Source organism: Catharus ustulatus, chromosome 2 (genome assembly GCF_009819885.2).
Source record: "Catharus ustulatus isolate bCatUst1 chromosome 2, bCatUst1.pri.v2, whole genome shotgun sequence".
Lineage (NCBI taxonomy): Eukaryota > Metazoa > Chordata > Aves > Passeriformes > Turdidae > Catharus > Catharus ustulatus.
The window spans coordinates 14,215,315-14,287,403 of record NC_046222.1 but is presented as its reverse complement, the minus strand read 5'-3'; the positions used below and the strand labels follow the sequence as shown (position 1 = coordinate 14,287,403).

General features: G+C 36.7%; 1 long non-coding RNA gene across 3 annotated transcripts; it reads right to left on the bottom strand.

Moving 5' to 3' along the window:
• Nucleotides 1–16,603: 16,603 nt before the first annotated feature.
• Nucleotides 16,604–42,531, bottom strand: LOC116992707. 3 transcript variants are annotated; one of them, XR_004417094.1, is made up of 4 exons: nucleotides 42,446–42,531; nucleotides 24,112–24,747; nucleotides 19,583–19,668; nucleotides 16,604–16,820 (listed from the first exon to the last, which is right to left on the bottom strand). It is a non-coding gene; the product is annotated as an uncharacterized LOC116992707 (long non-coding RNA). The 3 variants fall into 3 exon arrangements; XR_004417093.1 differs by lacking the exon at nucleotides 42,446–42,531 and adding an exon at nucleotides 24,955–25,056; XR_004417095.1 differs by lacking the exons at nucleotides 16,604–16,820; nucleotides 19,583–19,668; nucleotides 42,446–42,531 and adding exons at nucleotides 21,346–21,427; nucleotides 23,485–23,564; nucleotides 24,955–25,056.
• Nucleotides 42,532–72,089: the final 29,558 nt, after the last annotated feature.

The window sequence follows — 72,089 nt, the reverse complement described above, 5'->3', positions numbered from 1 at the left end:
GCCACATCCACAGGACACTCACATGAGAGGCAGCTGAGGAGGTGTCACAATCCATCAAAGACCCCCAAAGTGCTCCCCAGAATTCTTGCACCACAGCACTGCACATGATGCAAAATAATGCAACAGATCCAGAGTCTGCTGCAAGAGACTGCCCTCCCTCCAGGGGAGGTACCTGGGCATTCCCATCTGGCCTGGCCTGAGTGTATATTAATCCATTGGATTCTGTGCTTTTTGGGGGGACCTTCACCAAGACGACCAGCTGGAGAGGATCATCATGATGCTGGTGGGATCCATGGAGTAGTGATATTTTCTTCAATCTGTTTCAGTCATTCTCTTTCTGTTCCCCCATCTCTTTTCTATTTCTTTCTTTTCCTTGTCCTCTTGCTCATATTTACTATCAAATAAAAACCATACTATTGACTTTGGTATATGGTCTTATTTGCACTTTATTTTGGGCAGAGGCATTTCTAATAACTTTAAAAACTGGACTGTAACAGTGCCCCATCCCTGGAAGTATTCAAGGCCAGGTTGGATGTGGCTCCGAGCAACCTGGTCTAGTGGAAGGTGTGCCTGCCTGGGGATACTTGAACTAGATGTTTAAGGTCCCTTTCAACCCAAACCATTCTGCGATTCTATAAGATGTCCTATTAGAAAAGAGATTTTCTTATAAATTAAGAATTTTCTTCCTGATTTTTCCCTTTTGGAAAAAAAGAAACAGCTTGCCTCAAAACAATCTATGCCCCAAACATGTAAGTCAAGACTCAGAGACTTTAAACTACAGTAATTTCACGATTGTAAGCCGCACCATTTTGACTAAAAATTTGGTCCGAACCCAAAGTGCGGCTTATAATCAGGTGCAGCTTATATATGGACAAAGAACGAAAAGTTGCTGTTTTAGTTTGGAGGACAGGTGTCTGCTGAGAAAGGCAGGAACTTCTCTTTGAAATGGAGAATGTAAACCCCCTCTCTCCAAATTATTGTAATTTGGAAATCAAGGGGCTTTCAGGCAAAGATCTGGGAATTAGGAATAACAGTTCTTTACTAGGGAAATTAAAATAGAAATACAGTACTACAAAGAAATAAACTCCAAACCCTGACAGAGTCAGAGTACAACCTGACACCCTGTCAGGCAGGGTGTTGGTAGCAGTCCCATTAAATGGTGGCTGCATCCTCCTGCAGTGACAGATGTGGCTCAGTTGGAGCAGTGCTCCTGTACAAGGTGCAGTTTCCCTCCGGTGGTCCAGTGGTGATGTGGAGAAATCCGGTTTTCCTCTGGAGTCCAGTGGAGAAAGGGGCTCCCTTAGTGTCCCAAAACCTCTGTTTTTATCTTGGTAAGAAATGTTGGGCTCTTCCCCCTGGCTGGAGCAACTTCCAATGGGATGCAGTAATTTTATCAGTCGCACAGTGGGACTCAATGGGCCATTAGCAGAAAATGACTCGCTGGAGGAAGGATGGGTTGTGAAAAGATAAAGAACAATGCCCTGCCTGGTTTCAATGGATGGCCCATTAGCAGATTATCTGCCATTGAGATAAGGATCACTGCCCCCACCCTCAACAGATGGTGATAGAACAGATACCTTTTATCACACTCTGTATTGTAACGTGCGGCTTATAATCAGGTGCGGCTTATGTAGGGACAAAGAACGAAAAGTTGCTGAAACCCAGAAGTGCGGCTTATACTCAGTGCGGCTTATAATCGTGAAATTACTGTAATCTGTACCCAATCAATTTCAGGAGCATAAGCATGATGTGGACCACCTGGAAATGGGAACCCTTTAATTGCTGCTGACTTTATCTTGAAAATCTTTCTCAAGGAAAATTCTTACAGGGATTAAAGAGTTTAAAAAGCTGAATAGCATTGGCTGATTGCTTTAGTGGCCTTTTAAACTCCTGGAAGATTTTCTTGCTTTCTATGAAGGCAAAAAAATATACTGCACAGAGCTTGGAAAGCAAAAAACAAGGTAAGCAGACATAGATAGTAATGTGAAAAAAATACTACCAAAAGTAATCTTTAAATAATTAAAATGGAGCAGGATTTCCTTATTTTCCTGACAAATTAATTTCCTTTCATTTAAGTGAGATTTTTTTCCCCTCTTGCTGTAATTTACTTAGCAGAGGTACAAATTGAAGTGATAAATACTGCTGAAGTGACGATGTGAAGACTTTGGGTCCATCAGCAGTTGCATTTTGAACTCCTGTTTCAATTGTTCTGTAATTCAGACAGGGTTTTGACATTGGACTTCTAATGAAAACAGTAATTTAGGTATTTCTAATTGAGTGCAAATTGCGCTTTGGACTCATTGAAAAGGATTCCTTTCCAATATCATCTGTTCAGGTATAAGGATAAGATGGTCTGACTTTGCCAAGAAAACCATGAGTTTGTGTACACAGGTTTCACTCTGACTCACCTTAAATAAATGTGAAGCATGAATTACAGAATCTCAGATTTTCAGAATAGTTTGCCTTGGAAGGGTCCTCTCAAGGTCATCTCTGCTAAAGCAGAATCACCTACAGCTTGTTGTATAGGATTGTGTCCAGACATATTTGGAATATCTCCAGAGACACTGGAGATAGCCTCACTGGACAGCCAGTTTCAGTGCTCTGTCAACATCACAATAAAAATTTTCATCATACTAATTTGGAATTTCATGTGGTTTAGTTTGTGCCCATTGTCCCTTGTCCTGTGCCTGGGCATGACAGAAAAGTCTAGCACCACTTGCTTGACACCCATCCTTAAGATGGATAAGATTTCCTTTCAAGTGATAAGATCTCCTTTCAATTCACTCTTCTCCATGCTAAAGAGGCCCAGACCCCTCAGCTTTTCCTCATAAGAAAGATGCCCCAGTTTCTTAATCACATCCATAGCCCTCCCTGGGCCCTCTCAGGTAGCTTCTTGTCTGTCTTGCCCTGAGTAGCCCAGACCTGGACACAGCACTCCAGATGTGGCCTCTCTTGGGCTGAGTGGAGGGGAAGGATCACCTCACACTCTTGCCATAGCCCCCAGGATCCCATTGGCCTCATTGTCCACAAGGGCACTGCTGGCTCATGGACAATTTGTTGTCTCTCAGGACAGCACCTCCCCAGAGCTGCTCTCCAGCAGGCCAGTCCCCAGCCTGTGCTGGTGCCTGGGGTTGTTCCTCCCCAGGTGAAGGACCCTGTACTTGCCTTTGCTGAACTCCATCAGGTTCCTCCCTGCTCCCTTCTCCAGCCTGGATATGGCTCCAGTGTGGTTGAATGGCAGCACAGCCTCCTGGTGTATCAGCTGCTCCTCCCAATCCTGTATCCTCAGCACCTCTGTCCCTTCATCCAGGTCACAGCCAAACAGATTGAAGACTGGTCCCAGTACTGACCCCTGGGGAAGACCTCTGGCTACAGGCCTCCAAACAGACAGTGCTGCTGACTATGGTTGAGTTCTGACATCCAGACAGTTCCCAATCACCTCCCTCTCCACTCATCCAACACACACCTCCTGACCTTTCCTGTGAGGATGTTTTGGGAGACAGTATCCACTGTTCTCATCTGCTCTGCCCAGGCAGTCCTGCTGTGACAGAGGCAATTGGGTTGGTCAAGTATTGGTGATTCCATATTGACTATCCCGACAGCCTGCTTTTCCTCCATGCTTAGATTTGACATCCAGGATGAACTGTTCCACCAAATTCCCAGGGACTGAGTGAAGCTGACTGGCTTGTAGTTCCCTACATGCTAGTAGGGTCCTCCTACTTGTCCTTTTTAAAGACTAGAGGGACATGAAATTGCAACAAGATCAAGTGCACCCAGTTCTCTAATTCTTCCCGTGTGTTCCCCATGCTGTGTGTCATGGTTTATAGGCATTTCAGAGATGGAATCAAGCACACAGGTGTCTGAGGAAGGGTGTAAGAGGATTCACCACAGCCATTCACACCTTGAGGTGCTTGGCCTTCTGGTTCCCACCTTGGGAGGTAGCTGAGGAACATTTGTTGCTGTTCTGGTTGGCCTGGCTTATTCCCCAGTTGGATTTGATTCTCTCTGTTCTATTCATGCACTACCCAGTGAGATAAATGGTTTTTGCCTTTTTATGTCACTGAACTTTTACATCACATGATCAAGTCCAATAAAATATTGCAGCTCATAAATATTATATATAATAAATATATAAACCTGGTGCTAGTGAAAATCAGATGACAGCTTTGTGCATTTAATTCTGCAATGAATATTTATCAGATGCTATCTCAAGTAATTTAGTGGTGCTTTTGCTTTGTAATGAAGGACACTTTACATACTTTATCTGACATCCCTCACAGAGAAATTTAATTTTTTTTTTTTTGCTTTTTAAGATTGTCAAGAAGGATCTTGAAATCACTTTTCACTCTTCTTACAGTGAAACCGATTCATAGAAAGGAGCAACATCAAATAAACCTGATCATTTATGATTCTGAAAACAAATATCATGGGCATTACTGCTATTGTTATTTTTATGATTAGACTCTCAATATGAAGTCTTAGCTTTTTTCCTTTGACCATTGCAAGCCATTAGAAACCATTCAAACCATAAAACTTTTGAAGTTTTCAATAGTATATCCAAGTATATCCTACCTCTCATAAATTTTTTCTGCTTTATCCACTTTTTGTCAGTACATTCAGAATTTTAGGAGATTTGCAATACTGTTTTCCCTTAGAGCAAGAGTGCTGATCAGGGTCAACATATCTTTCATTTCTAGGTTAACTTTTCCCATTCTTTTAAACTTTATTTTGGTCAGGAATAAGAAAATATGCTAAGTTACCTGCTACACATGGGCCACCTTAGCTGTCTATATTTTCCAAAATAATCTCAAAAGCCCTTAAAAAAGAGGTAGCATTTTGAAACTTCTCATCTTTTGGAGTAAAAACTGCTTTCAAAGAGTTATTGCATGCTGCTATTACATCTGCCACTTCATATTTAAGTTCTTTCCAGTTTAGTGCAGCATGTTCAGTTGTATTATCATAATTCTTTTTTTTATTGCAACAGTTTTGTCTGCATATTACTTCTACTAACAAAACCCTACTTTTATTTTCTTGATGTATTACATACAGGAACAGAGACTGCTGAAGAGACCAGGAATCAGATACACAGGCAGCTCAGCAGGGAAATAGAAATATGATATTTTCTAGAAAAAAATAGGGACTGTGTAACGTTTTAAACCACCTAGAAAGTAATTGGGATGAAAACAAGCTTGAAAAAAAAAGACATCTATTTTTGAGTGCATAGAAGGTACAGCTGTATTTTTTTAATATCTTTCATATTATAAAAATTTTTGCATTAAAAAATTGGTTCACATGTTTAGGTCAAAGTTGATTGTCCAATAAAACTTACTTTACAGCTGAAGGGCATTTTGGGACCTAGTTAGACTAATTTCAAATCTCTGGCTAATGTACCAACTGAACCTTGAAGATTGAATGAACCTTGATTCATTTTGGAAAATTAACGGGGTTCTACATCGGCTTGAGGAGAAAATAGAGCTTAGACAAGTTTCTCTGGCACAACAGAATTATTGACAGAAATGGTTCTGTGACTGAAAGATGGAGATGCAGACAAGTACCACATTACTTGGCAGCTGGTGTGAGAGGTGACAGGACATGTGGCTGCAGCTTCAGCAGGATGTCCCAGCTGGGCTCTGCTCTTCACTGGTGCAGCCTCACCTGGGGTCCTGGGGGCAGTTTTGGGCACCACAATGTGAAAAAGACATTAAGATTTCCAAAGGAGGCCACAAGAATGATGAAGGATCTGGAGGAGAAGCTGTCTAAGGAGTTGCTGAGGTCTCTTGGTCTGTTCAGCCAGGAGAAGGGGAGACTGGGGGCAGAACTCATCTCTGTTTGCAGCTTCCCCACAAGGGCAGGGAAGGGACAGCACCAATCTCTGCTCTCTAATGACTAGTGACAGAGCCTGAGAGAACAAACAGAAATTGTGTAATTACTATTTAATATGCAATAATTGCTCTTATAGTAGCTGAAAGAACTGATTTTATTTCACGAAGTTCTCACCAATGCCTTGCTTGTTTTTTGACTGATTTCCAGTAGAGTTGCAAGTGTGGATTATCTAGAGCATATTTTCTCAATTCTTGATTATAGTTTCTACTCAGTTCTTCTTTGCATCTAGAGATATCAAAGAAGTTTGGAGGGAGGGTGGGGAGGGACCAAAAATGTTTCCAGTGTTTATAAAATCGTCCTTTTGCTCCTCTAAGATATACAGCAATTTGTACAACAAATAAGAGCTATAAAATTTTGGGTGCTACCTAGGAGAGGAAAACTGTGTCCCCTTAACACTGAAGAAGAACTGAAGAAAAATGTATACTTGCATCTAATATTGGCAAGTTCTAGCTATTTATTATTTCAATGCTGTTTTAGGAATTATAAAATAAAACATTAGAATTTATAAAGTAAACTTACCTGTAAATTATTTATGATTCATAAATAAAAGCTTTCACACATTTCACAGTTAAATTTCTATTTGTAAAATACTGAATTGTTCATGTTTCAGCTGTTTTGTTAAATTACATAAATTGAAAAAGTTTTTTGTCTTTCTAAACATTACTATACAAATTTTTATTATAAAGTATGGGGACATTCAAAATTATGAGGACAAAAGACTTATGCTTACCTTTTTATTGTAAACTTTTACTGAGGAATACTGCTTGCTATTCAAAAAACTCATGCTATATTAACTGACAAATAAAACTGACAGCAACTAAAAATTTCATAAATTAATGAAACTTAAAAATTAATGTTTTGTAACACAAAAGAAAGTGCTATCTATGTCAAATACAAATACATCTGATTTAAACAAGCAAACTCTTTTCAAGTGCAATTTCTTTCTAAGTTACTTTAGAAATAAATCATCCTGAGAGTAATGAAATAGTAATTACTACATATGTTTATATCCTGTCATAACATTCTGAAATGAAAATGAATTTTACTGTCTAGCTTGATGAAGTTTTCTGATGTCTTCATTCTCTGGTGAAGGGCTATGTTCTTATATGTTATTCACATAGAATATTATCTTCTAGTGAAAATCCTAATTTCAAAAGAAGCATCTTATTTAATAAATTACTAAGCAACATAAGAAGAAAGACACTACAATGTTGATGACAGTAAAAGTTGTTAAAAAGACATGCTACCTTTTTTTGCCAAAATCTAATTTTGTTTTAAATGTTTTCAGCTTTATTTTATATGTAGGCATGCAAGGTATTTCTTAGAATCATAATATAATGGAATGATTTAATTTGAAAAAGACCCTTAAGATCACCAAATTCAACTGTAAACTAATGCTGCCAAATCCACTGGTAAAACATGTCCCTGAGTGCCACATCCCCATGTGTTTTAAATACAGGGTTGGTGACTCTACCATCTTAATCTAAAAAATTAATCTATTTGAAATTAAAATTATCCATAATATAAAATTACCTTCAGAGCTAAATACAACTCTTGGTATAGGGGTATGTCATATTCTCCCAATAACAAAGGCCATTTAATATTTTTTTATTATTTTGACTCCATTTTTCAGTTCTTACATCTAGCCAAGTCATAGTTCTTTAACTGCATTTATCATGTCTTTAGTTTAATATTGCATTTGATGTTGTTTGTAGCTTGAATTCTCTTTAAAAGATTAATTACAAAAAAGGAAGAAAACACTAACTCTTTCCAGGAATCAGATTAGAGAGACATATGCTGTTTTGTCACTGTTAACATTTTTCATTCTGTTTCACTAAGAATTTTTAACCTCTGCATTTCGAAGAGGGAACTTGTGATTTAGTTCAAAGTGGGTGTTTTTTACTAGCTTTGCTCTGTCGAATTTAGTCTTTGAGAGGGCAATAGTTTCAGTAGGGACAGGGTCTATTGGTGGAACTTAGGATGGATAGTAGAAGACACACTGAAAAAGGCAGAAGAGCAATGAGAATTGGGACAGGAAATATTAACACTACAAAAAAGATCTTGTAGGAGTTGATCCTGGAAGAAATAACCAGAAGGAGGTGGTAAGATGGAAAAAGAGTGAGAGAAGTTCAGCCTAAAGGGAAGCTTTTCCAGATACCAACCCCCACCCCCCCCAAAAAAAAAAATCCTCCTACTCCCCAGAAAAACCCAGCAAACCAAAAATATAACGAAACAACCAAACAAAACCAAAACAAGACCAAAAGTCACCATACTAAACCAACCAATTAAAAGCTAAAAAATAACCCCCCAAAATGCCCAAGCCAATTAAACTGCACCAAAACAGAAATAAAGACCATAAATGCTATACACCTGTAGCAAACTGCTGTAGAACAGTCAACATGTATTTTATTTGGCAGAATTTGTCAGCTCAGAAATGTGACACCTCCCCATCCACTACCACCCTGGAGGGAGTTGTAGACTGTGAAAAAGGAACTCCACAGCCTTCTCTTCTCCAAAGTCAACACGGCAACAGATCTCAGCCTCTTCTCGCTAGTTTTGTCCTCAAAAAAAATCACTGTATCCTGAAAGAAGAGATTATTATCATGTCTAGCAATAAAACACAGAGAAATTTAGCTTTTTATCTTTACATGGAATATTAGCCCAGAGCCCATCATTTCTATTGCTGAAGTCAAGAGTAACTTTCAAAATCATGCTTGATTTGAACACATTGCCTTAAAGGAATAAATAAACTCTCATATGAGTATTTGGTGCAATATTACCTAAGTGGTCAAACTAAACACCCAGAAAGTTTGGTTTGCCTTACACTTAGTTTGCTATGGAAATTTTTAACTGATGCTCACATTAAACATTTGAGAAACACTCTTCTGGACTGGAGCAGTTAGACATAAACATGATTTGTTGTACTCTCAGATTAAATATTTTTTTCAGTCTTCTTTGTTCAAACTCAACCCAAGAATAGACCCGCTGGTTCTAGGTGAGACTTTGTCTAGCCCAGTGTCCTGGCTCCAGCTGAGGCCATCGGCACACACTTAGAAAAGTGTGAAAACATATGAAGTATCTGCATCTGTAGTTTCTCCAATGATACACTATAGGATGTTCCCCAAGAGTGATGTCTGTGGAGGTATTCTGTGGAAAAAAAAATGTATTTTTTAAAAAACATATTATCTCTTTTCATGGTCTTTTTTTCTTCTATTAGAAGATGGAGTGAACAATTGACTACTTTAATGCTTCCTGATTTGTAGCAATTGATTATTTCTATCTAAATATTTTCTTTCCAACCTGAGAAATTTTGGATATTCATATTTTTGTCATGTGAAAACCAATTTTTCAAAAAAAAATTCAATTTTTCTCTAAATATATTTCAGTTCTCAGACAACATTTTTGAAATGAATTGCTTTACTTTGCAGTGTTATACATTATTTTATATATTTCCCTTCAAACGTCACCTCTGAAGAAAATGTCAAAGTGTTGACTGAATCTGCAAACCATGTGAGCAGAGAGAAAGAAATGTAAGAGCTCTCTGTTTACAAGAATGTGCCTTTATGAACACGAGGATAAATGTGCCATGTTCAAAGCTAAGCAATTCAGGTCAATGCTCATGGAGTATCAAAGCATTTTATTGTTAATGTTGATGGAAGTGGCATGGAGATCAGACTGAGAGGTATGAACACAAGAACAGGGTTCCAGTAAATTCAATTGGAAAATCCTTGTTTATTTTAAAGGATTCAAATTTTGGACTGGATATATAGAAGTAAAAAATTATACCAGTTTTTGCACTTAGCTTCAAACCATATAGATTGTGTGAAGAAAGGCTGCAATTTCATCTGTAAACAAGGTGAAAGGAAGAAAATGGTAATCCTTTAAACCTAACTGTTACAACACTTATAATAGTTTTCTTCTTCTCTGTTTATCTAAAATTATTTAGTTTAATATCTTTCATTAATGCATTTCCAGATTAAATCATAGTTATCTGTACAAAGAATGGAAGATATTTATTTAAAACAATTTTTCTTATTTTCCTTTGGCCCTTGCAATGCAGCAGAACTCTTAACATTAAAAATTTGTTTCCTGTTTACACCAAAGCATTGGATAATCTTATTTTACTGTCTTATCTGACACAAGTTTTTTCCTTTTGTTCACTTTGATTTCCGGACATGGATTCCATAGCTTAGAAAAATAAAAGGCATAGGTGAGCCTAAAAATCAAGTTATGACACTTTTTGTTTGTTCTGACAGTAAAAGTATCCTTTATGATTGTCTTGCTGAGATATACAGATGTATGCATTTATGTACCAGCACAGTATTTCAGTTTCAGGGATGACTTAATCATCCATGTTCTTTTTTTTCTCAATCAGCATATTCTTTGTGTACTTTTATCTATGAAAACTATGAATTAATGAATAGATATTTGTTCTGCATTGAGTTGACCTTATAGTCAATATTTTTACTTTCAGAAGGCTTACTCTACACAAATGATAGGCTTAAAAATTATTATCTGTTTTGAATAATCAGTGTTAAAACGTAGCTTTTGTTGTATTTGGTTCAAATCTTTTCCTCTCTCTGGCTTTTAGGGCAAGAAAGAAGTTTTTCAAATAGCTGCCAAGTTTTCCTTGGGAACTTAAAACTGTCCTCATGTTGAAGACTGTGTCTGTTAATGGTCTTACTGGAGCTGTAGTTCACTTTGCTTTCTTGAATGGATAAAGGAATATTCCTTTTATCTGTCTTTTAATGGATCTATCTTTAGAGCACTGTGTTCCATTTCCAAAGAAGAGATATTGGTTGGCAGCTCTGAGACACAATTAGAAAAAAACCAAACAAACAACTTCTGTGTCTATTGTTCTCTCTCACTTAAGGACATCACATTTATAATGAAAAACACTTTTAGTAATCCAATGCAAGGTATGTCAAGGAAAAGCTCACTTTTCTTTGATGTGAATGTCAGATAAAATCCCTTTAAATAAGAACACTGGGAAAATGTCTTGTTAGAAATAACATATTTCGAACTTAAGTACATTCTTAGTGGCTTTGCTGATTTCAAATTTTAGTGAAGATAGTGAATTGGATTAATGAAGGATACAATAGTTAATGTAAAGTCAGGAGTAAAACCAATTCTAGTAGAAACTATACAAACATTTATTTTTTGCTGCAAAAATATCCTTAGGAGAGTTTAAGCTGCTGTACTGGATTGTCAGAATGTTTGTTAACTTGCATTTTGTTTGGAACTCTAGCATATAATGCTTATATTTATTATCATAATCCATTTAAAATTATTCTTATAGTTAATTATCTAATAATTAGCTATGAATTGACCACTGCTTCTATACTGACAGTGGTAACTCTTGTGTTCCACTGGAACTATCGAACCAATTGCATGAGAAGAAACTACTTGTAATTAAAGAAGAGGTCTTTATTGCCCATGCACAGAATTATTTGATTCTGAAAGTAGGAAAAAACATAAATATATCACACAGAATGCTACTTTAGGGATTTCTGAAAGTGTAATCCCAATGCTAAAAACATTCCTAGATGCTTTGCCTACCTGGCAAATAAACAGTTGGTTCATCTCTCAAACTAGTCGTTTTATACAAATAATTTAAAATCCTATATAAAAATCAATATTATGTCACATTTTTCGTACTTCTGAAATGTAGGGGTACAGAATGTTAAAGTAAAATTCTAATCAGATTAAAATCCCTTCTATTCAGTTTGAATATTCAGCTCACTGGATGTACCATTGTATATAATAAATTAGACATACTTTCATAGAACACAAACATTCATTGCTTTTTCCTTGCATTTGTTGTTGAATGAAATGGAGAAAATCAGACTAAGTGTAAACATGCCTAGTCTAAACTTAGTAAAGTGATAGTGACAGTGCTATTGTCTATGATTACTTTTTCAGAGGTAATTTGATATTGAACAAACAGTTATTACTGATACTCTGCTGGATGGACTAAAGAAAGTGTTGAATGAATCATTTTTCATGAAAAATCAGATGGGTCAGGAAACAAGGTGTTTCTGGGAGTGTCTAAAAGGCTATAGAGCGTTTTTATCTGAAGAATCCTTCATGTGAAGATTATTATACGATTTGCAAATAAAGAAGACACTTAAATTTCTTTTTAAGCTAAAGATTTAAAATTTGGTCTGCTCTCTTTTTTTTTAAGAATTCCAGATAAAGAAAATACATGGTACTTTAAAGGCAGATATAAGGGATATTTTATAAACTTTGTAATTTTGTAATACTTACAATATGTCTTATAAAACATTTAGCAGATGTGAAAAAAAGACATCATTCTACTTCCTGTGTAGAGCTAGAAAACTTTACCAGAGCAAAGTACCCTTTGAGGATAATGAGCCTAGACTTCTTTAAATAAACTAAGAAGCTAGAGATACCAAATAAAGAAAATGAGTTTATGTGGAATAACTTCCTTTAAGCATCTATAGTGTATGGCTGACTGATCGAATTTCTGTCAAGATCTCTTTCCTTGTGAAAATCCAAAACTGAATAGATGTTAAGAAATATGACTATTCTGGAAACATGAATTGGAGGCTTTCACCCATTGTTTAGGTAAATAAAAGATCTCCTGGGACCAATTAGGTGCTGGATATCCAAAGAACCAGTCTGATTCTGATAGTACTGATAATACTGATACTATGGGAAAATATTTGGTGGCATTTCAGATTTCCATATAAGAACAGTTGTCATCTGTCCAGAGTCAGTAGGTGTCATTCTGCCCAACAACAGCCCAAAGACATCATATACAACATTTGTAAAGCCATGAAACAAGCAGATTCTTATTCCATATAATCTGAAAAAGAAGCATGCAAGATTTCAAGACAAAATCTGTTGTCTTGTGTTTTTTTAACTGAACAGTAAGATAAATATTTTTTTCTGAGACAGTTGCAAAAAAAACTTTTTGGAGAAGCCACTGCTTTTGTCATGAACAATGTGTGTATCAACACACAAGAAGTTTTATAGATGCACAAAATGTAGCTGCATTGCTTAGAAGTGACTGCCACAAATACAGGAGGAAAGGAAACATTAGTAAAGTAAGGTCATATAGCCTTTGGGCCAACAACATAGAAGTAGACAAGGCTTACAAATTATCAGTTTTTTCTACTCAGATGCCTGCATCTAGGAAACTTGAACTGCTACAAAAAGAATTGAATTCAAAGGAAAAAACAAACAATGCTTTGAGCATCAAAACACAAAGTAGTAGCAGCAAAAATGAAATGAAAAAATATTTGCAGGATGTCATTTTTCTGGAAGGAATGAAGTACAGTGTTCACACACAATGATACCTGAAAATGCAGAAAAAGGTGTTATACAGGCAAGTCTCCTTTTATAAGAAACCAAATATTTTCAGCTGGAATAAAAACATGTCAAGCAAAGAGTATTTCCCTAGATATTTACTTCCCTTGCAAGCAGAACAATAGCGAATCCTCTTCTGCAAGGAACTTAAAACCAAGGCAGTAGGTTGTTGTTACATTTTCTGTGTGTAAACACAGTCCAATGAATTCCTAGTCAATCACAGAGGTACTTTTTGTAGGTGCCTGTTCTGGCATCTGCAGCACAGGGACTAAAACCATGGACTATGTTTTCTTTGTCATCTGTGCTCAGTGTGAGCCTGAAATATTATATATTTAAATGAGTTACCTGCCTTAGGCCACACATTTGCATTAATTATCTCCACACTTCCCCTGAGCAGCACATCCTGCTGAAACCCTGTCCCTATTACACACAGCTTTATTCCTGACCCATGAGAGCTCAGTCTTCACCCTGCACTTTTGACCTCAACCAGAGTTTCTTTTTAGTTTAAGACGAGATCACCATCCTAAATTTTGAGCAGGAAGCAATCTATCCCTTTTATCAGGTGCTTGCAGTAATCATATATGCTCAAGCAGACACTCTCCCCTCTCTGTCACACCTGCACTATGATTTTTCTGCTGGGCTGCCCTTTTCTGAAGGTGAACATGATTCAGGTTTAAACCAGAGCCTCCACTGTGACAAAGCACGTGTCATTCATACACTCCTTTGCTTTAGAGTGAGTTTTCACTTCAAGCAGTTTGCTCTTTTACAGGTATAGGCAGAACAGCACCATAAGCAGAACAAATATAGGAAAATATTTAGGAAGTATCACCAGACAAATAGGAAGTGTTGAAATTTATTATATTATTTTATTACTTTCTCTGGTTGCTCAGGAGAGAGAGTTAGTAATTTTTGTGAGAGAAATATAAAGTGGAAAATTTTTACTTCTTTGATGATTTTGCTTTCCCTTTGCCTGTTGAAGGTGGGGTGATCCTGTCATCTATCAGACCCCACAGTCCTCTGAATGTCTGCAATGGGGTATGGTTACTAGCTACAATTGCTGCTGCAACCATTCAGCCTGTTTCCTTTTCCTTCTTTAGCCAGACTGAATCAATGCAGTAGTTATGGACTTGGTGTGTTTTCTTTTGGATGTGTGGGAGTGCAAGCAGCTGCTCTTTAACACTTTACTGTATATGCAGCAAATCCTAGGCCTAAATAGGCACTAACCTAAATAGGCAGATATACCTAATTTAAAATTTGTCCTACAACTGTAGTTTAAGAATGAGTTTTAGTCCCATCTAAATCAAACAGGTGAAAAAATATTATAAAAATTAGAGTCTTTTTGATAACTGTGGGTGCACCTTATGTATTTATCACCAGGGTTTAAAAGATATATTTTTCAAAAGGTCTATAAAAATCCACTCCTTGCGCCTATGATTTTTTTTCCTTCATTCCTCTAACAGTTAAAGATAAAAAAGGAGAGACATAGAAGAAAAGAGGCATACAGCAGTCTCATATTACTAAGGAGCTCTCTGCTTTTTTCTTGGCCTCAGTGCTGGAACAAGGAAGGTGCAGAACCTCAGATCTATTTTTAAGAACAAGGAGAATTTAGACAAAGCCTCCTTTACACATGGCTGCTTTGAATCTCTGTTGAAAGTGTGGTGCAGCTGTGAGGTTAATTCTGTGGCAGGAGACTTTCTGATGCAATCATTGATTTCTTAATTGCTTTAAAGCTGCAAAGAAAATGTGATGTTTTGTGTACATCCCTTACCAGAACTGGAAAAGACATACATAAGTCCTTCGACAGAAAAAACCAGACTGGCCTCAGAATCATATGAGATGTTTGAGTCTTGCTCCTTCCTGTGAATTATTTTCAATATAAGGATGGTGAAAGGCGCTTGCAAAATCCCTCTTGATAATCTTAAAAAGAAAAAAAATAATTATCAAATTCCTCTCTCAGATAAAGTGCTGTAAAATGTAATTCATAAAGTTGTCATTTATCTTTCCATTATGCTCTGCAAAAGAAAGTACCTCTGTCTTACAATATATGTAAGATAATGTGTCAGTAACAGCATAATATTGATTTATTGTCAATTACATGCAGAAATTCTTCATGAAACATTAGTGAAGCCAATGCTTTCTGCTAATATTTCCATTACTGCAGGCAAACAAAGTTATTTTCTAAAGTGACCATTTACTATTTTAAATTATGAAGATAAATATATTTTAGACATACCTTTTAACAACCTATTGATGAAAAAAATGAAAACAAGTAGAAGCCACTTCTCCTTATCATGAGTTTTATCAATAATGTATATTAGTGCAAAATATGTCAGCACATTTGAAGAGCTGCTGTGCAAATTCATGACAGATTAGAATAGCATGATAGATAAAACATTGTCTCATTGACAAGACATTATTACCAGATATTTCTAAAACAATACCATCTCCTTGTTTTCTACCAATGCCATTGCTGTCACTAGTTCCCAGCATACCCTGAGTTTGCTACCAATGGGTTTTTGAGATTTAGAGAACAAAAGGCCACATTGTAGGCAAGATGTTATTGTTGCCCACTCCTCACACCAACTGCATAATTCTTCAAATACATACATAATTTGTATAACAATCCAAACACCTCCAATCACACAGAAAATTTACAAGATTTGCTTTTGTAGGTTTGAAGCAGATTTTAACTATGCTAAGTAATTTGTTCTGGTTTTTGAATTGTGCGCTTAATAGTGTCATTTTAGTGTAAATAGAATTTTTTATGCATCAATTTATTTCATTGAAATAGGTTCATATGACCTAGCCTGGGTAATATAGTTTGATGCCCTCCTTCTATTTTGAGTATTACAAAATTCAATGAGAGCAATTTGATTGGTTACAGGAAAGATGTTTTCTAATATTGCCATTGCTTCTGGAACAATTAATTTGCATTCAACCTAAAGCAGGTGCACTCTGTGAAATCATATTTGCAGGGAAAAAAGGTGTCTGCAATGCTGCAATTGGATGGCCATGAACAAATCACTTCAAGAAAAAAAATAATTTCTCTTCTACTGATGAAACAGGCCAATCTTTTAGTGTTATTCCTTACTCATGGAATTGAAGTTAATCCTGATTTTCCCTAGATGTGAGAAGTGGTAAAGACTTATTTTAACAAAAGTTAAAATATAATAAATTTTTATATACAATCCAAAATTATTCCATGTCACCTCTCCAGCACAGTACTTTACAGAAAAAGGAACACAATCTAAATGGGGTTTTTAAGCAGAGCAGTGGTCAATTGACAAAATGTGATTGTACCCTGATTCTTAGATTCTCTCTCATAATCAGATATCATATAAATACTGAAAGAAAAATATGAAATTCAGCAGTTCATAACCCCGCCACTGTGTGATGTAAGTATTGCCAGCTTCATCTGTCATCTCCCCAGAGCTGAAGAGGTGGAATTTGTTGTGCAGCCCCATCTCTAGTGAGCAAAATCAAAAACACTCACAGGAAAAGGTTAGCTAGCTGTACTCAGGAGGTGTGCCTCGAATGCTGTGTTTGAACTCCTCAGGACAATGGTCAGGCAGCCAAAAACAACCTCCCTGGAGCCCAGGAAAAGCCTGCAATGGGAAGGTGAATCCCTGTTAAATGTTCTCCTTGCTTTCTGTACATGAGGAGCTCTGACAGTAAATTCTACATTTTCTTCACATACTGCCTGGGAAGGTATATAAGGCACATCAGTGCTCTTGGTGATTTAATGCATTTGAAAGTACCTCATCACTGGCTATAATCAGTAATTCAGATAACTTGGTTGGAAGTTAAAATGTGTGTGATAGTATTCTAGCCTGAGGTGTATACTAGGGTTTATTTTTTTTCTTTGTCATAGTAGTTTTTCTTCCCTCACACGGTGATAAGCAATGATAAGATCCAATTATTAAGTTGGGAGCACTATTGTAAGAAATGATAAGAGTAGCTTGTTTCTAAATGTTTTGTCCTTTTCCTAGTAAATTGAATTTTGACAGTGAAAAATTGACATTTTATGAAATTGAGTTTTGGCCAGATCTGATATGCTCACTGAATGAGATAGGAGAACTGTGTTTAATGCATTAACTATTAGATAGCTTCTTCTCATTTAATATTTGTCAACAAGTATGTATTTAATTAGGAGGAAGAGGTGAGGGACTAGATTTTTGGAAGTAACAACATGTAATAAGGCTGCAGTCCAAAGTTATATTGAAAGGTATATTTAACATTTTGAATGTAAAGAAAATACAAACATTATATGTATGGTTTAAAGGATATATTATCTGTAATAAAATATCATTAAAATATGCATACTGTATTTTTGTTAAAATATTGTGTATGCAGCTGTTAATTGCATAGTTCCTCAGTCTTTTAAATTAAAGATAAATAACCTTGATATGAAGCCTTTAGAGATAAATATTTTTATGAGACATTTAAAATTAATTATTCTATCTCGGGCTCAAATTTGTTGTATAGTCTCTGTCCATACCACACAATGAAACAACACAAAATCCAGATTAAACTACTGGTGGGTAAATCTCAAAATCTTTGCCTACCATTCAAACTTCTGGGTCTGAAAATCTGCACAGAAAATACTGTGAGAATTGTCTGTGGTATTTCAGTGTTTGCATCCAGTCATAGCTGGACCATGGTAGAACCAAGACACAAGACTTTTACAACATAAACAAAATGGGGAAAAAAATACAGTATTTTCCAATTTACTGTAAAAAAACATTCTACAAGTCATTTCAAGGAGAGAGAAGGATGTACCTTTGCTTGATCAGTATCATTCAATTAGCTCCTATAAATTTGGGTTCTAATATCTGTTGGTACATTGCCATTGTTATTTGAAACTGTACCTACAGTGCTGTACCTGTACCTACAGAAAAAACAACAACACATCAGTGGTATTTTTTATGTGTCACTTATAATCTAGATGCAGCAGAATGTCCAATAGTGGAGAAGCAGTAATGGATTTTGCAATAGTCAAAATCTTAGGAAGTTGCTCCATAAATTTGCTACATCCTGCTAATTTTATTTCATGCTGTTTATAAACTATAGAATACATATGTTTTCAAAGCTTAGACACCTGTTGCAAATTTACAGACATGAGATAGTTTGGCAAACTACCCAAGAGAGACCAGAGCACACCTGCTCAAACAACCTGGAAGCATTACAAAAGCACAAACTTCATGCGGGCTTTATGAAACAACACTGTTTGGAAAAAAAAAAAGCCAGATATGGCATTTGCAATTTATTGATGGAGGAACACATCTGCTGATTTAATATTCATAACCTTTGCCAAGTAAACTATGCTTCTTTACAGAAGCTTATTTCCAAAAATGACAAGTTTATAAAAGTCCCTCATGTTTTGGTTTTCACGGTAGAATAAAAATTCCAGTACTACATGGCACGCCCCAATGAATTTGTTGAACAGGATAGTACTGTAGGAGAGAAAAACAGCAAGACAAGCTTAATGAACTAGAAAATATCAGCTGAACACAACAGGATTCGGTGTTGGCGGAATTCCCACTGGATCAGGCTCTGTGTGAAGAGACAGCCCCACTGGGGAATAGGATCTCGTGTCTAATCTGGTCTCTTGTAATGGGACCTCTATTATCTGCTCTAATGAAAGATGTGTCTGCACACTGTTTTGCAGGCAGATGTGAATTTGCTCTGCCAGTTTGCTAACCTCCCTGGAAGCTGCTGTGTCAGACAATGAACCTTAGCTAATGCACATTGTTTCTCATAGGGGCTTATTAGCTCAGCCTTGATGTTATCTGGTGTATCTGCTTTGTTTCTGATTTGGAAGGGGCTGGCTTCCAACTGGCTTCCAGCACGGGCAGTTGCCATCACCGTGTTCAACTGCATCCGTGCTTGAAATGCAGTGCAGATGTACTTTCAGAATTCCAGAAAAAGAGATAGCAATACCATGAAAAATAGAATTTGATACCTTACTAACAAACTGGAGGAAAAAAACAATCCCATGATAAGTTTAATTTGGGTGATGAACATCACATGTGGTATTACCAAAGAAGAAAAGCTTTATGTGAGAATAGATTCTCAAAAAAACCCCTGGAAGTTCTGGCAATATTTGTTTAGCTTTACAAGTCAGATGACAGACATAACAACCTATCATAAAGATGTGTTTCTTGGGTGGAACAAAAAGGCTTTTATTTTACTGAGGTCTAGCAGGCTGGGTCTCTGGGTCTTCTGAAGGAACTTGAAGGCCTGAAGATAGAAGGATACTAAACGAAAATACTTAATTCTCATACAGAGTCCTGAATGAAAGATCATGGATTTTTCCTTGCAAGATCAATTTCTATGGCAAATGTAGAGGGTACATGTAAGGACTCACAATGACATTTTGAAGATTTTCCTGTTGCCAAAGGCCATGAGGATATGGAAATTTGCTGTACCTTGCTGCTGGGGCAGTTCAAGTCTCTGGGGAGGAATCCACAAGACAAAGCATTAGTATATTAACAACTTACCAAACAATTCAGGTGGTCTAATTTTTTTACCAGCTTAGCTGGAAATGTACAATGGACAGTAAAATGTTTTTGCTTAGCATGAAGTAAAAAGAAAAAAAATATTTGAGAAGAAAAAAAAAGTAAGTTAATGGCATTGCTTTGCAAAACAGCAGAGAAATAAATTTCATTGTTCCTACTGCTTGCAAATTTTTCAATGCCTCTGTGGAGATTTCAAGTAAAAGTAAACTCTTGTTCCCAGAGGAATGCATCCCGTCTCCTTGTTTGTAGAGCTAATATTCAGTCATGCTTCTGGAAGTTCAGAATCAAACTTCCAGTCTACAGGCTGCCTCTGACCTACATCACATATAATTATTTTTTTTAATTTGTATTTTTCCTTCAAAATCATTCCAGTCTCATTTTGGAACCATATGAACAGATGGAATGATGCAGTACAGAAAAGCAGTAGCAAACTTAGAAAAAGTAATCCAAGAAAATTATTTTTAAAAGCATCTCAATCCACTATGTTACTTGGAAAGTGTCACAACTCTGAGCTAGTCCTCAGGAGAACACAGATATTTATGGCAGCTGGGAAACTAAAAAAACATGAAGTATGGTCAAAATAAATGAGGAAAAGTAGATATTGATAATTAATTTATTCCAGAAACATTATAATACTTTTTTTCTTTTTTTTTCTTCTTTTTTTCCTAGTCCTTATGCCCTACTCTTGAAAAATAACATAGTTCAATCAGTTGCCATGAGAAAATCTTGATTATTCCTCATTTTACATTACAGAGCAGCCTCCAATCAGGCAGAGTATAAGATGTGCATATAAGCAGGGGGAATGAGGCGGAATGCAGGTGGGTGAATATTTAAAAAAAAGAAGAGGGAAAAAAGATATAATGCTGTATGTGTTCCTATGGCAAGGGCAAGAAAGAATGAACTGGAAGTTTTTGCTTCATTTTATATTAGAAGAAAAGGTCATGATGGATGAAAAGCTACACATAATCTGGCAAAGTGCAATTGCAGCCCAGAGCCCCCCGTGTGCTGGGCTGCACGCAGAGCCCCATGGGCAGCAGGGCAGGGAGGGGATTCTGCCCCTCTGCCCCCTCTGCTCAGACCCCACCTGCAGGGCTGCATCCAGCTCTGGGCTCCAGCACAGCAAGGACAGGGAGCTGCTGGAGCCAGCCCAGAGGAGGCACCAAGGGATCAGAGGGATGGAGAACCTTCCCTATGCAGATGCTGTGAGAGAGTTGGGGCTGCTCAGAATGGAGAAGACAAGGGTCTAGGGAAACCTTTGAGCCCCTTCCATTACCTGAAGGAGCTACAAGGAAGTCAGAGAGTAACTTCTCACCAGGGATTGTGCGAGGCCAGGTGGTCAGTTGACAGGGCAAGGGGTAATGGCTGTAAACTAAAAGAGGATCGATTTAGGTTGGGCATTAGGAAAAAAATTCCATACAAAGAGGGTGGTGATACACTGGAGAAAGTTGTCCAGAGTGGTGAGAAATGCCCCATTCCTGCAAACATTGAAGGTCAGATTGGATCAGGTTCTGAGGAACCTGATCTGGCTGAAGACATGCCTGATCATTTCAATGCTGGAACTAGACGATCTTTAAGGTCTCTTCCAAGACAAACTATTCTATGATTATGTTAACAGGCACAATACATTGAAAGAAGAAATGTTTTTTCCATCTGTCATGGGAGTGAAGATTGGAACCCTCAGGTTATCCCAATTTCTGTAAAAAAGGATAAAAAAAGAGATTATTCTTCTTATAGTTCACCAAGTAATAAAGAAGCAAGGTATATTCCAGGATCATCTATTTCTGAGGACAGGTAGAATTTTAAGGAATATTCCCTGACACACATACTGAAGATTATAAATACAGTTCAAGTGTATTGTAAAGTGTCTTCTATTATATCAGACTCTGGTTATATTAAATATTTCTCCTGCTTTTATATTCCCTCTAGGAAGCAACTTCTGGGAATAAATGAAAATTTTTGTGTTTTTATGGGTGATTTAAGGACTATTTCTGTCCTATGTGTCTGTGACAAGTTTATTTTTCCTTCTTCAACCAAATCAGAAATCTGCAATTGAATTATCAAAAACTGAAGGCTATTGTCTTTGAACTAACCTTTCTTATCTCTTATCATTGGGGTTTTCTGATTTTAAGAAGCCACTCTTTGGTAAGTTTGTCAATCTATTGGCACCTGTCTCTTCCTTTTTTTTCTTACTGTTCTACAAGTTTTTCTTCTGAGGTTTTCAATTTTTGAGGAAGTGTTCCTGATGCCTTAGGTTTGGCTTTCATATTTTTCGGATTCTGTACTGCCTTAGTGTGTAGCTCTGAACTTCATATAAAAGGTTAGCAAATTCTCTTCACAGTTTAGACAAAACAATCCTTTTCCAGCCTGAGAACCAAGGACACTGTTGGAGCTTTGGGCCCAAAAAGTGTAAACAACAGCGAATTGAGGAGAGCAATCTGGGAGGATGGGACTGCATAACCTGGAGCTGTGATTGGACAATGAACCCCAATGTGTAAATGGACCAAAACTTATAAAAGTGTGAACATTCATTGCACACTGTCCATCTTGGGTCCATCTTGGGTCCATCTTCGGCAAGCCCCAGATGGGCTTTTGTACTGCCCAAGCTGTACCCTTTGAAGGCCTTTCAATAAATACCTATTTTATTCCTTTAACTCTGTCTAACCTCTGTTCCAGGTCAGCCTTGTGAGGCATCATTCCAAAAGCCCATTATAAACAATATTTCAATAATGTCTTTAATATAGAAGTCACTTTTGAGTCATTGCTACTAGCTGTCTCTGTTTTCCTTTCTATTTTTTAATTTTTTTTCCTCTTCCTTTTTTTTTTCCCCTCAAAGCCTTAAAGGAAAAATATTTTTAAAGGGTAGCAAGCTTTTTCTAAAGGAAAAAAAAAAGGAGTTGGCTAAGAGTTCTGTTAATAAATTCTGTCTATTTTGCAAGTTGTCACCCATTTTTATTTTCTCATTTTCAGATGTGTCTCAGTTTTCATGGTAATTAATTGTGAATACTGATTCTGTACTTATGTGATGCTGCTGCTCATTTGGCTTTTCCTTTTCTGTGGTGATGACTGTATAGAACATTAATTTTGTTCAGTGTATGAGAGTTACTTCTTACTCCTAGGGCCAGTTAATGAGTAAATGAGACACTTCTAGTTACCCTTTAATGCTCTTAGGATATCTGATGTGTGGCACAAGCTCAAAACAAATGACCCATTTCTTATTGCTAGATGTTTAAAATACACATGCAAGGTTCTAGAGCGTAAGTAATTTAGTCATTTGACAAAAGAAACATGTAAAATGTGTTCTGACAATGAAATATTAAATCAGTAATCAACCAATTCGAATAAGTCTGTTAGATGTGAGACAGCAATGAAGTATTTTTTGCATATTACCTCCAATTAAAAGAACTTTATGTATCAGATTTAACACAGAATGTGCTCTTGTAGAATTTGGCACTCCTAAGTACAGCTACAAAGTTAATATAACATAAAAACCTAAAGTTGCTGAATGAAAGAACAAAGCTTTCGATTGATAATTGAATATAAAATTGAATTTACTGTTGAAAGAGAGAGGATGTTGAGGACACCTCCTCTCCCTTCTCCTCCTCAGTGATGATACTGATGCTGGGTTTCCTGGCAGCACTACGGCTCCTTCTGGGCTGCAGAGAACCCCCAACTTCACTAAGGAGGAAAAGGAAAGCACTAAAACATCTCCACAAATGAGACATTGTCCCAAGCCACCCCACCATGCAAGTACCTTGTGGGGAATGGAAAGAGATGCTTCTATGTTCCTTTATGTACTAGATTGAAGTCTGGAGTAAGTGGTCATTCAATGCACTGATTGAAAGAAAGGCTCATAGTATGAGTGAAAACAACTGATGAAATGGCATCATAAAATTGAGACTTTGCACAACATAAGAATGAATGGAAGGAAGATAGAAAAATAACATGAGAAATGCAATTTTAAATAGCATAACCTCTTTTCCAGATTATTGCAGTGCTCTAAATCTTAGAAAAATAGAATGGCTTGGGTTGGAAAGGACCTTAAAGATCACATTGTTCCAAGCATCCTGCCACAGGCAGGGACACCTTCTACTTGACCAGGTTGCTAACAACCCCATCCAACCTGGACTTGAACACTTTCAGGGTTGGGGTATCCACAACTTCTCTGGGAAACATGTTCCAGGGCCTCACCATCATCTTTGAAAAGATTTTTTTTTCCTAATATCCAATCTAACCCTACTCTCTGTCAGTTTGAAGCCATTATCCTCATTCTGTCACTACAAGCCCTTGTAAATAGTCTCTCACCATCTTTTTTGTGGGTTCCCTTCAGGAGCTGAAAGACTGCAGTGATGAAGGATTTGCTGTAGCTATAATTTCGTACCTTTGGTGCTGACACTGATGCATTTGTAGCCATTTCTGATATTGTGGCTGGGACAGCAACTGGAAGCAGTCCTACTTCCTGGCCCTTAATTCCACACTGCTGATTCATTATCTTCATTATGTATCTTCATGAATGTGGTAAACGTGTTCTGCTCTTCAGAGTAGAATTAGTAGCAGACTGAAATGTGACTTGGAGAGGGAAAAGTGCAATCAGGAATTACCACAATTTCAAGCTAATCAAGGTTACAGTCTTCTGATAAAAGAGCTAGAGAGTTGAAAATAACCTTGGTGTGAACTAGACAATTTTTCTTAAGCCAGAGTTTATCCCTCTTATCCTATGTTGGTACTTGAACGCAGTGATATGTTCATGTACCAACAGGAACAGAACAGAAAGAACCAGACAAACAAATTATATGAGCCCTGTATCTTCCTCTGTTTCAGGTAGGCAATGCCAGCTGAATATTAACATGAAATATAGTTCACCCCAATGCAGCTTGCTGGGTATATTTCTGAAGAATAGAACATCTTCTGCACTTCACCATGGAGAGCACAGAATGTAGTTTACATCACCCAGGGCTTTTGAGCTTCTTCACTCTTCTTATCAGTGCTTGTCTTTACACAGAAGTCTATAGTAAACCTGTGAAAGATAAAAAGTGACAATTGATTATTTATTTGGCATAATTTTAGTTCATTTCAAACTTGGTTATAAATTTAGTTTTTGAACATTTAAACAAGTTCTGTTAAGGATATAAGATGCAGCAATGAGCTTGAAATTTCAGCATTCTTCATGTAATACCTAAAGCATAAGTATGCTAAACATATGAATACTATGATATTAATTTACCTGATGTATCTTTTCTCCCTAGAGATATCTGCTGCCTTTGCTTTGTTCAACCTTCACTTTGTGAAGAGCAATTGTTCGGAACTTCATGTTGCAATGTCTAAAGTCTTCTATTATTATCTCCATCTTCCTCTCTATGTTAAGAGCTAGTGATTTTTCAGAAGTAACTGTCCAGTTTCATCTAAAAAGTGTGATGACTTTGACATTTGCTGGCTGCCAGCTGCCCACTCATCTGTTTTCTTTCTCTCTCTTTTTCCTGAACAGGGCAGGGGAAGAAAATAAAGTGAAAAAATTTGTGAGTTAACATAAAGACAAGAAGGTCCCTTTTCTGTTATTATCACAACAGGCAAAATAGATTTTACTTGGGGAAATTAATTTGTTTTTGCTAGTTAAAAATAGAGTATGGTAGTGACAAACACTTACAAAACTGAAAACAGATGCCTCCTCCCTCTTCTCCTCTTTTTTTCCCTGACTCATGTTCACCCCTTCATTCCTGACTGCTTTACCTCCCCACTCTGCCTTTAGCTGTGCAGGATGGTGGGTTTGAGGGCTGTGATCAATCCATGACAGTTCCACTCTGCTGCTCCTTCTTCACACCTTTCCCCTGTGCCTGCAGGGGTCCTTCCACAGGCTGCAATCCTTCAGGATAAACCTCCTCACTGTGGTTCTTCCCATGGGCTACAGTTCTTCAAGGGCTGCTTCATTGTGGGCTCTCCTCCAGGGAAGCTTCCTTCAAGGAATAACCACCTGCTCCACTGTGAGGTCCTCCATGGATATCTGTTCTGGCTTGGGCTCTGACAATGGCTACATTTATTTCAGTAATATTTTGTGGTTTACTTTTGTATATATGAAAAATAATATTAATTTAAAAATATAGAAACCTCTTCTTTCCTCAACTCACTATTCCTATCACTGAAGAATGCTTGTGGATTTTCTCAAGGCACTATCCAAGTACAGCTATCTTGGGATAGTGGACAGATTTAGTAAGAGGATTAAAATACTCTCTGGCTAGAGGATTGCCAATCTCAAATTTGGGTGAGTGAGAATATCAGATTATTAATTTTTTGTAGCATCAGGATTATTTTAAAATTACCACTATAGACCTAGGGTGGAGTAGATAAAAGTCCAGATTTTTCATTTAAATTTAAGATTAAAAAAGAATCAGTAGCATCTTGGAAAGGTGACAATGCATTGCTTTCTTGTCTTAATTCTGAAAGAATTTACTACAATTCAGAAAAATTATAATCAAGTATAATTAATATTTTTATGACTCTGTGTTAATCTAAATATTACATTGGACAGGCATTATGGTGTTTTTATTTAAAGAGCCCCAACATTTATTCAAATTCTTTTATTTTTTGTGTCTCCCCTCTGTGCCTTGAATTTGTCTGTAGCGCACTTTGGGGTTGCACCGATCTCTGCTGCCTGTGACCTGAGAGAACATCAGGAGCTGTCAGGGGAGGTTTAGGTTGGCTATTAGAAAAACCTTCTTCACCCAGAGAGTGGCTGAGCACTGGAACAGGATCCCCAGGGCAGTGGTTACAGCTCAAGCCTGACAGAGTTCAAGAAGTGTTTGAACAACTCTCTTAAGGACATGATGGAGTTCTTGGACTGTGCTATGGAGTAACTGACCAGGATTTGGACTTCGATGATTCTTGTGGGTGTGTTCCAACTCAAAATATTCTATAGTTCTAGGAACTTCCACACTATTTTTTTTTAATTTATAGAGATATTTTTGTATTTTTCATGAACATTTCTGTAATGCTAAAGAAATAATGTCATTCTCTGAATATTGCTTTATGCCTTCTTGCATATCTACCACTTTAAGTAGAATGCATTCCTTCAAAAGAGTGCATTTACCTACTCAGATTGTTCCATCCACATGCTTAATTTAAATGATGGACATAGACTGAAAAATATATTCCAAATTTTAGTGAGTACAATTCAATAGCTAGCAGATTTCACATATGTGGTACTGTTGGGGATATTTCTCAGTACACACATGTCTGTACATTTGTAAATTCATGTGCCAAGGTACTTGAATGCTGATTTGGGACATTATGGAGGGACCTCACTCCATTAAAGCAAAAAAACCAAAACCCCACACATCAGGACAAGTGATTTAAGTACGATGTGATTCATGCTAGTTTAAAGAGAAATCACATCCATTTCATGTGGGCAAATTACAGGAAGATTTCAACATACTAAAAATATGAACTTATAAGTAGAAATACATATATTGGATTTCACTTACAGGAAATCTCCATATCAAAAATTAGCTTAAAGTCAGGCATAAAGAAACAACTGTTTCACTACAGTGCAGCACCAGGCATAGGACTGAAATGAGAGATTACAGTAATGCAATTTTTCAATTCTTTGGCTAGGGCTGAATATTCTTGGGTAAAATTTTATAAAAATCTCTTACCTCTCTTATATTTTACCTGAAGAAAATAAATAGTGAAATTTGGAGAGAGACAAGTAGCAGGTTTTACCCTACGTTTTGAAATATTACCAAAATGGCATAACTTTATACATTTAATTATTTTTGATTTATAAATTACAATATTCTGCATAAATAAAAATATTTGAGAAATGTTAATTGAATTTGTATTTGGTGCTTGTTCTCTGAGCCACTGGACATAGTTTTGGTCTTGTAGTGCATTAGGGAAAATTCTCTTTAGGGTTCTCCAGACACTCATTTGCATGATGCAAGGAATTCTTTTTCCATATAACGTGGCTAGACCTCATGTGTGTGTCCTCCAGAATCTTGAAATACAAAAGTTCCAGTGAAACATGGTCCATCAGAAAGTTCAGCCAAAGTTTCTGCTGCAGTCTGGCCATCTCCCATTGGTAGTCTTGGAAAGTCATAATCATAGAAGTGTTGGTTGAGAAAGCTTTGCCCAATCCCATCTGCACCTCTCCCAGCTGAATTAGTGGCCATTTCTTCTTGTTTTATAGGATGTCACTTTGGAGAAACATTTGATTCCATCAACTCTGATTTAAGGGCAGCCTATTTCCTCCTGCAGAGAGTCACAGTCTTGAATATCTTTGCAAACCATCTCTTCTTTGCAAACTCCATGCAACAGGAATGTGTTCTAGGCCTCCTACCATATTTTTCATTTATTTTACACAGCATTAAGAATTTAGAAGTGACACTTCTGAAGTCAGATTTTACTAGGAACATAGTAGGTAATCCCCACAGAAAGGCTATCTGATCTGTGTTAGTCTATTTATTCACAGAGTGCCACATAAAAAAGCCACAGTGCACAAAGACTCAGATGGCAGCCCAGGAAGATGTTGTCACCTCTTGCACGAAAATTATGCCAACATTAAGAAAAAACACTTCTTAATGATCAATTTGTGAAAAGTTATAAAGTTTAACTACATGGTAAATTATAAAGAAATTTATCTTTGAACACTCGTTTTTAACAAGCTAGATGAGCTCACTGACACTGATATTAACTAAAGTGGGTATTCAAAATATTTTTATGCAAATCATCATGGTAAAAGTATGAAATTTTTAAAATTATTAAAGGTCAAAAAAATTATTTTAAAGACTAATCTATAATTATGTCTTCTATATATCTGAAAATTATTAGTTAGTATTGATTTTTCAATTTGAATTAAATAATTTTTTTCACACTGTGCTAAAGAAAGAAAAGAAATTAATTGTATAGATGCTTCAACAAGAGTATAGACTGCAAATTGTTTTTACAGGTGTATGATAGAGTCCTGAATTTAAGGTATTAAGTGTTTTTCAGGATAATCATAGATAATCAAGTTAGGAAGGAAATTGTAAGGCAACTGAGAGGTACCTGAAATTCTTACAGCTCAAATACTCAAACATAAGTGATAAGAAATCCTTTTCAGTAAATGAGATCAAAGTTTTATCAAATATTAATTCAAAACTTTTCTGTAAACTAAGCTAAAACTTTTTGAAGAAATAGTTTTTAATTCACTTTCCTCTTTCTGATCAAAATTATTCCAATGAATGCAACTACTCTACATAATGGTTTGAAACAAACCTACTTACAAATACAGTTTGTCCGTTTATTCATTTATTGCTTCATTTTTTTGGTATTTGATGTGCCAAAATCGTCAAAATCATGTGGTCCTGTTTATGCTTGTGAATTTCCTGAAACATTTGAAATCAGAATAAGTATTTATGAATAACAAATACCTCAATTTGCATATCAATGTGGTTATTTGTACAGAATAGAGCTATTCTCCATGTGCTTGGGTAAAAAAAATAACTATACTCATAAATGTCTTGTGTCTACCTGCCAACCAATGAGGCATATAAATGACTCAATAAGTACAGGAAACTGCATTACCCTATGATTAACAATTGGCTTAGAGGCAGGGTAATAGGGCATGAGACTTCCTCTCCCCTCAGAGTCCCTTTTGCCATAATTTCCATTTGAGATGGAGCAGTGCACAGAAGACCAGAAACAGGGTTAGATGAGAAATATCTATTTCTGAGCCTTTTTTGCAGTTCTGCCATTTTCCCTGCTTAGGCATGTAGGATCTCCTTTCTTGGGGATTTTGGATGGAGTCGCAGTTCCAGTTGTCATTGGCAGTGGAAACCATGGAAGCAGGACTGTGCTTTAGAAAAGAAAGAATAAAAAGCAGTCTGTGAATTGACTTGCTTTAGGTTCAGTAGAATTGAACCAGAATTAACAGCTTCCAGCATGTACAGGAATTGAATATTCACAAGTGTGAAATAGTTGCTTTGGTTCTACCTTGCGAGTAGGGTACTTAAAGACTGAGTAAAAAAATGAGCTGCAGCTGGTCCACATTTGTGAGATGTTTTGCCCACTGTGCCTTGGGTAGTGATGGATATGATGCCTCACTGGAGTCAGAAAAGCTGGGTCATTTGTGAACTGGAGGACTCCTAAGGGACAAGAAATTCCCATTACATTATCCTTGCCTCATTCTAGTCTCTATCTAGAATTAGATAAGGTAAATCTTGCCAGAAAATCTTATCTCTTATTTTTGTAAAATAAGGGTTTTAATGTCATATGTGCAAATATTCATAGGCATTTCCCAAGAGGAAAGAAAATCCTACGTCCTATCTGTGGAATTACTGTTTTAGTGGATAACAAGGAATCTGTTTTGACAATGAACCTGCCACACTTCAGTTTCAAAGAACTCTGATTTACACATGCTCAGGTCCTTATACAATTATTTACATGGTAGGGGGGAGAGGTAGATTTTCTAACCTTTCTAGCCTTAGGTGTATACACCAGGCAATGTAATTAAGAAATATGAAGGAGATGATAATCAGGTTCCTTCACATAGATCAGTATTTCTTTGCAGTGATTCTACATTTTCAAATTATTTGCACTTCAAACACTACAAATTATTACCAGTGTGAAAATAATATTAGCTGAAATAAGACTTGCACTCTCACCTAAAATTCAATTTCAAGTCTAATAGGCTAAAATGGGAGACACTACTTTAAACATACAGCATGAATAAAAGCATGTTAAGAATGACTTTAAGAGCTTTTCAATTTGCTCTACAAATTGCTGTGATAAAGTTCATACGAGATGCTTGATTTCTAGCAACCTTTACTCTTAGTAAACCAGACTAGAAATAAGAAAGCATCCATACAGTAATTATGGATGTTTAGGATCTTAAGAGAATTATTCCATAATTACTAAGCTTAGGAATCATGCAGGAGGTTGATCTTCAAGAGTATGGCTTTTGTAACTATTGTATTAAAAAAACTTTAGTTCTATAATATCACTGCTGGCAAAAAGGAACAAAGTCACGGTGTACATGTGCATGTCCATGTACATGCACACTGTGATACATATGTAGCACACACACTAGTGGTCAACCCTGTTTTTCTTCCAAAATACTGCATTCAAGGAACCACAAGACAAACCAAGTAATTATTCAAACAGTCCTTTCCATTGGCTAGAGACTGCACAAATAACTTAGAAAATAAAGAAGAGCAGAAGCAGTATAGCATAGGTTGTATTTTAGGAGGACACTTCTGGATACGCTTGGATTATGCATCCATTACCTTTATCAGAAATTCAAGGACCCTCATAGTTTGAAATCACAAGCCATTTCTCCAACTGGGTACAACTTATTTTTCTTCTTCCCCTTTCAAAATTGAAAGCCAGACTCAGTTTTAGAACTCAGTTTTTCTCAGATAAGAAAAGCATCTTTTGAACTGATTATTTCTAGGCTGTTTGGAGTCTCTTGCCCATGTATTTTTTAGCACTAGCTCAGGAACTTCTGAGGTATTCAGATCCCAGTGTCTCATTTCTTTAACTATGTAATGCCCGCTTTCTGGAAGACGCTTTCTCTTGACTATTCTTTATTCACCTTTAGTAGCTGCCTAGATGTTTTCCTCATCATCAAGATTAATTCATACCAGAGAAAACTTATTTTCTGTTATGTTTAAGGATCTGCTCCTTTGAACCATCCAGACCTCACTGGCGCTGCAAAAGGCTGGCCTCTCCATTTCACTGTGCAATTTCTTCTCTCATTTGTCAAGCCCAAGTGTTATGGTGAGAACAGACTGGAATCCAGTCTTACCTCTCTAGATTTGAGGGAAGAAGAACACTGATTGAAACTATGAAACTCCTGTGAGTCAGATGGACTGTGCAGCAATTAGTTTAAACCTGTGAGTGAGGCACTATAGATGGATTAAACTAAATACTTAAAGAAATAAGAATGCATTCAGAATCACCCTGGCTTTGCTGACAAGTGGATTTTCAATAACCAGTAGACACTGATATTTAGGTTTGAAATCCATCATCCTGAGCTAAGTAAATATTTGGAAATACACAAATGGTTCTGCTACTCTGCAAATATTTTTATTTTGAAAAAATGTGTGGGTTTTTAAAAATTTTCTGTTTAGCTTCTGTAAATTGTTGGTATGAGCAAAGGTATTTCTGAAAAAGTTACATTCTGGCATCAAGAGAAAAAAACCCCAAACCTCTCATTTTTGTATCAGAATGGGTAGACTCATCCATACATTTACATTATTTGTAAAGTAATATGGAAGCTTTCCAGACATATCTGGAATGCTGGGAAGGAAAAACATGCCTAAAATATGTAATCCTCGTTGAAGAAAAAAAACAATAGAAGAGGAAAATTATATGCTAGGAATCACTGCAAAAGGCAGAAAAACCCTGATCTGTACTATAGAAGTAAGAAGAATTCCAGAAATCCATTGAATTTAAGTGACAAAATCATGAAAATAATGTTACATTATGCTACAAATACTGTAACATGTATTTGCTGCGTGAAGTTATTGTTGATTGTCCTGGTTTAGGGCAAATTTGGGAGAAATCTCTGAAGGGATTCTTCTAGAAAGCAATCTCAAGCGGTTTGTCTCCCAGTTGGTTCAGGAAAAGATTTCCTTGGAGAAAAGATTTCCTTAGAGAAAGGTGGAAAAACCCCTGTTTATTTAACAGGCAAAGGACTCCCCAGCACAAAAATAAAGAACACTAAACAACAGAAGCTCTCGCTGCTCCTAAGAGATGACAAATTCAGAAGAGTCCCTTTCGTGGGTGCAGCCCAGCTCGCTCAGTCTGTTCTCAGTCCCTCTGGCCTGGTGGCCACAGGTGTGAGCTCCTGGTGCTCTCCTGGGTTTTCAGTCCAGATCAGCTTCAAACAGTTCTAAGAAAAAGAAATCACCACAGTCCAGGGAACTTCTCTGCCTCAGCTAGCTAAAAACTGACTGAAAGCAAAGGAGAGCTCCCTCCTGCTGCTCACTGCAGACAACCCAGTAAGTGGGAAGGATGTGGGGGAGCAAGTGCAGTCTCTGATAACAAACTCTGTTCCTCCTCTCTCCCCCTTCACTCTCAAACAGTTTTGAAGCTGCAGAACCTAATATCTAGCATAAACAGAACAGACTGGGGATACAAACATCATAAAGTCACCCTAGGGCACCCTAGGAATTTTCCTATTAAAGGAACAGATGAACAAGTACAGTGACATCCAGCTACATAATGTTATAAATATCAAAAAACAGAGTTTGAGGATAATACAAATACTACTTTTTAAGGATGCAAAATAAACCCACACAGTGATTTGCAAGAAATTAAGTTCCATATATTAAGTTCAAAAAGGAAGGTAAAACAAGTTTGTATACTCCACAGAGCCAAATGTTGATATGTTGCCTGCATGGAATGTGTTTAACACCAAAAACACATAGGGTAGCTTTAATATATGCATTTAGTTGTATTTCTTTCTCTCTTCAGAGGTGTCACTTCAAATAGGTAAAAGATTTATCATTTTAAATTGAGTGGTTTTTGGATAGGGCAAAGGGAGAAGAGGAACAAAAATTGAAACATGAACATATTGTTAATTTAAAAAAAGGTAATTTTTAGTTTTTGGGGATGCACAAAATGCTAGAAAATATATTCTGTCCAAATGAGCATAGCAAAAAGGTCATTCAGGAAACACCAATGCTGGTCCCATCACACCATCTGAAATATTTATAAAAGTAGAGCTAGCAAGAATAAGTCTTTAATTTATAGAAATAATAAATTAGAAGTCCCTGAAATTCTTTGGGAGAAATAAGGTAATTTGTTTCTATGCTTTATAAAATATGCATTGTGTTCTTCTATTTGTCACCTACTGTAAAACTGATCATGACATACAAATATTGAAGGTGGAAAATGTTGTTTTCTTTCTAGATACACCATAAATCTGGTTCTGTATCATGGGTTTTCTATTTCTTATTTCAGATGTATACCACTGTATTTCATATAATTGTGTTTTATTCAAACCTGTCTTGTTCAGCAATTGCCCCTCCTAGTTTTCAAATGCATTTCTTCACCTTTAGGCGTCTGGTAAATGAGAAATATCTCTTTTATCAGTATATAGTCTTTAAAAGCCTGAATTTTAACCTTGTAGGATAAAATTCTGAATGAATGACTTCAGTGGCTAAAAATTAATGTAAGCAAAAATGTAAAAATTCAAGCTCTGAGACACAAAAGAAAAAACTTTCTGCAACAAACATGATCTGGGAGACACATAAAAAGTTCAATATTATAATGGAATTATTTGCATTGGAAGGAACCTTATCCAGTCCCAAACCCCCTTCCATTCCACTAGACCAGGTTGCTCAGAACTAATCTTGAGCATCTACAGGGGATTCCCATTCAAATCTTCTCTGGGAAACCTGCTCCAGTGCCCCACCACCCTCACAGGGAAGAATTTCTTCCTAACATCCAAGCTAACCCAGTGCTCTTAATTTGAAGCCATTTCGCCTTGTGTTACACACCCTTGTAAAAAGTGACTCTCCATCTCTTTTTTTAGGTCCGCTTTAGATGATGGAAAGGGTTGTAAGGTCTCCCTAGAGCCTTCTCTTCTCTGGGCTGAACAGCCCAAAGTCTCTCAGCTTGCCTTCCTGGAGAGCTACTCTGATGATTTTTACAGCCTCCTCTTGACTCACTCCAACAGGTCCATGTCCTCTTTATGTAGAGGGTGCAGAGCTGAACACAGCACTACAGGTGGTGTCTACTCATGAGAGTCGAGTAGAGGAGCAGAACCTCATCCCTTGACCTCCTGTTCACACTCCTTTGCATGCAGCCCAGGACAGGACTGGCTTTCTGGGCTGAGAGCACATACCACCAGCTCATGTCCAGCTTCTTGTCTGCCAACACGCCCAAGTATTTCTCCTCGGGGCTGATCCCAGTTTATTTTCTACCCAACCTGTATTGGGATTGCCCTCACCCAGGTGCAGAACCTTTCATTTGACCTTGTTGAACTTCACGAGGTTCGCACAGAATCACTTCCCCAACCTGTCCAGGTTGCCCTGGATCCAACCCTTCCCTCCAGTATGTTGACCCCACCATACAATTTAGTGCCATCAGAAAGCCTACTGAGAGTTCCTTGATCCCACTCTTCATGTTCCCAAATAATGCCTACATAAATGCATGATTTTTCCATAGAAATAAGAGACACATCCAAAGAATAGTGGCGCTTATGTCACAAGTGCCACAATTATTGTCACAATTATTTTGTCAATAATGTGTCAGGTTCAATAATATGTTTAGTGACTTCTGTGGAATGGATGAATTGCCACCATCAGTCAGCAGCATGTCAAATGAGGAACTTCACGCCTGAGTTGTCACAGATTTATAATCATGTCAGAAATTGCAGCTATTCTGGAGATAATTTTTCTGTGAGAAAATATGGCAAAGTTTAAGTGAAATGCAAAAGGTACAGAGTACACCATTAAATTACATTTGCAAATTTATTGCCTTATGTATTCATCTAAAATTTTAGATCTGTCTTAAAAATCCAATTATTCAAACCCATGTTCTGCATAGTAGAAACAATGAAACCTCTAACAGATTTCATTCATTTTTAAAGTAATAGGGTCTGCTAAGAATAGCAGAAAAGATGGAGAAATTATCTTATGAGAGGTAGCTGTGATGGCCCTATAATGGAAGAGTAGAGCTGGTCAGCAGGTACAAAAGCTTCTCAAGTCACCAACACCATCCACCCAGCCTTGACAGTGCTTCAGAATATTGCTCCTCTGGGAGTCAATGGTAGATTCAAAATGCTTGAAATGCTTTCATGAGCAGTTTTCCATTTTGAGCCTAGTAAAATGAAGATATGGAAGACACAGTTCATGTGTCAGACCGAAGGATTAACACAGTGGAGGGAAATGGGTTACATCTCATAAAAGACAAGAGGCACAAAAAATAGTGGGTATATATTGACTTTTGACACATTCTGAGTTGAAATCCATGGGAGAATTTATGCAGCAGCTTCACAGTTGGAGTCCTCTTTTCCCTCTCTCTCACAGATGGTATAGAGAGACAGTCACATATAATAAGCTGCACTCTACTGCACCTGATGCCTCAGCAGGTACAGCCATGGTGTGCTTCACTCAAAGGTACTTAGTACTCATGGACTGCCAGGTAGCTTATGTTCTTCAGCTTGATTGGTCTGGAAAAGATACTCTCACAAATCTGTTAAATGAACAAGAATTTAAGCTGTCTCCTTACTGACTTGGAAAATCTGCTTGTCCACATCTTGATCAATATACTTTCATCATAGTTTTGGCAGTCGATGTGGTAAAGTATTTAGAATGCTAAATTTCAAAGGCCCACAGTCTTTATCAGCCATTTTAAAATATGTGCTCTCTAGGGATGAGGGAAAAAAACCCCTTGTGTTCAGAAGACTGAGATCTGCACAAAATAAGTGTCGTTTTAACACTCTGGATTTGTTTCAGATAGCTCAGGACATCAGTCCTCACATATGCCCACCTTTGGATCTCCTTAGATCTGTCAGTGTCCTTATCTCCTGGTAAATGAAGCTATCCATTTTGCTCATCCTGGTGCCATCTACCTTGGCATTTTTGCAATTCTTTTTTTTCCCTCCCAGAGAAAATCATTGCATTTTTTCCCCCGTCCAGTCCTGACAAACAGTTTGATTCATTTACCAGTCCTGAAGAGAGCTTAGGCTCAACTTTTCATGCTGTCACTTCACGACTGATGCTGTCAGCACATGCAGAGTGTTGATAGCCCTGCCATACATCTTTGCTTTTGGGGACTGGGGCATTGTAACTTCACTAGGTGCTTCGAAGAAGTGCAGGTAAAAGAGACAGGGGATTGGAACAAATCCTTAGCTACTTTAAACTGCAGATTTCAGGACGTTACTACATGAAGTGATGACCTGGGATATCAGGAGGCAGGGCTACACAATCTGGTCTTTGCTAAGCTCTCTTTCCATAGGGGAAAAAAAACAACCAAAAGAGTAAACAAACAAAACATCCCCAAAACAAAACCAGACCCACAAATTTTCTTACAAACAATAATTGTGATTGTTTTTCTCCTTTCAAAATTTTTTTTCAGGTCTATATGGAGTTATGAGGAATATACTTTTTATATATGTTATATATATAAACATATGTTTATATATGTAATGTAAATTTCATAGCTACCCCATCATTTTTCCTGTTTTCCAATTTGGCGAATGTTTTAAAGCTAACAGCTTCAGTTCTCTCTCTCTCTGCATCTAACATAAACTTGAACCTTAAAGTGCAGGAAGTTCTGTCAGGTTTATTGGGCTTTGCTTTCTCTGACTTGTGCCTATGTTAAGCATAAAATGAGAATTGCCCATGCCACATACAAAATGAGAATTAAGGTAATTTAATACAAGGAAAAAATGCCAAAGAACTGATAATGTGTTCTTTGCATGGTCTAAGAAAATAAATTAGTTGAAGCACTTTCTTCTTATGTGTTTCCTAGAATTTTCAAAAACTAATTTGTCAGCAGACTAGATCAATATACACCAGTAAATTAATTTACTTACCCTTCTTATGATACTGGAATGGATATTGATGTTATATTTGGTGCTACATTTTAAAAAATATGTTTATCTTTTACTGAAGTGTGAGGAGCTTTAGCTTTTGTTATCCTAAGTGATATGTATATTCTGAGTTATAATACATGGCATTAAGTTGCTCTCAGTTATGATTCAGAGTCTTATCATAAATCTTCACAGTATTGATTAGTCTCACAGAGCTGAATTTACCTTCAGTGGAAGCATGAGCTGTGAAAGGTGTCGGGGGAATCCTTCAAGATAATGCTGTAACTACCATGTATATTATCAGATGCTGGATATTTTTCAAATGTGTTGCAAAGAACCATATTAAAAAGGGGGATCTTATGGGCAAGAAAGGACTTTATTTTCTTATGTATAGCACAAACACATTCCTAGTAATTGCTAAAAATAAAACTATATCCCTCCAGCATAGTAGTCAAACAAACAAATATAAATCTTCTTTGATATACAGCTCTTCAATGTAAAGTCTTTTCGTTTTTGTTCAATGTATATTTTATTTGTTTCTGTGATTCAGTCTCTTTCGCACAAATCAGCATTCTTTCTGCGCAAAATACAGCATTACAGAAATTTATACCGGAAAAACTAACTTCTACAATCTCACCAATTATATTGATTTAAATATATCCTGCTGTTACTTTATTTGCCTTACAGGTATTACATATATTGCTATCTGTAATTACCCAAAACCTGTCTGGTCTTTCAGTTCCCAAGGTAAGAGGGAAATTAATGTAGAATTCCCAGTGTAGGTCCATGCAGACAGTTAGAATTCAACTCCCTGATTAGAGAGGTGTATTAGGGTCCCCTGACTTTCTGAGCAGATTTTCTGTTAGGTGCTGGGTTTAGTTTTCAAATTGTCACTGAGAACAAAATAAGTGAAAATGGCTACTGAAAGAATAGTGCTGCTCCTTTTTGCCCTTGGCCAATTAGTGGATTATAGTGGGAAATAAAATGTAGTATTTTCTGGTTTAATGTAAAAAAATTCATTCACAGGACAACTGAAAGACAGAAGATGGCTTCTCTTGCAAGTATGAGGCCCTGCACTGTACAAGGCAATGCAGAAAATCCCAGCCTAGATTTATATCACAAATACCTTTCTATAATGTGAACACCTCCTGCTCATTGAACATGACACCATTATCACTCGTGTAATAAACCTTCAGGTTGAATTCACCCCTTTAAGCTGAAATGTTGGACACAGCAGAACACAAGCACACAATGTGCATTGCTGGCACTCACAAGACAGTGAATATCTCGGCCTTGGAACAACAATGCATGTGACAGAGTTTTGCAGAAAACAAAAAAGTGCTTTTAAAAGCAGGAAAAATATTTGGATATTTTATTAATTCCCACATGCTATATTATCTTCTGTGGTCTAATATTCTAGTGAGTGCCAACTTCTTGATAATTATTTAAGAATTTTGCATTTTAGTGAATACTCTTAAGGTCTGATCCCAAGCTGGTCTGAAACAGCAGCTCTTTAATGATATAAATATTTTTTTCTTAAAAGTATCTGGGATGACACGACTTCTCATGAACACCAGAGTTTATGATTTTAAGAAATAAATTATTAATTATGCTTGAAACATACATTAGGATATATTTTGCTTAGCCACCTGCCTTGATGTTACTTTGAACCTAATGAAACATTGTTTTGCATTCCAGTAATAAGACAATAAATGTGATATTAATCCAAATTAAAAAAAATCAAAAGCTGAAACTGAACCAAAAGCATATACTTCAGTTGTAGATATTTGGTCACCAATAGAAATCTGTGTTTTGTTAGCAATAAAATATGATGCAAATGGAAAGAGAAAATACATGCAAGGAGAATATGTGGAATATTGTGTGGAAGGAGAAAACCTGTGCAAAAAAATACAAAACTGCTAATATTTTGCAAGTAAAATTAACTAATATGTGATAATACTAATGAGTCCAATTTGATTTTCATCCTAATGGACAGTTTACAAAAACTGAAAGTAGCTCCTCTGTAACATTACTTATTAGAAGAAAAGATTAGGAGAAAGAAAGAATCCAGAGTGTTTTTTTCTTTCAGATGGAGGAACTGGGAAATATAAACTGTCTGCTAAAATAACTAGAATCATGAAAGACTCGAAAAAACAAACTTTTGTCTCCTGACAGAGAATTAATATTCCAAACTTTTTAACATTTAATAAATTGACCCATTCAAACTGTGACAGCCTTAAGTATTGATTTACAGAATAAACATGGCCTTTAACAATGCAACACCCTACTGCTATTCTGTGAAACAGGAGAAATTTTGTGTATAAGAAACTGTTCTAATGAACTGTAAGAACCATTTTGGTCTTAATGTCAATTTGTTAGGAGATGATTACTAGACTCAGCGTGTAACTAAAAGGAGAAAATTTGTAATCAAATAGATTATAGCTTGGAATTGTGATGGATCTTAAGAATTCATTGGCTAAATCTATTTCTCTCTTGAAATAACAGTGCATTAGCTATACCTTTTTTACTAATTTATGTATGAAGATCTTTGTGAAGGACTTGAATTTTCTCAGTGTATTTGTACTATGTCACAGAATTAAGCGGGAGAAAACCAGATTATAACCTTTTTAGATGATTTGTTAACTGATTTAGCTGATTTGTCCCCAGCCTTCTTAGAAACGAGAAATTTATTCCTTTACAATTGGCTTTACTGCAACATTTCCCACAAAAGATTTTCTTACCAAGACTACTTGCCATATCTTCATTCTTTCTTCAATAATCTGCTTTGCCCTGTACCACACTCCTGCCCATAATATAACCAGTTTTCAGGGCTTTGAATGAATTAAATTTCTACTCAATCATTATCTTTCTAAACAAATCAGTTTAAAATTTAGCAGATTTGTTACGTGGGTTTCCTGGTTAACATACTCCAGAAAACTCATTACATTAATTCTATACACATTACTAAAGGGCATTTTAAGGGTTCATATAGCTTTAGCTTTTACCCTGACTTTTTCTTTGCCTGAATTCTGGTCTTTATTCAAACCAAGGACTTCTGTGCTATCCTATTTAAATCTTTACCTTCTCATGAAATAAATTCATTCCAATCTCTCCTCCTGCATTGAATTGACAGGTCTTTTAAACTTCCAGGTCTCTGACACAGAGATACGCATTTAAAGATAGTAAACAAAGTTTCTCAATGGCACTCAGCAACAAATGGAAATCTGCTCATGCATATACTTGCATATATGAGTCTTTCTCAGCAAGTACACTTCTGTGCCTTGTGCACAGAACTAAATTTCTTGAGAGTTTTAATACTGTCACATTTCTCACCCTGATTTATATTTAGTGTTTATGTTTTAATTCTTAAAAGGGATAGTCTCTTCAAACATAAAACAAAACAAAGTATTTGAAAGATGCTCTTATTCTGTGCTCACTGGTTTTAATTTTGGAATTCACTGAATATTTTGTAAAAAGCACCCTAGTGAAGTAAAAGGAGTTACACTAATAAATAATCAGGTCAAATGAAAATATTGTCCATCACTGATACAAGTACGTATTTCAAAATAAAGGAAAGGTCATTTTTCCTTTCCTTGATGGCTAATTATTTATCCTCCCTTGTAATTATACCATCAAGGCATGCTTAAGAGTCACATCTCTCTGTTGTTGTGTTAGTTTGGGGTCACAGACAAATGTGCACAAGAGATTAAAAAACACTTTATTCTTTCATCTTTTGCATTCTTTATAATTATACCTTAAGTAGCATATACTGAAGTGTACTTCAGAGCATAATATTTCATTATTCTAGCCACAGATTAATTCAGGTTGTTGTTTTTTTCCTTATAAGATGCTTCTAAGTGAAAACAACTATTTACACTGTATTTTCATCCCTTTTATTTAATAGTCATTCCATTGCACTGCTTACTAAAGAGAAGGCATGAAAAGGCATGAAAACTTCAATATTATTTCAGAAAGAATTTTTTCATGGAAAGAAGTGTCAGACATTGGAATGGACTGCCCAGGGAGGTGGTGGAATCATCATCCCCTGAAATTTTCAAGAAAGTACTGCACATGGCACTCAGTGCTCTGGTCTGTTTGACAAGGTGGTGATCAGTCAGATGTTGGCCTTGATGACCTTGGAGGTGATTCCCAACCTAAACAATTCTGTGATTGTGTGATCATTGGATAATTTAGCTGAAAGATAGGTGTTGGACACCTCAGCCTTTTCCAGTCAGGTAAGTGTGGTTACACATTAACTAAGACTCAGTAGAAACCTTAAGGCTGGAAAGTGGAGGCACATTTAATAATATGAAATGCTGTGCAAAAACACTAGTTTTGGAACATTACCTCCATAGCAGCTTCACTGCTCATTCCTATCCCTTTTTCTTGCTCTTTCCTCACACAATCTGTCACACACTGCCAACGGCATCTGAGAAATGATCTGGAGAAAATGAAAATACTTTTTTGTTGTTGCTCCTTTCTTTCTTGAAAAGTTGCCATTTTTCTCAAATCAGATTCATAGCCCAAATAACTCTGCTGTGCTGGTGCAGGGGGATGTGCAGTGCCTAGACAACAACAAACCTTTGAGAAGAATGCAAGTGATTTCAATCACTCTTGCCCTGGAACAGAAATCACTGCCCAGAGAAAACTCACAAGTGGAAGTCTCTGGAATTAGGTGGCTGGATCCATTTTAAGCCCTTCATTTTCTATATCCAACATGAGCACCATGTTTCTCCTGTAATGTGTCGTACATAGCTGTGGTGTATACAGCTTCAAAGCTACCTCTGATAGTCTGGCTACAGAAAAAATTTAAAAAATGAATGCACAAAAAGCCCACCCACAGCAAAACTTTCAGTAATGATTGTTCAGTTGTTACTGATTTTCATTCACACAGAAGACAATGAAGGCTGATGAGAATCTTAGAGAATTTCTATTACAGGATGTTCCAAATATGTGTATTTATTTGTTGGAGCTGCTTTGCTGAAGAGCTAGACAAAGAACTTCCATGTGCATGGTGAACATGGTAGTGCTGATTAACAGTTGGAATTGATAGTCTTTTGGAGATCTTTTCCTACTTTTATCTATCTGTGATTCTAAATCTCTGAAAAAAACCCAATATCATAAGAAGCAATTTTGAATATGAATTATGAAAGTTGACACAGATGAACTTATTGAAAAAAAGTAAAGCATTTCTTACCTGCAACTCAAAATTTCTAAAGAGGTTAGAATAAGCCAAAACCACCACCAAAATCTAAAGACTTCACTTGTAAAAACAAAAAAAAAAAACAAAACAAAAAAATGAGTTTTAAGCTGTTTTTACATCATTGTGCAGATATAAGGAACAGGTCAAGAGAATGAGGACACAGTGACACTGTGGCATTTTCCCTTTGCTTAACATTCAAGTCAGTTTTCCTCAGTGTCAATCAAAGACAAAGAAACTTGGAAACTGATGGAAGTGGAAAAGTACTTTCTGGCCTCAGGCATTTGTTTGCTAATCATACGGTGTTGTTCAGTGAAGTGATTCACTTTTAATGGGTGCTTAGCTGTGTGGACCAAAGGCAAAGGGGAAAAAAAAGAGAACAGTTTGTGTTATACTTATCCCAGTGGCCCCACAGTATAATATTTATAGACAGATCTTCATTTGTTATAAATTGTGATTGCTACACTGAAATCAGAGTAAGGTCTGATAACATCATCAGAGCATTTTACCTATTTTTTATTTGGTCTTAATTTGGGGGATATCTCAAATAAGTAATATTAAGGATATCTGCATATGGTTTTTACAGTGACTTGTAGCTAAACTATTTAGATAAGGAGGAAATTTTATTTTCCAGGGATTATGAGTAAACACAATAAATTGCTATGAGTGCTTTCATACCAGTGTTACAATTTATTGCTTTGGAGAACATTTAAATTTATTTGATTAGCTTCTGATCTTCTGGAAACTCAGCAACCCATAACCAGTTTTAACTTCCACATTTCCAGTATCACCCCCACAAAATCTTCCCAGGACTGTCTACTTGATGAGACCATCCAGAAGCAAGGTTTATGTTTCATGGGGAATTGAGCAAACCAGGTTTGGCATCAAGAAACATTGTTTGTGTTGACAGACACACACAGACTAGTCCTAGGCATAACCTGGAAGGTCTCCCAGCATTCAAGTACTAGAAAATTATTTCAGCTTATTTCAATCAATCAGTTTTTCCATTTGTTTTCTCCTCTGCAGGGTATATATATCCTTCTTTGTCCTTTTTTTGCCATAGTTATGGCTCATTATTGTAAAATTAGAGTATTATCTCCCTACCTTCTAAGCTACTCCCTATCATGTCTATCTCTGAATTTTACCTATCTTTGTATATGCAAAGAAGCAGACATCAGGCTGCTTAAATTATTGTAGCGTATTTTCTGAGAGCTCTGACATCAGGATAAGTGCACTATCTACTTCATGAGCCAAACAGCTCTGGGGGCACTAAAAGTTCATACTAATCACATCCACAAGCAACACTGTGTACAGTTATTGTCACCAATATAAAAGCACCCTGCACTTAAAGTGCTGCAATATAATTCATAGCCATGATCTTGTTAAAAAAAATAATAAATCCTTTGATTCTAATTTACTGCTTCTCAGAGAGGGGAAGGGCATATTCCTTGTTATGTATAATTATTTTGTGTACAGTATTTACATAGGGAGCACCATGGATTATGTGTTCAGGTCAGCAGAACATTTTAAACGCTTTGTTTTGAACTGTAAATTTGCTAGATTTGATTTAAGCACAGAGGGTGATTTGGGAAACTTGAAGGAAAATATAACTAATGAATTTCGAGAAACTTTTCCATCAATTATATATATATACACATGCAATGCTGCATTTACAGTTTATTTATCTAGTTTCTATTGAATGGAGAGTTCTGTCTTTGAAAATGCTTCTCTCCTATATTGTAGCTCTCATTGCTACAACTGAAGTATATTTTTCATTGTCAGAAAATATTTTTGCCTTCCATGGAAAAACAAGTTAACATATTTTAAAGCATCAATTCAAAATTTTTGACGAAGAATTGGAATTTTTAGTGGAAATCAGTATTTTCCCTTATTTTTCTATTGTTAGTCAGTCAACCACATAGTGCTAAACAACTCTGTTAAAAGTTTTCCATGACTTGATCCTGATCAGACATAGTAACACGTAAGTGAAGGACAAGGCCTCATTTAGCAGACAACATAGAAGTACTAATTTTGGTTTTGGGGAGGTGCATTTATCTTCCCTCTTTTATTTTGGTGTTTTGATTGTTTGGTGGTTTTTTTTTTTAATTTTTTTTTTTTGTGATTGAATCCATGTCATCTGTGTCATCTGCAGAACACAGAGCTTTACATCTCCTGCTTTTTCTAAGGCACATTAGTGCTGTGGATGGAGTGCTGCACTTCACCTGTAACAGACAGATAGCAGTATGTTCATTAATAAAAACGATAATTCAATGACTTTTGGTGCTAAATCTGAAGGTGGTTTAACAAGATCTGGTAGCAAGGTACTCTTGATTACTTACTGCTAACAGGACGGGGTCAGACAAAACTCTCAGGGAGACACTCTGGGTGAGTGTGAGCTAGACTTCTCAGAGCCTGCAGGATGCAGACTTAATTCTGGCCTCTGTAAATAGCTTATGTCTGAATGGCTGTATTTTGCATCACTTGGCTAAGATTTCAAAGCTTATCATGCCATTAAATGCTTACTGGGTATTTGATTAGATAAGGAATCTCTAAACTTTCAATAACCTTTGAGCAGCAACCTTTTGAGGTGTCCCTGCTCCAGGATAGATCCTGCTGTGTATCCCATGCAGGATAGTTGAGTGTGCCCTGGGCTCCCCACTGTTTATGGAGTCAGGAAATGGGCTCATGGTCATACCTGCATCCTGGCTACAGCTGCCAGTGTCTCCCAAACATTGCTTGAGTCAGACCTTCACCAGCAGTGGGGTTAGGTGTGCACATGGCTCAAATTAGCCCTTGGCTATTGTAATATTCGGGAGCCAATTTGAGCTAGACACAGCCATCACAACCAGATGCCCCAACTAGGGTTTTGTTTTTTCCCCCTTAAGTTTTGGTAACAGTGAGTTTAATTTATGGTTTTTAATAGATGCTTTTCCTTCTTCTTGAACATTAGATAGTTGTACTCTCAACACTGGCCTCATCATGAGCACAGCTGATTATATTTTGTGGATAAAAAATGAACAGCCATTATCCAGTAAATGTACACTATTAATGAGATGTGCTGAATGGACTTTGTAGTGGCTATAAAGGAGCTTAGTAACATCTCACAGTAGTGCTACTTCTTTTATAGCTAGAGGAAACAGATCATTTGAAAACACTATGAGAACTAAAGCTTCTATGTGGAACAGAAGGTCAGCCTGTTCATGCAGAGAATGGATGATTGAATAAACGATTTCGCTTGAATTAACAGTTTTGACTTATAATAATACAATATTATCAGAAGTTAGCAATTACAACTAAAATCTTTTCCTTTCTTTTCAGTGGAAAAAACATCTAAACCCAACCCTGCAATAGACTTTCTTTTCCTTTTTTCTTTTGTTTTGTTAAGTCATTATATTTGACATATGTGTTTTTTTGGTAGCTGTGTGTAATTACCCAACAGCGTCTGAAAGCTACTGTACAGTTACTCTTTGTTTAGGGTAAAACTTTGCATATGGTTGGCACTGATTCCTTAGGGTAATACTTTACATATGGTTGGCACTGGTTCCTTTCAATCTTTTTTTACTTCTAAATGCAGGAAATGGTCTGAAACCCATTAAAATAATTTGGAGAATTTAATTATATAGACGTAGATGTGTTTTTTGTTACCAAAGAAATGTAATGGAACTTGCACTGAAATTCAGAGAATGCTACGTTCTAATGTAATGAGAGACCAATTACACTAAAAGTAGAAGCAGAAAGAAAAAAGCAGTGTGTCAAAATAGAAAATTCCATAAGAAACCACAAATATTGAAAATCATCCTTTTAAAAAGAGTTCTTTTTCCAATTAATAGCTCTGTAAAAGCAAAACACTTATATTTGTATTTTTGAAGCAAAACAAGAGAAAGCTGAAGGGAAAAATATCTGACTGTATTTGGAATTTTCAGGTGCAATGTGCTACCTATACAGAATTCTGTGAGTTTACTCTAGTACCCTTTATCTCAAATCCAAAGATATTTAATAATTCTATACTGTCTAAATGCCAGATAGATGTTTGTATTTGTTTAGATTCTTAGAATAATGACTACATTTTCTACTAATATAAATTAAAACCACATGCTGACTATAAGTTGTGAATGGCAATTTGAATATTCAGGTATTATGTGTGGAGGGTTTTTTAATGACTACTCGTAGTGGCCTATTTAGTTTGAATTTGAGTTATGGTAGTGCTCTGGGTTTGCATGGCCAGGTTTTGGTAGTGGAGTGGCTACAAGGGTGGCTCCTGTGAGAAGATGCCAGGAACTTTTCCCATGTCTGACAGAGCCAGTGCCAATCAATTCCAGGATGGACCCACTGTTGGTTGAGGCCAAGCCCATCAGCAATGGTGGTAGCTGAAGAATGGGGAAAAGAACTTAGACACCTGCAGCCAGACAGGAAAGGAGTGAGAATGCGTGACATCCAGGGCTGTGCAGAAGGAGGGGTAGGAGGTGCTCCAAAAGCTAGAGCAGAGATTCCCTGCAGCTCAGGATGCAGCCCATGGAGAGGCAGATGTGCCCCTGCAGCCCATGGGGATCCATGGGGATGCAGAGATCCACCCACAGCCCATGGGATCCATGGGGATGCAGAGATCCCCACCCACAGCCCATGGGATCCATGGGGAAGCAGAGATCCAGGCACAGCCCATGGGATCCGTGAGGATGCAGAGATCCACCCACAGCCCATGGGATCCATGGGGATGCAGAGATCCATCCACAGCCCATGGGATCCATGGGGAAGCAGAGATCCACCTGCAGCTCATGGAGGTGACCCACGATGGAGTAGGTGGATGCCCAAAGGAGTTTGTGACTCCATGGGAAGCCCATGTTGCAGCAGGATCCCGGAAGTACCTGTGAAGAGAGTGGCTCACACTGGAGGAGATTTGCTGGTAGGACTTGTGAGCCTCTGGGGGAACCATGCTGGAGTTGGCTGCTCCTAAAAGACTGACCCCATGGGAGACACCTACTGTGGAACAGTTTGTGAGGAACTGCAGCCTCTGGGGAGGATTCACACTGGAAAAGTTCATGGAGAGCTGTCTCCCGTGGCAGGGACACCCCACTGGAGCACGGGAAGAGTATGAGGAATCCTCCCACTAAGGAGGAAGCAGCAGAGATGTGTGATGAACTGATTGCAGCCACCATTCCCTTTCCCACTGTGCCTCTGGCAGGAGGGATGTAGAGACAATCAGCAGCGAAATTCAGCCCAGGAAGAAGGGAAGGATGGGCAGAAAATATTTTTAAGATTTGGTTTTATTTCTCATTATTCTACTCTGATTTGATAGGTAATAAACTACTTTCTCAGTTGAACCTGTTCTGCCCATGATGGTAACTGGTAAGTGATCTCTTCCTGCCCCAATCTTGATCCATGTTTACTTTTTTTTTTTTTTTGCAATTGCTTTTTCCTGCCCAGTTGAGGAGGAGAGTGATGGAGTGGCTTTGGTGGCACCTGGCATCTAGCCAGGGTCAGCCTACCACAGGACATAAATAATTTTTATCACAGTTTTGTTTTGGTCAACCTTTAGCACTGTTTCCTACAAAAATGCATTCTCTTTTAAATTAGATTGCACAAAAAAATATGTATCTTCTCAGAATAGTAAAAAGATCTTTGGACTACAAATGACATTTTGCTGTTTGGAGACAGTTTAGCAAAATGACAATTTTGTACTTTGGAAGTTAATACACCAATAAAGAAAAAATGTGACAAGCAAAGCAGAAAATACTGATTACTGCAGAAATTCAATCTGAAAACTAGGTACCATAATAGTAGTATTTAATGCCTTTAGAAGAATAGTTTTTGGTTCAGAGAGAAAGCTTCAAAAGATTTATTGAGCATTATTAATATTATTGTATTGTGAAAATAAAATGGTCATTTAAGTACAATAGTTTCCCTCTAGGAGTACTTACAAAATGTTTTGTTTCCTCAGATAAATGATCTTTATACTATATTCTATAAAAAGAAGAAAAAGAGAGAACCACATTCTGTTCTACAGTGCAAAACTAGTACAGGCATCAGTTTTAGCAGAACTGTACTACTGTTTTAGAAAAACTGTAGTTAGAAGAACTATAAAACATAAACTTCAACAGAAGATTCATGACTGAATTCTTATAAACATTTGAAACATTATAGAAAAAAAAAAAAACTTGAGAAGTTTTATTTAAAGGGATAAACAGGATTTCTGAGATTCAGAGATATAGTCCTAGCTAAAAGGACCTAAAAATATTATCAAAAAATACATTAATGGCACATGCTTGTAATGCTTGTAATTGCACTCAGGAAGGACAATTTATTAGACTGTGCTTCTGTATAAAATATTTGGAAAAAAATACTTTTTACCTAATGAAACGTGACATCTGCACCTTTTTAAGAGCTTCTTTTCATGTGTTTAACACATGTAAAAATTATTGCTGCATTAACTGCAAGAAGTGTTTAATTCTATAGTGTTTTTCCATGATTACCAATGAGAGTTAGAACATATAAACTCCTTTCTGTTGCATTTTTTTTCTGTGAGGTTTCAAACAGGGCAAATCAGTTACTCATTCATACAGAACACTGCACTAGAGCTGCCATTTCAAGAAATGTTCAAGACATGTCCACACAGGGGTAGGAAATGAAGATTACTACTTCTATTTTCCATGTTCCTGTAATTCAGGCACTGCAGCACTGGCAGTCAGAGCAATGAAGCTGTGCAATGAATTGACATATTTTCAGAACATGAAAACATATATATGTAATACTACAAGGCAACAAACTCCCAAAATAAGGTGGCCAGAGAATTTCTTATGAAATCACAGGTTCAAAATTCAATTTGTGAATAAAACTTATTTAGGAGTTCCAAAAGTTTCTTTTCAGTACACTTCCAAACTGCACTTTCTACAGCAATAGATTGATAAATCTTAATAACCAAGGATCATTCTTTCTTGCAGGGAAAGTGTCAGTGCCCCTTAAAGAAACAGCATCTAATACATGTCTTCGTTTCTTCATGTTCTGGTGACAAATAAGCACAATTTTTAAAAATTCTCCAAGAATCATAGAACGGCCTGAGTTGGAAGGGACCTAAAAGATTATCGAGTTTCAACCCCACTGTCATGGGCATCTTCCACGAGACCAGGTTGTTCAGAACTCCGTCCAGCCTGTCTTTGAACACTTCCAGGGATGGGGCAGCTGCAGCTCCTCTAGGAAACCTGTGACCAGGCCTCACCACCCTCACAGCAAATATTTTTTTTCCTAATATCTAATCTAAATCTTCTCTCTGTCAGTTTGAAGACCATCCCCCTTGTTCTGTCACAGGCCTTTTTACTATAAATAGTTTCCATTTTTCTTGTCGGCTCCCTAGTGAAAGGCCACAATTCACTCACCCCAAAGTGTTTTTTAGGCTGAAAAATCTCAACTCTCCCAGCCTTTCCTCCCAGCAGAGCTGCTCCATCCCTCTGATCCCTTGGTGCCTCCTCTGGGCTGGCTCCAGCAGCTCCCTGTCCTTGCTGTGCTGGAGCCCAGAGCTGGATGCAGCCCTGCAGGTGGGGTCTGAGCAGAGGGGGCAGAGGGGCAGAATCCCTTCCCTAAGGCTTGGCAAATACAAGAATTCACCTCCCTCAGCATATCCATAATAACTCCAATTACACTATCACATGCTTCATTTTTTTACTGGACTTTCAAGTTACAAAAGACCGTATTCATTAGAATTCCATTCATCCCATTCCACTTAGATGGGAAAACATGAGTAATCCCTGCAGACGTGCACACCTCTGTCCCTCTAGCACCGACTGGGATTTGTGTTGAGATCTCACTAGCACTCAACAAGATTTCTCACAAAGTTCAAATATCATTAACAAAGATCCAACATTTTCAGTCATATACATAATATCTATTTATTGACTGATATGAGTAAAGCATTTTGTCCTGTTCCTGTTTTGAAAAGAATGAATACATTGATTTTTTTTTTTTTTAATCAATCTCAGACATAGCAAATGGAAAACATCAGCTGGAGAGCTTTATATTTTGTTTAGTTGTAATCATCTGAAAACAACAGCTTGTAATAGAAAGTGTCAAATAATCCTAACTGCCTTTAAAAACATCATTATTTAACTGCTTACAAAACTCTATTATTTTGAGAGAACACATAGCTCTTTATAGAAGCAGAATTGGTTTGGAAGAGTGAAAAAGAAAGAATGAACACTTAAGTACTGTAGACTTGTATTATTCATCTCCTTTATTGCATATCGGATATGTTTGTGTGTATCCTTGTAGCATTATTCAAAACTGTTCAACAATCCCCAGACGACAAATAGGCAGGAGATACAAAACTGACTTTTGACCACCTCCACATCTCAGTTTATCTGGCAACACCATGTAGTTTCAAGAAGAACAAAGAATTTTTCCATTCTTCTTCAAATATGTCTACAGTAGAAAAGAAAGCAACTGAGCAGGTAGAAGAATAAAAAATCTACTCTTTGTGGAGAAGAGATGGAAAACATACTTTTCAAAGGATTATATCATATGTCTTTTGGCATATCACCAAAGAGGATTAACTTACATGGAAAATCACTGGAGAGGGAATTCTGTTGAAACATTCTTTAATACAAAAACTCTTGCTGATATGGGATGATGTACCATGCACATCGCATTTATTAGAGAGGTCTTAAAAACATTGCAATCTATCTTTTGTAAATTCATTATTTAATTCCTTAGAATATGCTGAAATGGAATTTTGTTGAGTCACTGAAAGTTGCATAAAATTTCCTAACGATAGCGTTTTTAACCAGGTCAATTGCTCATTTTATTAATGAGGCATCTTACTGGTTAGTAGTAATTATTTCAAATGAATACTGATAATTCCATTTTTCCATAGCTAAACATAATTTTTATGACCTTGAATATTCACAGCTATTACTTTTTGCTGACAATTTCAATACTAATGGATCCTGTATATTAACAACTGATTTACTTCTAAGTGCTGAAATACAGCACTTAATGCACTATGCACAAATACTTGGAAAGTAATTTGTTGAAAGCCAAGTGACATCTATTCCAGAGCTTTATATGCGTTTTTGCAGTGTTGTATCATATGTATCTATATAGAGACGTGCACATAAATTCAAAACTTAGGCAACAACATTTTTATTACCAGTATGAATTCTCCTACAATTCTCTGAAGTAGAATTAAAAGTAAGCTTTACAAGTTTTTGGATAACCTCAGGAAACTAAGTATATCATAATTTTTTCTGCACTGAAAAACAGAGATATAACATCTACAAAGAGCAGGAACTATTCTGATTTCCTTTTTTAAAATTTAGAATTGTTGCTAAAATGAATAGGAATTTTTAAAAAATGAAGAGAGTAGATAAATGTGGGCTGGTCCTGGCTGGATGCCAGATCCCACTGAGGTCACTCTATCCCTCCTGTCCCCAGCTGCACAGAGGAGAGAAATGTAGTGAAAAAGTCATGAGTTGAGATGAGGATGGGGAGAGATCACTCATCAATTACCATCATGGGCAAAACAGACTCGACTTTGGATACTAACAGACTTTATAACCAATCAAAATAAGAGCAAGATAATGAGAATTAAAACAAATCTTAAAACCTTCTTCCTTTTCTGCCTCTTCCCTCCTTCCCAAGCTCTACCTCCTGCCCACCAGTAGCAGATAGAGGTGAGGAAGAGTGGCTGTGGTCAGTTCAGCACAGTATGTTTTTGCCTCTGTTTCCCCCTAAGGGAGAAGAGTCCTTCCCCTGCTCCATTATGGGGGTCCCTCCCATGGGAGAGTCCTCTGGGAACCTCTTCAAAGTGAATCCATCCCATGGGCTACAGTTCATCACAAACTGCTCCAGTGTGGGTCACTCCACAATGTAAGTCCTTCAGGAACAGGCTGATCCAGCATGGATCCCTTACAGTGTCACAAGTCCTACCACAAAACCTGCTCCGAGGTGGGCTCTCTCTCCATGGGTCCACAAGTCACTGCCAGGAGCCTGTTCCAGTACGGGCTTCTCACGGGGTCAAAGCCCTCTCTCAGCACTCATCTGCTTTGATGTCTGCAGGGCTGTTCCTCTCACGTGTTCTCTTTCTTCTAACTGCAATTACTTCTGTGAAATAGCATTTTTTTCTCCTTCTTAAATGCTTTTTCTCAGAGGTGTTACCACCTTCACTGACTGGCTCAGTCTCACCTCTGTCTTGGAGCTGTCTGGAACTGGCTTTGTCAGACATGGGGGAAGCTTCTGGCACCTTCTCACCGAAGCCACCCCTGTAGCCACCTGGCTACCAAAGCCTGGCTGTGAGAACCCAACACAACAAAGAAAGTGATTAAAACAGAATGCAGCTGAATATATCACTGTGCTATTGCTACTCAACGCAAAGTAGTTTGTATGCCTTCAAGCTCTTTTGTAATGTTCGAGGCTTGTCAAATTACTACAAACTAATTTTGCATTAAACTTACAAAAACATAAGCAGATACACTAACAGATTCTGCAATCAAATTTTGCAATACTGGGTTCTGCTCATGAATCCTGAATATTGTAAATTTGCCAAATACAGCAATGATTATTTTTTTTCCTGATTACACCAGGTGTATTATTCTTTTATGTTCCTAGTGTGCCATTGTTTCAATAGTTTGAAGTTCTCCTGTGAAAAAACATGTCAATGGCATGGAAACTGAAATAATTCAAAATAATTCATTGCAGAAAGTTTGCTTTGGTACTCTTTTGAAGACATAAGAGTGGTTTCTGCATACTGCAACATGGCCAGTGTTTACAATGGACTGTGTGGTGCTCCTCTACACAGTCCATTACAAACACTGAGTGAGAGGGGTGAGAGCAACCCCACAGCACTGCCCAGATACACGAGTACAGGACTAACCAGACTGATGCAACCCTGAGTAGATACATTTGTTATTGACTGGAAAAAGAAACAACAGACTCTGGGTTGTCAATGGTAATCTCAGTCTCCTGCATCATATTTGGGGCAGGGAGAGCACACAGGGCCAGGGTAAGGAGTGCTAATTGGCCTCAGATCTGGTAAAAGTCATGAGACCCCAGAGCCTGTACCTGTGGGACAGTGGTGCCAGGCAGTCAGTATCAGTTTGGCAAACCTCAGCATGCCAGACTGGGGAGGGGTGGTAAGCAGCTCAAAACCTTAAGACTTCAAGAACATCTGGCCTGTGAGCTGAGGTGTATTGCTTGGTACATTTTTCTTGAGAAGTCAAATGACTGTAGATCCCAAGTGCTATTATCACTGTTTGTCTTCCTGAGAAGAACAGAAGAGCTGTTTGATAGCTTATTGCCTACCATATTAAATATTTGCTTTTATGTACTTCAAATTCCATGTTGCATCATAACAGAAATTTTCATCATTTAAAATAATTACTTTTTGTAGGCCAAGCAGCTTGCACAAGAAAATTGTTCCACAAATATTGGTAATAACTGATGAATCAGAATCACTCATCTATTTGTTTATTACTCTTTAAATGAAATCCATTTTAGTGATCTGATGGCAGGACTATGCTGACTACCAAGATAATTCATGACAACACGGAAACCTTGATGTTTACTATAAATAATTTTGTTCAGCTAGTTGGCATATAAATTAGCATTCAATAATGCCATGTGCTCACAGAATCATCACAGAATGGTCTGGGTTGGAAGGGAACTGAAAGGGCTGGATCATCTCATTCCAACTCCCTGCCATGGGCAGGGACACCTTCCACTAGACCAAGCTGCTCAGAGCTCCCTCCAGCCTGGCCTTGAACACTGTCAGGGATGAGGCATATTTAGTAAAATATACTGTGCAGAGACATCATCTTCACAGGCAAGAGACAGTCTGAATGCCTAGTGGTAGCAGATAGGATTGTCCTTCTGAAAAAGGACTGGAGAATATTCTAGTCAATGGCTTTTTCTTGTCTAACATGCCTGTGAAGAAAACCTTCCCTCTGATCAGTGTGTTGTTCAGATGAACTGCAGTCCTAAATGTCTCTCCTGATTTCTTCCTGTACAATGTTATTTCATCTCTTGCAGGAGATGTTTAGTGCTTTTTCTTGCCTTCACGACCATGACATTTTGTATATTTTGTATATTTTGGCTTACTTATCATCGGACTGGGTAGAAGTCCTGAGTTCACTATTTTCAGGCTTCTGGATAAATCAATGACCAAAGTTGTTTTATTTCTCTCTAACCTTGAGTGAACACAACCTAGTGTTCCTCTGATTTCTTACTTCAGATAGTTCTTTGATTCCAATACATATTTGTGTTCAGCTGAGACCCAGTGAACCAGAACCTCAGCATGAGAACAGGCCAGTGGCTGTAAGCAGAAAACACTCCATGCATATGAACAACTTTTCTTGTGCCAGTCGTCTCCAACAAATTGCCTGTGCAGCTTAAAAAACCCAAAACCTGGTTTTATTTTTGATTTTTTTTTTTTTTTTAGTTGGTGTTGTTTGGGGTTTTTTTAAAATAGACACAGCAACCTGCTCCAAGAATTTTCCAAGAAGTTTACCAGGTGTTTGAATACCTCATTTTTCAGAATTTTAAGAACCACATGGTGGCAGAACCATGACTACAAATTCATATTAAAAAAAAAAAAAATCAATGCTAGATTTTATTATTACTGTTGATTGATTGATGCCTTTAGACCTTGTTTGCATCTGCTTAACTCCTGTCATTCCTATTTAGATTATTCTGGACTGTTATTACCTAGGTGAAGTAGTGTATTTGTGCCTTGAACAAAAAGTACACAGTACTCTTTGAGACTTCTAAAGATTGCTGTCAAAGTAATAATTGATAGTGACAGTCCAGAAAAAGCAAAGTTATCTATTGTTTGTTGATAAAGAAATATGTTAACAGATACATTTTATATCATCAGACAATAGAAGCCAGCAATACAAGACAGAGTATATTTGCTTTAAAGTCATTTAAATAGATAAATAATTAGAAGTGGGAAAAATATATTTTGCAATCATAAATATCCAACAGATGCAGTCCCTGTTTGAAAAGTTGATCTTTATACTTCTGTATATGTTGATCTTGTTTCAAATGTTCTACTCCATTGAGTCAATATTCCTATTTACCATGGCCTCTTTGTCATGTCAGTGCAATTCAAGATATATGTCAGACAAAAGTTGTACAATCTGGTATGGTAAGATTACAATTTTAAAAATACAAAACTTTCTGGACTTTTGTTTGTCTTTTTGTGGTGTGTTGTGTCTTTTCTCATTATATAAAAGGCAGAACAAGGTTTATAATGTTTCTGTATTTGCAGTTGTAGTTATGCAATGCTTTAGGTGTGTTCCAGCATAAAATGAGCCTTAAAAGCCATATTCTGTAAGCATTATCTCTTAGACAAAAACTGCCCCGGGATTGCTTCTTCTTGCACATTAAACTCACTCATTAAACTTGTTCGTTATACTTCCTGAACTACACATTGAAAATTTTGTATTCAAGACACTGTCTTGCTTACTTATGTTGTTTAGTTTCTTCTAATGTGAAGGCCCTTTGATTCCAGATTCTCTTTTGATGAACTTTAATGTACATAACCCTTGACTGATGTATTTGTTGTGTGGAATCATTAAGATAATTATCCCTCCCTTTGAGGTTAAAAAGATGCTTGGGGTTAATTCTTTTTCCAGCTAATATTGTACGTGGAAATTAATATTTTTAATGGAATGAACATACAGTATACAACTGTACATATATGTGTTTTTTTATTTATATACACTGTATATGTGTCATATATGCATGTATAAAAAAATAGAACCTTTATGATTAGATATTAAGTACTCATAAATTAAGAAATTATCCGTTCTTCTCAACCTCATCTCCTCCAAGACAGATACACACAGAATATTGTATGGGAGAGACTATCAGTATTTTTAGAATGAAGTTACTTATACACTCACAGTATAGAATCATAGATTTATGGACACATTTAGGTTAGAAAGAACCTTTAAATCATGAGGTACAACTGTAAACATTACCAACCTTACCATTAAGCCATGTTCCCAAGTGCCATGTCCATGCATCTTTTAAATAATTCCAGGGATGGTGACTCCACCACCTCCCTGGTCACCCTGTTCTAGAGTTTGATAACCCTTAATTTTTCTTAATAAAAAAATTGGTTTTCTGTTTCAACTTGAGGCCATTTCCTTTCAATCTATCACTTGTTACTTGGGAAAAGTGACAGACCCGCACCAAATTTATAAACTATGTGAACTTTAACATTTTGAAAAGGGTATTTCCAAAAGTAATACAAATGATGGAAGAACATGGTCTATCAATAGTTAAGTCATTTAGTTTGTTAATTTATATAGCTCTCAAATAACTGTCTCTAACTGTATCTTAAAAAAAAAAATAATCTTTTAAGCAAATTATTCCCAACACTTTTTCTTGGTGCAATCAGTTTTTTTCCTAGCTAAAACACAGTATTTATTGTTTGGGTGCCAAATTAATCAGAGGACCAAATTGCCAGAAGAGTGAAAAAGAAGCACTTAAATAACCTTTTAAACTGGAGATAACCATATTAGCTGGATTTAACTAGGAAAATTAACAGAATTCCTTTGTGAAGTATGGCGGAAAGAACTGGAAATTTTTTTGAATCACAGTTATGCATTATTTCTGAAGGAGAAGTTACGTGGCATGATGACAAGACAAATTGATGGAATCCCTATAAGTCTTATTCGTCATGAAAGCATGGAAGTCTTGTCCATGTAAGACTCGTTATACTGCAATTAAAAAACTGTTCCAGGCAGAAGAGGATTGCATGTTTCTGAACAAGTACAAATCCTGTTCCATTTAAAAATGTGATTCAAGGCTAATTATTGTAGATTTCATCAAAGTTTTGCTCACATCACTGGCAAATCCACTTTATTTAGATGAAATGCAAGCCAAGTTTGTTTGAAAAAAGGTCTGTTGTTGAAAGCATGTCAAAGCCATGGAGACCTATTGATAGACAGACCAATATCTACTATGAATCTTTATGAAACAAACTATCAAGATGGTTTTTCTAAACAATTATTGACTTATTCACTCAGAATTTAGGATAAAGTGCTTTATAAATTAAAAAGAACATGCTTTTACTTCTGCTAATCTCCTTCAGTGGAACCCACTGAGACTTTCCATTGCAGCAAACACATGTCTCTGAATGCCACCGATTCCAAGTGTTGCTAAGATGTAAATTAATAAATAAGTATTTATGAAAGGCTACAGTTACTAAGTGCCTTTGTTGAAATTCTGAATTCTTTTGACTGAAAGGTATTTACTCAGAAAAAATGACCAACTTAATAAACTTTATACTATTTAATATATTACTCTTGCAAATGCTTCAAAACTAAGTGCCAAGTGCACTGTGCTATTAAAACAATCATAAAAAATTGTATTGGGTCTATTTGGTTTTAAAAGTAATTTTGTGAGGATGTAGGCAATCACTCATAATAAAAAAATAAAAGTCTAGAGAAAATCAGCTTAATGGATTTAACGACCTGTGAATAAATTGAAAGCAAAAAAAGTAAAATTCATATTCAAACCTAAATTTGTTTTTTAAAGATGGGTGTTTATTTCAGTTTCTGCATTAAAGGCCCTTTTTTTCTTTTTTTTCAGGGAGGATTTTGTCATTTTGTGTCTCTAATATCCCAAGGAGAAGGACATGTTTGTGTTCCATCTTCTTGTTTAGGCTTTAGGGCTAATGTAGCTCCCAATTCTTAATGGAAAGCGAACTAAATGAGCATTGCAGTCCCTGCTGAGGAAGTCAGCAAGAGTTAAAGGTATCTGAAATTTTAAATAGTTATGAAAAGTGATTGCAAGTTAAAAGCCTGCTGTTTTCTCTTAAAACACTGTAATAATGTGTAAATTAAGCTGTATAAGAAAGGGATAACTCTTCAGAAAGAACTTGCAGTCTCTGTACATGGAGATAAATTGCTAAACCATATTGGATAATTTTACATGGCAGAGAGAGACTGAAGATGTTAATTGTTTTATAATGTTAGCTTATTAAAGGATGGGTTTGTCCATAATTCCTTATCTGATGGAAACGTACATATGAATTTTAAACTGTGTACATACAAGTAAACATACAAGTGATATACAGAGCTGCTTTCTGTGCTTGCCTACAAGAAGTACACAGAGGATTTTGCTAGCAGGCATTAAAGTCTTAAACAGGTGTCCTGGCTGGGGCTGTGTTTTGGATTCAGTATGAGAATGATGTTCATAATACATTGATATTTTGGGTGTTGCTAAATTATGTTTACCCAAACCATGGACTTTGCAGTGTCTCATGCTCTGCCAGTGAGCAGATGCACAAGTAGCTGCAATGTAGCACACTCTGACCTGAACTGGTGACTTGAACAGGCCAAACGGACATTCCATGTCAGCACAGCACAAAATAAATCTGGCCATAAGCAGAAACACAATTTGGCTGGCCTAGCTCATTCTAGAAAAGAAGTACAAGACCCTGGGTGAGCAGTGATAGGAGAGATTTGAACTCAAACAGGGACCTCAGCCAATCCTGTTCAATCCAGAGTGCAGACATCACTGGTCAGAGAGCTGGGCAGTCTGAGATCCCAACCAAACAACTGTCTAAGCCAAGGAAATTCAAACCCCTATGAAAAGTTCTGAACAATAAAACGGGTTGTTGTTTGTGGCTGACCCTGGGTGACTCATCTGTCTCCAACCAATGACATCATGTAATAATTCCATGCCACAGAACATCATGGTCAGGATATAAACTGGGGGAAATTGGTTGGGAGCTGCTGGTTCCTGCTGGGGCATGGGGTGGGCATTGGTCAGTGGATGGTGAGTGATTGCATTGGGCATCACTTGTCTGTCTTTGGTTTTCTTCCACTTTGTGCCTCTCTCCTTTTAATGATGATGACGACGATGATGATGATGATGCAACTGAGGTTCTTGTTGTTAATAGATCCCTTCGGGCGATTTAGAGTAAAATGACTTTCAATGACTGTGGTAGGTTTGTTTTAGAGCAATTTGCTTGCAGTGGAAAGTAGGTATTTAGCCACTTTTGCTATTATCTATAGAAATATAACAATGTAAAACTATAGAGAGATCACTTAAGAAAATACATAAGGAAAAGAAAAAAAGAGAAAGAAAGGATAAAATAGATAGTGGAGAGAAAAGCTATTTGATTTTTGCAATTGTGATGTCCATTGGCTGAAATGGTGGCCTCAGTCCTTACCATAAAATTCAATGAGTTATTCAATGGGAATGTGCATTCAGGTTCAGTTGGGAATTCTCAGGTACCTTTCCTGGCAGGGACAGGATTTGCAGTGTCTGATGTAATACTGTGGATGGTGTGCAGTCCTCTGGTGGAAGACCCGAGAACTCAGTCTGGGGCTGCTTTGGTGGTTGTTGGTGGTTGCAGATGTTTTCTGTCCCATAACTTTGACTGGTGACTTGTGTATGAACAGTTGTTTCCTTTTACTCAGTTTGCCAGAGTGGGCATTTTTGTCTGGATACATTAATCAGGAAGCGTTGACTACATCTAACCTCCACCAGGCCTGAAATTAGAGCCTTCCTGACACTCCCTTCTGTGCTTAGCACAGGATCCTGCTGTGGTGGTTTATCTTATGGAAAATTCCTTCTGTGGCCTTGGTAGGGTTTGAGACAGGCAACTGGACTCTTCACATCCTATATATAAATATATATATAAATATATATATATATATATATATTTATTTATTTATTTATATAGAGGGAATTTATTTGGAGTCACAGTTTATTTTAATGTTGGCTTTCCATACCATTGTTTTGCTGTGGTTTGTGTACATTTGGTCTAAGATAATTCTGGGTTCTGTGTAGATATGTAAATTGGAGCAAAACTAATTGTACAGCAGAGATATTGAGTTAGTTGTTTCCCTTGCACTTAGGTCTGTTATGTTGCTATTATGCTATTCCTGTATGATAAGAACTCTTGAGATTCATTTTGTACAGTAGGTAAGCAAGGGCATAGGTGCAAGTAGTTTCACTGAGTTCTGTTAAGGAAAAAATTGGATAAAACCCCATATTTATGAATGATTAATTTTTACTTCTGTTGTGATTTAAATGTTGATGCAGATTTACTGTAACGTCTGTTTTAACAGTTGATGTACTACAAATATTCATACTTAAAATTTTGAATTTCATCTCAAGTACTAAGCTACTACATTATGTTGATGACCAAAGCACTCATCAAGGCAAAGTATAAACGATCATGTTTTATATGTCACTGTGGTCTGATTGTCTTGGAGGGCACACAGGGTTCTGACAACAGTGCCGTATTGACAAACCAAACATGAGGGAGCTTCACAGAGGAAGTAATGCTGAATTACATGGAAAACCACAGAAATGTACAAGATTTTAGTTGATTATGTTGTGCTAGAAAAGAAAGATATTTTGATTTTTTTCTTAGAATATATTCAAGGATTTGGAAACCTAAACTGTCTTGGCAACTTTTATTTCTAAGATGATCTCTTAAATTTTTTTAAGTGAAACAAAATCTATTTTATGTTTCCATAGCTGTGGGAAATAAGGCTCTGGAAAACTTGTGTAAAAAAATTGCAACATGTTGAATCCAATAGTTGAACTCTCAATAGCTTCCTTATTACCAGAATGTTAAACTGTAAGTTTGACAACCAAGGGGAAGAAGTTATTTGGACTGTCTTTTCAAGTTTCCTTTAATTTCAGAATTAAACCAGTAGCAAGTGTTACTTTTTAAAATGTTAATAGTGACTGTCATGTGAGCATATGTTTTAAAGCAACTGCTGTGATATTTTTGTGCAAACCTTATAATAATATTCTTTTATGCATAAATTTTATCTACTGTTTAATTATCCTTTTCAATCAAGTTCATAACTACTGTTAGATTTTGGACAAGCAAGGTATTGATGTGATTTATGTAGAAGAGATTTTGTTGGGCAGAATTATAATTCTGTTCTTCTCCTATCAGAGGGAAAAAAAACCACACCAAACCAAAACAAAACCATTTAATAATGTTTAGAGGAAGAGTGTGGAAAAAAAAAGAATAAATGCTAGACCTGATCCTTGGAAAAATAATTTTTGTGGTATTATAGTTTTGAAACCTGACATTTCACTTGTAATTCCTAACCACCTACCCCATAAACAGATATATGAATATAACTAAATCTTGATAAATATTTGAGAGAGGAGATAGAAGAAAAGACCATGGTAAGATATGAAGGAGACAGAGCAAAAATGCCTCTCATCTCTCCCTAACCAAAAAGTACAGAAACCTGGAACTAAATAAAATAAAGAAAAATTAATGAAAATATGATTGAAATAGCAATTAATAAATTAGAGATAGAAAACGAGTGATTTGACAGTGGAAAGAGTGATTTAAAAAAATTCAAGTGTTGCTTTAATAGTTTCATTGCAGAATATTTATCTGTTATATATTCTTTCATTTTTGTTTCATTCATTTATCCACATTACAGGATGGATTTCAAGCATACCATTTACCATCATTTTATTTTCTACTTTTCATAATTTTTCCTTCCCTTTTTCCTGTCTTGCATTTTTACAGAATTGCTATACTATTCCCCATTCTGGAAATCTGTATGCATAAAGCAATCTCTACAGCTAGGGCAGCTGCACAGGAATCTTTTCAAGAGGCTGATGCAAAGCTTTTAGATTACACAGGTGTGTTTTTAATCAAATACTCAAATTTAAAATCAATGATGGGAATTAGAACCTGAAAGGCATGCCTTTAATTCCTATCCTGCAGCCTCACTTCCTTTTTCTATCCTTAACTATACCCGTTCTATTCTTATCCTTCTGTAACAGAAAATATTCATAGAATCATAAAATGTCCCAAATTGCAAGGGACCCACAAGGATGACTGAAATCCAACTCCTGGCCCTAGAGAGAACACCCCAAGAATCCCACCCTGTACCTGAGAGTTTTGTCCAAACACTTCTTGAGCTCTGTCAGACTTGGTGTTGTGGTCACTTCCCTGGGGAGTTCCAGTGCCCAATCACCCTCTGGGTGAAGGATCTTTTCCTCATATCCAGCCTAAACCTCACTGGACACAACTTTAGGTTGGACACATTCCCTCAGGTTCTGGCCCTGGTCATGGAGAGAAGAGTTTGGTGCTGCCCCTTCTCTGCCCTTGAGAGGAAGCCGCACACAGCAATTAGCTCTGCCCTCAGTCTCCTCTGCTCCAGGCTGAACAGACCAGGAGACCTCAGCTGCTCCTCATACAGCTTTCCCTTAAGGCTCTTCACCATCCTTGCTGCCCTCCTTTGGACACACCCTAGCACCTTTATATTTTTTTTTTTTATGTATAAAAAAACCCCAAAACTTCCCCCAGCACTTGAAGTGAGGCTGTCCCAGTGCAGAGCAGAGCAGGACAATGCCCCTCTTGCCTGGCTGGTGATGCTGTGCCTGATTCCCCCCAGACATGGATGTCCCTCCTGGCTGCCAGGGCACTGCTGACTCCTGTTCAGCTGGCCATGGACCAGGAACACCAGGTCTGTTTGCACAGTGCTGTTCTCCTGTGTCATTCCATAGGGAAATAATACATCAGATGCTTTCAACATGATGTATATTCAGTGTCATTAATGTATAGCAATTAGTAGTATAACTAGACTTAAACTAGGCAGAAATAAAAGGACTATTAAGGATACTATAAAATTGAATCTGATAAGATTCACCTATCCAAGTGCCTTAACCTTAGTCCCTTTCTCTTCTTTGGACATTCATAGCTGGAGTTGTGGGTTGTTTTTGTTTGCTTGTTTGTTTGTTTATTTGTTTGTGGTTTTTTGGTTGGTTGGTTGGTTGGTTGGTTGGTTGGTTGGTTGGTTGGTTGGTTGGTTGGTTAGTTTTTTGCTATCTATTCCCATTAACTTTTAATTGAAATCTAAAAAGAGAGTTATCTAAGAAATGACTATTATTGTTTAAGTGGGCTTCTTTTTTTATTGTGATTTTTCTTATACAGCAAAACAATTGGTATTATGTCAATGCAGCACCTCATAGCTCCTCTTTAGTCAAGCTGATCATGTTAAAATGCAGTTCTGTTGATGAATAATTTTTTTCACATTTCACTCAGCAGCTATTTGTATTGATGAAAACAAATACAGCTTGATCCCTCTCTCAAACTGAAGTACCAATATTTTCACCACTGTTTCTTGCTTTCAAAGGCTTTTCTTCATTGATAGCCTGACATGTTTTTTTAATGAGCTAGTATTGACAAAAGTACCTATGAAACAGACCAATATAAGTCTGATAAGATGCAAAAAAAGATTAAAAACAAAACTTAAAAAATGAGAATAGGAAAGGAAGTTTGAGGGGAAAAAAAGAAAACTTCCAAAAATACTTGTTGTTTTTTGTTATCTTTAACATTTATCACAGATTCTTCTCCATAGCTAATAGCAGAAATATAACAAGTGTGATTAAAAAGAAGTGTTCTGGAGGCAAAATGGAAATTGAGGTGCATGGCTAAACATTTCTAGAGAAACTCACTCAAACATGTAAATATGTCTGTGCTAGGTAAGCATGACACAATATCATGAGCCACTCCACTGGAAAACATGGATATTTAATGCTTGCCATAACCAAGGTTTATTGTTAATCTACCCCTGGTTTACCTTCTTCCCATTTTCCAATGAGAATGCCAACATTTTCATCAATTCTTCCCCTTTCACAGGAATACTTGTGTAAGTCTATGGTTAATGTTCCATGGCCTCAGAACCATGTTATCAGAGTATTTTAACAGATTTTCAAACAGGGACTGATTCTCGTGCAGACATTTGGTCCAACTCCATGCTCCACAGTCCAGTTTGTCATCAGACATTAAACTAAATAAATACAAATCAATAAAATGAATCTAATTTTTTACCAACTTATTTTATTTTGTGGTGGTTTTGACTGTGTATTTAGACATGCAACACATTAGCTATTTGAAGAAGTAGTTTAAGAAGCAATAAAAGGCAAAAAAGGTCACTGAAATATATTGTTTAAAAGTTCTGAGGTATTTAAATGTCAGAAAACATTTACAAGTAAAAGTTTAGTTAAGATAAGTATGAAGAAAAAAATAAGATTTAGTCCAAATCTTAATGCAATCCGTCTATAAATTTGTTTTCAGATAGTTTTTTTTAACTGTGCAAGTAGACAAGACTGATAAAATCAGTAGCTAAAATGTGTTTGTTGGTGTTCTGAATTATAATTCTGAATAACATAATTCTCCAAAAGAACACAGAATGCTCTGTCAAAATTTAACTTGTCAGGAATAGATTGCAATAGGAACATGGGCTTTTCATCAGCTGAGAACTGTCTGTGTATCTCTTTTACCATCCAGAAAAGACATAAGATTTCCAACACAGAAACAAATATTTAGATCCTTGTTTCTCAAGCAGAGTATGTCTGAAACCAGGTGAATGTCTATGAATCCACAGTGCTTACAGAGGTTTCCCCCGGGATGCAGAAATCTTTTGGACTGGTGATGGTTTATTTGGTGCCAGGTGTGTGTTTGCTATTAACTGAGTACAGTTAATCTAATCTTTTAAACTGAGAAGAGGTATTTAGAAATTTTATGTCTGAGTAGCTGTGGCACACATTGTCTTGGCTGGTAACCAGATTACTGGCATCAACTGGGATGCCACTGCTCTCCATCCTTGCCTTATTGTTGGCAGAGTCATACTTCAGGGGGACTCAAGTCAGGTTTTGTGACCAAAACTCGATTAGTTTATATCTTTCTGTATAACAATAAAGCTTAGTCTTTGCAGAACATTTCTGGACCTTCTGACATTTATGTGCCTCTCAGAGACAAAATTAATTTAGATGGAGTTTCTTCTACACCTCTTTTCACTGAAATACCTTCTAAAGCCTGAGATGTCAACTGCAAAATGAAAAATTAAGCAGATTGTCTCTAGTTTCAGCTTGCAGCCTGACTACTTCTGCACTGCTCATGGCAATGGGTTTGATGAGGAAATAATAGCTGAATTTATTTGCTTATGGATGCAGCTCATGAGTGATTTGCACATCTGGCCATGGTAGTTTTCTTGTTTCATTTCTGCAAAGAATACAACAGAGCCTTGCTAGGTATGACACAGGATAACTATAACTAAGAAACATTTGTCATCTTTAACTACATCAAGTATAAAGTGATAGCACACTGATACACCTGCAGGACAATCAATTAACATGTGATGATACATGCATTTTGAATCTGCAATACTTCTACAGATCTGAGCTACAATACTACACCTTGTGAAGAGCTAAAGATGACTCAGGTATCATGTCTTGTTGTATAGCACATTTGGATTGCAATCAAAGAAGGTAAGGAACAGACACAAAATTTCTCCTGCCACTTCTTTCTGCAGGAAATGCACTTTTAAAGACCGAGTAGCTACTCTTTGGGATTCCTAATCCACAGCTGCTCCTCAAAACTTGGATCTTATTATTTTAATACATATCCCTCTATCTGTCCATGCCAAAGGACATCTATATCAAAGATAGACACTTATCCTGACTAGAAGTGAGTGTGTTGATTAAAAATGCAACACATGAAACTTCTTATGAAAGCTGTAGTGAATAGCAAAAGCACTTCTGAGTTTGGTACATTTCTTTGTGACAGTTGTTGGCAGAAGCCATGGATGGAGGTTGCAAGATCATAAAATCATAGAATGTCCTGGTTTGGAAGGGACCTTAAACATTCCAATCCCCTTGCCATGGGCAGGTACTTCTTTTACAAGAACAGGCTTCCCAGATTGCTATGAAACATGGCCTGGTCTCGAACACTTCCAGGGATGTGGCATCCACAGCTTCTTAAGGAAACCTGTTCCAGTGCCTCACCACTCTCATGGTAAAGGATTTATTCCTTATATCTAACATAAACCTCTCTTATGTCTGTTTAAAGCCATTTCCCCTTGTTCTGTCACTACAGACCTTGTAAATAGCTTCTTTCCATCTTTCTTGTGGGCTCCCTTTAGGTAGTGGAAGGCTGCAATTAAGCCACCCTGAAGTCTTCTCTTTTCTAGGCTGAACAATCCCAATTTTCCAAACCTTTCCTCAAAGGAAAAGTGCTCCATCCCTCTATTCATGTTAGTGGCCTCATCTGGGTTCGCTCCAACAGGTACAACAGAGGAAAATATCTTTCCTGGAAGACCCTCCTGTGTATGCCTTGGAGGGAAAATGAAAACTTACTGGCTATCCTCTTGCCCAAACATCTAAATGAGATCATTAAATAGATTTGTGCTGCTGCTACTACCAGTGACTGTAACACAAAAAGACTGCCATCAGTATCCTGAATTTGAACCACCGCTGGTTCCAAGATACCTTGCAGCATAAAGAGGATTCTCTGCCTCCAAAAGCTGCCATGAGATGATTGTGTCCCTGAGAAATGCTGAGTCCTTTAATGGGAAATCATTTCCATATGGCATTCTGCTCAGAGGCATAAGATGCTTCTCTCTGGTATTGCCTCTACACATTTTGGAACACATCTACAACAAGGAAGACTTTGAAAATAAAATCTAAGAATAAGTTGTAAGATGAGGAAGGGTCTGTTAAAGGTTGTGTGCTGAAACCAAGTAGATTACAATTATTTAGGAATTTTAAGTAAAGCTGAAGTCAAGGATGAACACATACATGGCCACAATGATATTGAAGTAAAGGTTTGTAAGGATTTGAGAGTTGCATACAAAGGGAAGATGCAATGTTGAACACTTTCATAATGTGAACGACCTGAAGGATCTGGTGGTAAATGAGTGGTATGGAAAAGTTTCCTTCAAAAGGCATTTAAATAAAATGCACCAAAACGACTTTAAGACAAAGGAAAAATAGAAATCAACTAAAAATCATAAGGGGTTTCACACACACACACAAACACATACACAAAATATCTCCAAGTCAAGTTGCTAAGATACATGCACTCCAAAAGAAATATGGACATGAAAGGAGAGCCTACAAAATGAATAGAACATTTTAATTTAAAGTTCAAAATTAATTAGCTAAACTTTGAACTTAGATAAGTGGTAAACTATTAATTTAACAGGAATGTATCTTTCTGTAAAAAGGAAATTAAATGTTAGGAAAATGTTGGGAAAACATCGTTTGGTAACACTGAGTGAAATGAAAGACAGTGGCACGATCCAACAGGAATCAAAAAAGGCCTGTATGCAACAACTTTTCTTTGAATAACCAACTCTTTCAAGGTGTGAAAGGAGATAAGGTTTTATGATTTGCATAAGAAAAGTTTATCTTCAAGACAAAAAAAAGGGAAATGGAAAATATAATAAACTGTTTATTATATTTCAAGAATGTTACCCCATCTGCTTCTCAAGACACACCACTCAAGCATTTTTTTTCAATAACTAATAAAAAAATTGTGATTTCTGAAACAAATATGTTCCATGAAAGCTCAAAATTAATTCTAAATAATAATTTTCTTCTTCCTTTCTGGTATATATGGGCGAAAACATATTTCTTTGCTAACTAGCACATAACATGTGAAATTAATTAGCTTCCAGCCAAAGTGAATAATTAAGAAACCTTGGTGACAATTAATAACAATTGGTTGTAATGAAAAATTCTCCAGCTGTATTTCTTACTAATTAAACTCCATGAACAGAATATTAATATATAGTTTAAATAGTGTTCATGTTGCAACTGTAGAAGAAGACCTGTGTTCACTTTCCTATTAAGATAATTCATCTGATATGCAATACCTATTCTCAGTTTCTATTGCCACGTGTATGAAGAATTCAATGTGTCTTTCAAAAAAGGTGATGTGAAAAATATCATCATATGAATAGTGCACATGAGCTCTGCCACACAAAGTTTTACTTTCCACTTAGTAATGCTACTACAATCCGAGTATCCTCCTTTCACTCTGATTTTCTTTCACCTTCTACAGAATTTGAGGGCAGTGAGATGGTGAAAGTTAATCAAGGGATCAAATGAATTTGTGTGAGAGCATAATTGTTTTGAATAGGGAAAGGTGCAGGCAAAAAAAGGACAAAATTCTTTGATAATAGCACAATATTTAGATGAAGGAGAAGATACTCACATATTCTCATTTCTATCATAAGAGTCAGGCTTAAGAAGGAGAAGTACATGGCATATGTCTATGTCATATATAATTAGTCATGCTTAAGAAGAAATATATGACAAAATGGAGAAACTGTATTGAACAAACACATTGATCTTTGTTGGGCTGCATGTTGATTGACTATATCCAGATTAACAAGCTGAAGTAATTTTATTCTTCAGTATTATGGCTAAGAATGGCTTTTGTACAATGTGTCAAATATAACATAAAAAGCTAAGCTATCTAATGAAAATATTCCTGAGAGTATATTAGTCCTAAAGAAAATACTGTAAACAGAATAGCAGAGGCAATACTATTGCTGCTTAGTTGTGCCAATAGTTGGCTCTCCAGTTTACTAATATCGATATGAAATGACATCCTGTTTTTCTGATAGCACTTTAATGCAATTAAATTGAATGGTGTAGCTGTTGTGGTTTGACACTGGCCAAGCACCAGGCAGCCACGGTAGCCAGTCACTCACCCTCCCCTGCCACAGCTGGGCAGAGGAGAGAAAATTTAACAAAGGGTTCATGAGTTGAGATAAGGACTGGGAGAAGACACTCCAAGGGCACAACAGGCTCAACTTAGAGGTAAGAGACAGGGCATGGGGATTTTGGTCAGTTCATCATCTGAGATCATTTTCCACTGCAGATTCCCATCTGCAAAAATAGTTGTGTTCTAATTGATATCAACATATTTCCATTTCTGAGAAAAATCAGCATGTATTTCGTTCTTATGGGACTTATCCAGTACTTCTAATGCAGTATCACTGCTACTCTGTCAGCTGGCTGATGTGAAGACCCGTGTATGAGCACTACAGGAACCTGAGAATCACAGGAAGATTGGGAAATTTAGAGCATTTATTTCAGAAAGGAGTAAATTTTTTAGGTTGAGTGTGGTAGGTATAGCCCCTGGTGTTTTCACTCTACTGTCTTCTTGCACCTGAAGGTGGAACATTCTTCTTCAGTTTATCAATATGGGTTCAATTAGCTATGGTACTAGGTTCATACACAGAACATACTTGGAGCCTTAAATAATTTTTACTTCCCTTTTTATATTCTCCTTTAAGCTGTCCTCGTTGTTACTGTAAGACATTTAAAGTGTTATGGTACATATATTTTCACAGCATTGGGAGGCTCTGATTTAGAAATAAATGCATTTGGGAAATTTAACCTCAAACCCTTTGCACTCTCTCAGTAGTCAGTTGAGAGTAGTATAATGCCAGGTGGGGGCTTTTCTGCTTTCTTTTTTATTTTCCTAGTGTCATAAAAAAGTCAAGGGTCAGTAGTTCCAGGAAAAAATATGGCATCTTGTGTTCCACAAAATGCACTGTAAACCTTGAGTCAAAAGGGAACACGGGGTCACAACCTTCTGCACTCTTAACAACTATAAATTTGTTAATACCATGGAAGAAAAAAGGAGAAGGACACTTCTTGGAGCAGATGCTGTGAGAAATAAGCTGTGCTGTAGGGAAGGCTGAGGACAACAGGCTTAAACCAGGACCCCTGCAAAGCCTTTATTATGATACTCTTAGAACCTTCACAGAATTCTTAGCTATTTTGAATATCAACTAATTTTTCATTTTCCTTTTAATGATTTACTGAATGGAGATATGAGTCATGTCCTGAGTTAATAAAAATATCAGTGTGTACCAGAGAACATGACTCATGGTGATTAGGCTGTGTGCCAAGCTATGAACCAAGAATGGTATTTCTTTGCAATTCTTAAAATTTAATTTAAAAAGTAACACCAATGGCATGTTAGTAGAAGGCAGAACTAAGAAAATGGAATGAAGAGAAGTGAATTTTGGGACTGAAAAAAACAGGACAGGTGAAATCCAAAGTGGGAAATATGGGCAAAGTGAACACTGTTGGCTAAGGAGATCTCATTAATGCCATTACTTGATTATGTTTGCACAGGTAGAAGATGATTTATCGCTCTACATAAATCAACTCCACATAAATATTTTACAGGATTCTTTTCTCAATCAGATATCTCTGCCATTCCTTCACAAACAATGATATTTTAAAGAGGTTGAAAAAGTATAGACAAGAATAATTAAAAATTAAAATACTAATTTCTCCCACTTTCATATGAACAGAAAATATATTCTATACCTACAAATTGTAAGGAAAGTTATTAGGGAAGTGTGTCATGAATCATGTTCTCAGGTATATTGATGTTTCATTAACTCAGGACATGACTCATATCTAGATTCAGTAAATCATTATAGGACGATGAAATATTAGTGAGTTATAATTAGTTGATATTCAAAAGAGTAAAGAATTTTGTAAAAGTTCTAAGACTCACAACAAAAATCTTTCAGGGTCATTAACTTCTCTGCAATTCAGCTATTTAGCTACTCAAGAAAATTAAGGAGAAATATAGATTAACATGTGAGGAAACATCTGAAACCTGCATTTTATGGAAAACTTTTAATGGGACATGAAGTAGGGATCTTATAGTCATAACATTGAGGCACAATATGTTCCCCTGTCTTCCATTTTTGTGAACTTATCCGGTAAACACAGTTTGCAATACCCATATTTTAATTAAAAATAACTGAAAATTAGAAGATTAAGTGTATTTTTTTCCCTCTGGTATATGAATGTATAGACCAGATCTGCCTAACACAGTCAAACTGCAACTTGAACACCTTGTCACTTGATTATGAAAAACATGGAATGAAATCCCAGCTATATGAAAGTTGGTAGGACTTAAATTATCTTGCAAAGCTGTGAAATATTATAGAGTTAGTCTATGGTAGTTCAGCTGCAATGTTGATACCACACGTTTTCATTGTATGTACTCTAAGTGTTTGGAAAGCATAAAATTAATATATGAAAAAGTGAGAAATTAAATAAAGTTGGACATCCTGTCTGTATAGGGTTGGAGTCCTGATTTAAATTCTAAGAGATGTTAGCATTAAATTCCTAGTAGACAAAAGGTCAAAAAGCCAATTTCCAAATTGATTTCAAATGTTTTTGTACAACTCTTCACATTTTCTACACTCATGAACACATATGAAGAGGTTAAGTACTTTTCAAAAGCACTGGCTTTAATTTAAGAATTTATAATTCTCTGGTACAGAGTTTGGTAAGTCTGGCATTTTCAGGCAGTTTTTTGGGTCTACCATCTATTGTGTTACCAAAGGAGTTGAAAGTTACAGAAGATAAATTGAGACTCCTTTCTGAGAACTGTCCTCGACAGGCATCCCCACCTAACTTTGCCAACACTCCCAGTGTCCTTTTCTTCTTTCTACTGCATCCTTCTTTTAGAGGGATAAGAGTCCTAGAAACTGAACAAATATTATTTGACAGTTACTTTAGTCTGAAATATCAAAACATGTGGTAATCAAAGCAAGGAAGACTGAAGAACTATAAATAAGCAGTAACCTCTATGGGATATGCACTTTTAATACAAATACCACTTAAAATAATGTTATGTGCATTTCAAAAGTAGTAACATAAATCAAAAAGAATTGCTATTCACAACATGACTAAACTGATTTTTCCCATGGTGTCAAATGTTACTTCGTGGTAAAACAATGCATCTACAAACAGCAAATTAGGCAATTTTATTGAACTCAGATGTACAAAGTAATGGCACAATATAATTTTTGTCAAT